Source organism: Lycium ferocissimum, chromosome 10, assembly GCF_029784015.1.
Source record: "Lycium ferocissimum isolate CSIRO_LF1 chromosome 10, AGI_CSIRO_Lferr_CH_V1, whole genome shotgun sequence".
Taxonomy (NCBI): Eukaryota; Viridiplantae; Streptophyta; class Magnoliopsida; order Solanales; family Solanaceae; genus Lycium; species Lycium ferocissimum.
Genome location: NC_081351.1, coordinates 21388140 through 21460228, shown reverse-complemented (window position 1 = coordinate 21460228; position 72089 = coordinate 21388140). Strand labels below are relative to the sequence as shown.

Below are 72089 nucleotides of genomic sequence, written 5' to 3'. Positions count from 1 at the left end.
TTCAAGTAATCAACTTGCACCAACAATATGACAGATTTTGATTTTCACAAAGTCATAAGGATAAATAGTCATTTGTGCCCTTAGTCAATAAATATTCATTAAGCTGATAAAATCGCGTTCACCTTGCTTAATTTAATTCATATAAGAATTATGAACAAATTTCTGCAACTTGTATGTGCTTCAGGCGTTTAAAATTCTTCAGGAATTTTCATATAATTTTGTCAAGTAATTCATATAGGATGTGAAAACACCTATTTCTATTTAAAATGATGTGACATCTTCTGGTGTCTGGACAGCAGGTCAAATAAGCTTTATGCTTACCAAGATGCGTCATTTCACTTGATAATAATTTCTACGTCAGCATGCTTTAATAGACGTAGAGTTTAGATCCTCACAATCTTTTACAATATTCCGCTATATTGTACCAAAGATATCGTCGACGATATATCATTTGTATCGGTTCTCAATGTGACATAACTTATTGAGATCTCATCACTTCTATTATTTTTAGGTACCTAAATCTCTCATGAGGTTTCATGAAGTGTTACGTCGTAGGCTCTTCAAGAGCACATTGCCTCCTTAGAATGATCATTGATCATTTGCTCATCTTTCTTTTCAATGATTATTGCTTTTGGAACCAATTAGTCTACCACGCTTCATGCATGCTTTAGACTCTGTCCTTCCGGGACATGAATTTAATACAAGCCTTTTGCAGCTGAAATTAGAAATTAATTTTGGGTCAGCAAATGCTTCTAGCATTTGAGTTGAATTATCTTTTGAAATAGGATCATACTAATGATAATTCACCAACATATTTCATAACTGCTTATTCCTCCCCCTTATGTTAGATAAACTAACATATATCACATATTCTTTGAGGGAATCCATCTTCGCACATCATGGTAGATTAATTAATCATATACCATACATAAAAACTGTTAGATAGAAATATCTAGTTCCTAATCCTGAACCAATTGTGAGGGGAGAATTTACCATAATTTGTTGGCCTGAAGCATACAAGTGATGTTGTATACCATATATCATATCTCTGACCAAAGACATAAAGTTTTGTTCTCATAAACAATGGTTTAGCTATTTATCGGAGGCATTCAACGCCAAACCATCTTGAATATAAACCAAAGATTAACCAGATGAATTATCTTGATTACATACTCTAAAAATTGTGCTCCCAACTCAATTATTTTGAGCAAGTAACTTTAAATATGTCAAACTGCAGGTTGACAATAAACACACATGTGACTGTCTTATCGATGCATCTATTTGAGACATCACATAATAGGTGGACGGGCCCATATTCACCTTTTATATATATTTTTTTTCAGAGTTAGGAAATTCAATCCCAATATTAGCCGGTATAATCCACTTATCATGAGAACAAGCAACAAAAATAAATTCTTGAAGAATCTTCTAGTTCTTCAATATATGTCAAATACTCAAGTTACACATCATATTTGAATAAGATGGCCAAACCGCTCATGGCGAATAATAAAATTATCTATACTAGTAAACTTCAGGTTTACCATGTCATGTGCTATTTGTTTTAGTAAACTTCTGGTTTACTATGACATGAATTATTTTTCTAGTTTATTATGGAATGCAATTCGTCATGCTTATATTTGTAGTACAAATCGAGTAACCTTTCATATTCATATTTCTTTTCCACTATGATATTTTGAAGATATTTAGTCCTCCAATCATTTAAATCTTCAATATGATAGTCATTTACTTTAGTAAACTTCGGGTTTACTAGAACTTGTGTTTCGATCATCACACCTTCAAATATTACAGTCTAGAATGAATGACATGATAGTATATAAGCTCTTTAGGAGCCTTTAATTTATTCTCTATAATCACATATTGTTCGGACACCACTGGCGTCATGATACTTGTAGACAAATGATTAGGCTCTTCTGGACCTTGATCATTAATTTTGTACTACCAAATATTACTTAGATACTGCTGGTATCGTAAAAGAGTTTTAGTTAGACACTGCTGGTGTCATGAAATAAACAGTAATTAAATGGACGTCTAAAGACAATACAATTTATAAATGATTAAACATTATGTTCTAAACTTCAGTATTTCAAACATCTCCTTCAGGGAGATTTTCTATTAACGTCTGAATATTTTGTATCTTAGCGGTGACCATAGAAATATTACATCCCTGATCAAGAAAAATACATGAATTTGTTATTTCCTTCAGGGAAATCAATAACAACTAATCATCCTATCAATGTGGTTATAATAGAAAATATTCTATAAAATCTTTTTCATTTGCCTTGGAATGATATACAATAAAAGTATCCAAGATAATTTGACGTACGACAGGTACGTGCAGCAATGAACTTCATACTACAAAATAACATCTATATCTTTTGCTATTTTATCTCTTCAGGAGGTATGTTGTGGTATTTCTTCATTCACTTCGGGGAATGAAACTTGACTCATTTAGATGAACTTTATACATAATTTTCAATAGCTCATTATTTCTCTGAGTCCGCTTTAATATATATTTCCCAAACTTTTTCTACTTGTCAAAAGTTATACCAATACTTCTAGACCACCAAAATACATATAGAACAATTCCTTAGTAGTAAGTTACGTAATACCAAGACATCTTAGTAATTTCCGAATGCTGACAACTTTAAAATCTCTAGTTAGCTAATTATATCCGCATCAGATTGCTAACAACTTACTTTCCCTAAACATGCATATAATACCAAATTAATGATCAACGGGAATAAGTTCTCATAATATGACCAAACTAGCAAAGGGAAGGGACAAAAATATATTCCTGCTTAATATAGTGAAAGAAGGAAATTTATGAGTTCCACTGCAAATAAAAATAAGGCTAATCAGATGCCTTTTCCTTTTAACAAATATAGACATTATATCAATTTCAAAAAATTACACATAAAACCCTTAGCCAGTTCCAAATATTGTATAAATTTGACGTTTGAAACCAAAGGATTGTGAGAATTGCAATTGATATCAAGAAACGTTTGGACACTTTCAACCATGATATATTTCAATGCCATGTACTTTGTCCTACGACTTCCATAGTTTGATATTAGGTCCAATACGTCTAAATTCAACCAAGATTAGTACTTGACAATTCATTTCCACAGTAAAAACATGTACAAAAATAGGATAATATTTATCCGCTTTATTTTATGAGTCTTACTACTTTGGGAGTAAGTTTCGATTTAATGTTTCGGGGAGCAAATTTCGATTTACTACTACTTCGGGAGCGATTTACGAGTTTGCTACTTCGGGAGCAATTTCGAGTTTACTACTTCGGGAGTAAATCGTAGAATTTTTTTTTTCCAATTATTCTACCTCTTCTGGAGGTGAGGCTTGATATATTCACAACCAAGAGCATGTCCGAATTTATAATCTTTATTAAATATCATCACATTCACTTCAGGGAATGGATCTGTATTTGTAACATTTGTCAAATATTCTCATTCTTCGAGAATGGTACATAATCATCTGAACGTGATTTAACCATGTCAAATTATGATGTTTAATAGCCACTTTTAAAATATTGCTACTTCGAGGAGCGAGATCGAGATATACATATAATATAAAAAATATGTCTATGATTATAATCATAGCAAACCTATGAAAATATTGCCGATTCCGATGGTTGCAAGCTCAACAAAATATTAAATGGATAACAAAAATTATCATACGAAGTGACAAACCCTACTGATACTCCAAATATAAAAGTCGTTCTAAACATATTCAAGACATTGATTGATTGTATTATAAAAAAGAAAACTAAACAGTTCTTTCTAAATCTCAATATATAGGAACTAATATTGAGATACTTCTAAATCTCAAATGCAAGAATGAGATCCATAAATATGATATACTTTTAAAGTACTAGTATAAACATAAAGCCATATTCAAATTGATAATGAAATATTCCTTGGGCATACACAGTAATGAAAGAAAATTGACTATATGATAAAATTATACTATGCACATATTCTTGGAAGGAACTTTTACTGGTTATTCCTTCGTAACTCATTCATCTAACTTCATTAATTTAGAAGAATAAATTTTTGACTGCTTTCTTTCGTGCTCTCAACTTTGTTCCAATTAGTAACTAATCCTTAGTCTAATAGAGATGGATGGACACCGTGAGGCACTTACAATTTTAAGTAAAACAAAGTTTAAGAAATGAAAACAAACACCTTAGTTTTAACATAGCAGTAACTAAATCATTTTCTTAACTAGCATACCATTGGATCATTATGGTTGTAATCGTAGTTAAAACATACCTGAGGATTGCATTAAAAATTGCAACATCACGTTTTATTCTTGGTTGTATATACAAAGACCATGCCTCGAAATTTGCTGTACCACGTCAATTTGTGGTTGCCTTTGAAGGATGAAGATAATCATAACTTGCAAGAGGGTAGAAATTTGGCTAGAGTTTCGTGCTGATAACGTGTTATAAAACTATATAAGTGGAAATAAACAAGAGAAGCAAACTAATAACTTTGTAGAAAGGAGGGAGAGATTGTATTTCACTTCTTGTTGATGTCTATATTTAAATTGAGAATTTAACCATCTATTTATAGAGATGGTAAATCTCTTGATGAAGTCATCAATGACAACACCAAGAGTTAAAATCAAACTTGTATTGCTTCATTTTCTTCATTTCCTACATGCCACTAAATGTACATGTACCTGTTCTTATTTAGGACATGAGGAAAAACCTAGGCTATATGGACATTCATATATATATTTTACAACAAAAAATGAGAAATGAAGAGAAAAAATGGAAAAATTTGAGAAAATAGATAAATATCATGCTGGCCAAAGAGAGCTGCCACATCACCTCCTCCATTCCTAGCTTTAATATATAGATTCATTTTCCTTTACAATTTTTCATTGCTTTTCTTTGTACAATAATAAATCAAAGAAATGGTTAAAAAAAAAAAAGAAGATAAACATGTTTTTTGATCAAAAAGAGGGCACAATCACCTAACTTATGCATGCTCGCATTGAAATATATCAGAATATTACTATTAAATTAAAAAGGCAAAATCTTTATATGCACACATTACACTTAGAGAATAGAAAATCCACCTTGCTACTTGCTTATCAAAAAATCCATCTTCTCAGCAAAAAAAATCTCAATTTTCATATCATGTCATAGTCTCAAAGTCCTCTTTCAATAATTTTGAACTTCTGAAATTTAAAATAATATAAAATCAAGAATTGAAACCAGTCATTTAAATTGTCCTGGAAAAAAAGAAAAAGAAATTATAGGATAGAATTATAATCATACCTTAATGTAGATCCTTCCAGAATTCAGCTCCATATATTTTGACGTAGAAATGGTCCTAACCATTATATGAAAAATAATGTCATTGCAAGAGAAGCCACTCAATAGTTTTGGTGAAGTTTATTTCAACTTTGTAATTCCTCTTGCATGTGTACATATATTTCCCTAAGAGAAGTTTCATATCTCCAAACCATAACTCCTCAGACGTGGGGACGTGGTAAGAGTATAGTTTTTGTGCTTTTACTAATGATTTTAATACACATTAATCACATTAACATAATTAAGAGAGTTAATGAAAACTTTTAATCTTTTTTAACATATCACATAAATGAGAAATAAATACAAAAAATATCAAAAAAGGAGGAAAAAGATAAATATGAATGGTGGTCAAAGAGATGTGCCACATCACCCTGTTTTTGTCTAGCTTTATATTATATATAGATATGAGAGAATAGAATGGGGGAAAAAGAATTTCAACCATCCTCACTGACGTAAATAGTATATTTTGTTCTACAGCCATGGATGTAAGAATTCGCCGGAAAATAGTGAGGAACTGTTTTTCTTACCTCAAAAGCCACGTGGTGCCTTTTTATTTATTATTTTTGCCACATCAGCGCATCTGAAGTTCACGCCTGATAGCTTTTGTGCTGGTTAGTGACAAGGGGTTTAGAGCCCGTTTGGATTGGCTTATAAGTTCTTTATATAAGTTTTGATTTTTTTGATTATTTGAATACGTAATTTAAAGTCATTTTGTATTTAAAATAAGCTCAAAAAAATAATTGAAATTTTGCCATTTGAATTAAATTTATCTAAAAGCGAAACATAAAAATTTAAAACAGCTTATAAGCCAAAAAAAATAAGTTAGATTACCCCAACTTATTTTTTTTAGCTTATAAGCTGTTTGCAGCTTATAGGCATAATCCCATCCAAACAGACTCTTAATCGATACACATCAATTTAGATTAGAGTGTCTAATAGAAACAAGCTCTAGTTAGAATGTCAAAGTGAAAATTAATGACAGGTTCAAAGGGCCATCTATGTATTTGGCCAAAAATAAAATAAAGAAAGGAACTGCCATTCTAAGCCATCCATGTGCCATAGAACGTTCCACGGATCTTAAAGCAGCAAAATATTATATTTTATAAAATATGCATGTAGTTTCATATATAAGTACTATATAAAATTCTCAATGATAGAAAAAAAAATATAGCAAGAGATCCACCTTTGTAGCCATTACTTCAAGTTTCCTCATACACAATCTCGTTGCCAGATTTTCTTTTTTTCCTTTTGGTCTGATTTTTATTAATTTTTATATTTTTTACTTGTCAGTGTCAACTTAATTAATCTTCTGATTGTAAGATAAATTAATGAGAAATATGGCAAATAGGAACAAAAAAAGATTGTGTAATCTAAATTATTAACGAAATGGCTTCTTCTTATTTCGCAAAACTACTCTTTCTCTAAACTAATCTCTTACTAATTCTACTATATCAACACATTTTAATTTGTTTAATATATTGTGTTAAGTGGAACCTAAACATTGCTAAAATTTCAAATTTGGTCATCATAAGTACATAATGATTTCGGTCATCATTGATTGCTAAAAGCCTGGACGTTAAAAGTTAATGACTGAATTGAAATCCGGTCATTAAGGATCCTTTAGGTACAACATAAATTCCAATTGTTATATATATATACATATATATTTTTTTTTTTAGCGACATCATTTTTCCTTTGCTAATTTGACATACGATCATTAAAAATCTATAATGGAAAGAATTAATTTGATCATTATAAGCGGGGGCGGAGCTAGGTAGGCTCCAGGGCAACAAATTACACTATATATACAAGATAAAATTATTTTTTTATATATATATAGTAGATGTTGAACCCTCTTGGCTTCGTCTTGTATTTACTTCATATTTTTGAACCCCTTAGGTGAAAATTCTGGCTCCGCCACTGGTTATAAGTGCTATTAGCGAGAAATTCATTATCTGATGATTCCGTGCCATCAAAGAAGATGTTATCAAAGTGCACAAATTTTGCACATTGTGATTGTATCCTATATGGATATTGTTGGAGGCAATAGTTAAGAGGTTACTCAAGGCAATTAGAACTAAACCCCTAAAATTGAAAATGCACATGTGTTACACATCTAATCTTATACTGGAGATTAGTGGAGAAAATATAATTAGTTAAAGAGTTGATCAAAATAATTAGATCTAAACCCTTAAAACTGAAAGCCCACAAGTGTTGCACATCTTACGAGATTATTGAAAATAATATTATTGGTGCGCAAATCCCCCTTAAATGGTATGGTAAATTGGACATGCTATTTGGACAAGGCACATATCTACGGTTTTTTTTTTTTTTGGTAACTAACTGTATTTCATTAATCACCAAATCGATCATTACAAATTCATATCTTAGAAAACACTGCTAGATATCTAATGTGCAAAATCACCAAAAAAAAAAAAAAAAAAAAAAAAAAAAAAAACTAGTATATTAAGCTTTGCATGATCTAACTAGTTCTAGGAGCTGCTCTAGCATTACAGATGTAGGCTATTTCCTTTGCTAAACTATTCCAATCTCGACTTTGTCTGTGGAAATCCTATGATTTCTGTCTCTCTCCATAAGGTGCATGTGGACTGCTTCTGTGTACATGAGCTTGAAAATCTGAACTATAGATCTTTTGCCTTTGGAGTGTTTAACAGCCCATTAAAGATAATATGTCTTAGGTGCTAGAGCTATTAGGAACTTGTTTTAACCGAAGGAGTAACCTAGCCCATATTGATCTGTTAAGGGACAATCAACTACCAAATGATCTCTTGACTCATTAGCAATGTGACATACGAAGCACTTTTTATCTACTTGGATTTCCCTTTTTGCTAACCTATCAGTAGTTGCTAGCTTGTTCTGCATTATTACCCACACAGTAAACCTTGCTTTAGGTCTAGCATCATTGTGGAACATTAGACATTTTCATATCAGCCCTTCAGTGCGCCATTTACCTGAGTGTGATACATGAATTCTCTAGCTTAATAATCTTCCTCACTATCCAACAGGCTTGATTAGGGATGATGATATCTTGCAATTAAGCATCCTTTATGTAATAAGCATGGATCCATTTGATCCAAAGCTTATCTTTCTTCTGTTCTACTTCCCAGTAGTTTCTTGTGATGGCAGCTTTATTCCATAAGGATAGATTTATCAAGTTCAGGCCCCATATTGTCTCCGGTGAACACACTCTACTTGTCACGACCCAAACCGATGAGTCGTGATGAGTGCCTGATCTTTAGTGACCAAACACCCATATGCTCGCATCTAAATAACACTACATAACAAGGGCCCATAAATAACTCAATCTGAACTATACCGACTCAAGAAAGGAGGACATCATGAACTCTGTACAATCTATGTGTGTATATAGGCTGAAAGAACAGTGCAAGCCAACTAGGCCGCTACATATGTTGTACACAAAAGAATAGAAGCCGACAAGGCTACATCATCTGTCAAATACATACAACTATCTACAAATCTCTACTGGAGTATGAAGCTGTAGAAAGGACGGACAGGGCCCCGTCATACCCATATGCATATAGATCTTAAAAGAATGGCATACCGAAATAGACTGCAGCTCCGAATCAAGTGGAGCGCACTGACCACCGCTGGATAGAGGTCTGCTAAGCCGGACCTCACCGTACGTCTACGATCTACCCGAACTGCGGGCATTAATGCAGCCCCCTCGAGCAATAGGGGAGTCAGTACGGATAATGTATTGAGTATGTAAGGCATAAGAATAACATATACATAAGAGCCATGAAAGGAATCTGAAACTCAAAGATCATACTGACTAATTGAATACATCTGCATGACTATATATGTGTAAGCATCTGAATAACTCTGTCTAATTGAAAGTGCCTCGGAGGGCGTATGATATGCATGCTTTCTATGAAAATCATGTATATACATGTAGGTCATAGTGCTGAGGAACGTTCAGCCCGATCCATATCTCATATCCCATCGGCCTCTCTGCGGCCATCATCATCATCATATACATTGTTGCCGAACGTGCGGCCCAATCCACATATCATCATTACGGTGCACCAGCTTACAGGTGGTAATGCGTATATAACGCCTATCCCTTTCCCCATACCCTATATACATATAATATATGCGTAAATAACGTCTTCTGTTCACGGGTCTATATGCATATGAATATATAAATGCAATGCACGAATAAACTGAATACATAGAACTCTCGGAGTGACATAAGATCGTACTACCTCCGATGAACATATTTTGGGCTAACATCATCAATATAAGAAATCTCGGGACCCATGAATAGAAGGAACAATCATAAATGGGGTATAGGAACATCAAAGACTGAAGCACTCCTGGTGTTTCTAGGAGTAGAGTAATATGAAAACTTGTTTACTCGCTTGTTCGTTCATATCATAAGATCATGCCAAAATGAAAGAAAGGATAGCCTTTACGTCTCCTTACTCACTTAACGTTCTCCGTCCATGTTCGAAAAATCTACATCCATAAGGAATCATACTAATGTTAAGTCTTCAAAAACACTCTTTAGTTCAAGTTAGCATAATTAACGAGTTAACCAAATTTGGGCAGCACTTCCCCTATTTTGTCAACTTCCATAATATCATAAAACAGCTCCCAAACAACAATAACAACATCCATACTATCGTAATCAAGAGATTATATTCAATTCAACCTCAAATTTATCCAAAATCCCCTTTTCAAGTTCACCTCATAGTCATCTTTTTCACTACAATATTCATAGCTTCTCCACTTTAATTATTTTCATTCTATGGGTTGCTAAACCTTTACATCAACTCAATCACACAAATAAGATGGAGAGCATACCATATAATCAAGGAACTTCATCTCACTCAACTCCCTCCAAGATCAAGTTCACCACAACTTTGAAGAGAAGCAAGAACAATCACCTTTCTTGGATTACCTTTGAGTTTTGATGTTGATTCTTTCTTTATATGATATGTAAAAGTGTGGAGTGTTAGGGGACCTTCAAGAGCTCTCAAGAAGTCTCTAGAAATGTAAGGGAAATAAGTGTAGGAAGTTGGAAATGAAGTTGGGGTCGTTTAGGATTTAAAAAGGTGGCAAAAATCGCTCCCCAACTCACTTGGCGGAGAGTATGCGACCTAGCACACTAAGTGTGCAGCCGCACACTCTCTCCACCACTTAGGGGTGGTGTTGGCCAGTGAGTACACCCAAAATGGGGAGTTGGCGGTCAGTATGCCGCTCAGCACACTCAATGTGCGACCGCACACTACCTTAATTTCCTCGATTTCGCGAAATAGCGTTCTTTTCGATTCGTTCGACCTCTAATCCTTATGGAACCTTCTTGGAACTCATATAAAACTTCATTAACTATCTAAGGGGCCGTATATCTCTCCCTCAAAGTGATTCTAAGCAATATGTAGTTCCAATGATATGAAATCTTTCCAAATATGACTGCACCTCAACTTTCTCCGATGAACTTACTTCCATTGCTTCGTATAACTCCGAAACCTTAAGGTATACACTTAGCATTATCAAATACCCTTCTTAACCTTACAAGGGATTCATGTCCACTTTAGGTTTACATTAGCATATTCATAATGCGAGCGACACAAAATTTCTAAGATGTAACACTACTCCAAGCAACAAGAGCCCTTTTGGAGATGTTATTATTGGTTCCTATCCACACATAAGTTCTACAATAGGCTTCAATAGTTTCAATCACTTAGACATGCATCAGACCAGTAAGCTTGCATACCAAAAATGACTGACTGGATTAGTTGAGCTCTTCTTCATATGATAGATTCTTAGCTGTCCACGAAGATATTCTCTTGATGATCTTCTGTATTAATGGTTGCGACTAGAGAATACTCAATTTTTTTGTAGTCAAGGGAATACCAAGGTATTTGAAGAGCATTTCCTCCAAAGAGAATTCCAAAGTATCCAGAATGTTTTGTCGTACTGAAGGAGCAACTCCACCAAAGAAAACAAAACTTTTTCCAGCATTTGCTTGTAAAACCAGAAGCTTGAGAGAAACTAAGAAAAGCTTGGTGCATACATTGAATGATTTTCTCCCAGGTGCAACATTACTGCATCAACCATAAGTTGTTGCTCAATACAATATAGTTGATCTAACCATTATTCTGTAGAACTTGCCTTTACATTTTGGTTCTTATCACACAAGACTCCTAATGCAGGCCTTTGTTTCATTTACCCTGCACCAATATGATGTGTGATATCATTGTCAATCTCCCTATTTTCTTAGATAATCGACCCAAGATACTTGAAAACTTCATCCCTTTTGGATGGTCTGGTTATCAAGCCTCATTTCCACGCCAGGCTCATGTGTTACATCACTAAACTTACACTCCAAGTATTTTGTCTTGGTCCTGCTCAATCTAAACCCTTTAGACTCCAGTGGTGGTCTCTAAACCTTCAGCTTAGTGTTAACTCCAACGCGAGTCTCGTCAATCAGAACTATGTCATCCGCAAATAACATACACAATGACACCTCACCTTGGATCTGCCACGTCAATTTATCCAACATCGAGGCAAATAGAAATGTGCTAAGGATTGATCCCTGGTGCAAGCCCATCACAACTAGACAGTGCTCCGAGTCTCTCCAATTGTCCTTACCCTGGTTTTGACACCATCATACATGTCCTTGATCGCCCTAGTGTACACCACAGGTACAACTCTAGCCTTCAAGCATCTCCATAGAACCTACCTTGGGACTTTGTCCTCTAATTCTACATACAAGCGTTCAAAAGTGTCGTTTTGCCACTGTAACCGCCAACTTTACCTCTTTCGCCGTCTTATGTCTTTCCCTATTTGTCCGCTTTTCCTCCTCGTCCGTACTTTCCACCAACTTCGCATATGCTGAAAAAATAACCGTGTTTTCATAATTCAGAGCAAAGATTCCAAAGGGTCCGTAGGATGCTTATTTGATACTAGTAAGACTTGCCTTTACAACAAGTTCTGGCGATTCATAATTTTTACCACAAATCCTAATGAATTGCTAGGAGTTTTTAAACCACAAGACTTACCTTAACCGTAAGTTATGGTGATCGACGGGAGGCCAAATCCTAACGGATTCAGACCGAGCTAGACACATGTGGATTCTGCCCCCTTTTGTGTCTAGTTTAGATCTGCTACTGATAACAAGAACCAAAATACTACTCCCTCCGGATCAAAAAAAGTGTCCACTTAGCCTTTTTTTCTTGGGTCAAAAAAAGTATCCACTTATCAAAATTAATCTTGTTTTTTCAGATTTGCCCCTATTATGTTATATGATCAAATCCCAATGCCTATTAGCCAAATTAACTATTTTTATCTAGAAGTTAGCATTTTTAACATGGGGTGTACAAATGGCTAACTGGACTCTTTTTTTGATCCAGAGGGAGTAAGGATTTTAGTTATGCCAATATTGCATAGAAAGTCACACTTCTTGAAATGTATCATAGATAGGAGTGCGACTTTCTATGCAAATGAAATTAAATTGAGATTGTTAGGCTACTGAACCACACGCTTTAATTATTTGTACTAGAGAACTCTACCTTCTCCGGTATAGGTAAATAGGATCCAATCCCCTTCAAATGGTATGGTAAGTAGGACATCCTATTTAAAAAAAGGGGCATATATGATATTAAATTTTTAGTTCATGTCAAAATGGAAAGTTTTGCTTGAAAATGGTGCCAATTAGTGGCAGAATCAGGAATTTTTTCCACGGAGATTCAAAAATTTGAAAAGTAAATTCATGAAGACGCTACAGAATTCAACATCTATTACTATATACAAAAAATAACTTTAAACTTGTATATACAATATAACTTTTGTCATGGTCGTGAATTTTGCATTTAATAGCAATATTACTCCATTAGCCCTTAGTCGTGGCCCTTTTCTTTTGGGTCCAAAATTAGTGCAGATCATCTTCACCCCCTATAAGTGAAACTGAGATAGGTTGAGTCCAAACTAGGATCAAGAATTCAAGACTGTTTAAGAAGTAACCATTGTCGGTGGATATTCAATAAGTGTATAATCAAACAACAACATACCTAAGTGTAATCCCACAAGTGGAGTATGGGAGGGTAGAGTGTATGCAGACATTACCCCGACCTCGTGAGGTAGAGAGGCTATTTCCGGAAGACCCTCGACTCAAGTGCAGCAAATCAAAAAGAAAATATGACAGTGAAGAATACGTAAAGCATTACATATTCAATGTATAATCAATATACATATTTGTGCTTCCTTTCTCTTATAAAGAGAAGGTTATCAAGCTGCAAATGCAGAAATTTCATCAAACTTTCAAATGATATATAGTGGGAACATCCAGCACAAACTCCAAATGCCAAATTTTAGGGAATGTTCAACATTCAACTCATGTTTACGCACTATAAACAATTTTACAGGTAGTCGAAAAAGAACATTCTCTTTCACTGGCTATCATTTCCTTGTTCTGATCCGACAACATATCTTCGGCATGAAAAATATAGTACATCATCCCTAGTTTGGGATTGAGGCTTAATTGCTGTTGTCGTCCTCACATATCATATTTGGAGATGATGAGCTAAAAACCTGAAAAACATAATAAATCTCATCATAAAAAAGCAATAATCTCGAAGGGAAGCCTCAGAGCAACGGTAAAGTTGTCTCCATGTGACTTATAGGTCACGGGTTCAAGTCAACGAATCAGTCACTAATGTCTGTGTCATGGTACACCCAGTGGCGGAGATTAAAAAATCTAAAAACGCCTAAAGCTAAAAAGATTAGAAACTGTGGTTAGCAGGAATTGGACCTGTGTCCTATAAGAGAATTTGAACCCCCTTTACCGTGGAGCCGAGCTTTTGGCTTGAGTATAGCGGATTCAACATTTAATATATATACATAAAACAGAACTTTTAACCCTATATACACAGAGTAGTTTTACAACAAAGAGGGTTCTTTCGGACCCCCTTCATTCTATCTATCCGCTCATGGGTACACCCCCTTCGGGTGTGACCCTTCCACGCATCCTACGTGAACGCAGGATGCTTCGTGCACTGGGCTATCCTTTTTACAAAAAAGAGATAATCTCACGTACAAGGAGCAAGTTAAGATGTAGAGAGTCAGCAAATAAGGCCATCTTTTGAGAAATAATTCATCCAAGTTTCACAAATACCAGTAAACATACTTAGATCTTTTCATCTTCTATATGATCAACAATAGCAAGGACAACGAGAAGATCTGCTAGTATCATCCAGGGGCGGATCCAGGGTACCGAGTGGGCGTTTCCGGGAACCCAATAACTTTTGCGCAGACCTTGTATTTATATTAACAAATCTGTTGGGAACCTCTTAACGAAGCAGTATGTTGGTCCAGCGGCAGCAATGGAAACCACTTAAGCTTAGCTGGCCTTATAGATTGGGGGTTCAATTCCCCTTCACATATAAAGAAGTTTTCTTTTTATTGAGATTATTGGGAATCAATAAACTTCAAATCAACCACTTAAGCTTAGCTGGCCTTATAGATGGGGGTTCAATCCCCCTTCACATATAAAGAAGTTTTCTTTTAATTGAGATTATTGGGAATCAATGAACCTCAAATCATGGATGTATTAGCCAATATATGCTCTACCGAACACAGACGTTAACAAAAAAACACAATCACATCCATGATTTCAAGTCAATGAGTTATGATCTTTATATATATGCAAATCTTTTTCCACATATATATAGTCTACTCTATTCTAGATCCGGCATTATTGACAAGAACCAAGATACTGCAAGTCTTACTTATGCCAATAAGTCATGCCAATATCTTTCCTAATACCAAAAGACACTTATAGCATCATTCAGGAAACATATCATAAAATGTGACGTCCTAATTAACCGTTAACTAATTTAATAGAGTTAGGCTACTGAACTACATGACTTACTTGTACTAGCAAACTATATCTTCTGATATACGCATACCTTTAATTTAAAAATATTCTTTGCATGGAGATTTTGCTTTTGGTAAATTACTTGTATTATTACCAAAAATGAATCAGTTAAGAACAGAGGGGGGAACATGCTACTGGACACAATCCCAGTAGTCAGTTCCCGACTTCAAAAGACATGAAAAACAATAATCCTACTACAGTGGACTACAGAGGATAAGAATTTAAACTCTCCAGCCACTTTGCGTGGAGCTTTAAAAACATGAAAAATACTAAAAAGATAAGGCAAATCATCAAAGGGCGCATATTTAAACACAAAATAAGAATAAAAAGACTATAGAGGAAAGAAACTGCCTTTTACTGAATAAATTGCTTACTTTCAAAGATGAAACGATGAGGACAAATGCCATGCAACTGATTAAATAATGACTTAATTCCGAGCTGAACTTGCAGAAAAAGTCGTAGAATTATTTCCGTTCAATCTGCTTCCGTTATGAGTAACCACATTATCATTATGTCTCTGATCAGTGTTTGAAGGATCCACTATGTTATTGTCTGTTCGATCTTCTCGCGTTTCGAGGTGTTCCATCATACGAGATACATTAGCAATTCCAGCATTAACCTCTCTCCTAACTTCGGAACCAATATCTGCCATAGAAGTGCTTCGAGAAAAGAATTTCTCCTTCCACCCTCGTGTACTCTTTGAGATCGATTCTCTGTACCTGGAAAGCAAAACCATATTCAACATGCTTCTAAAATGACACTCTAAACAATAACTAGACGTGCTTCAGTACAGAATAAGAATTATTAAACAATAACTAGATGTGCCTCTGTACAGAATAAGAATTATTAAAGCAAGTACAGTAATTCATACTTCATTGACATTGCCGATAATGACTGAAAGACTGATGGTCCTGCTGTATCCTGATTTTCTGCCAAAGATGGACTAGAAGAGCTTCTAAAATGAAAGAAAACCAAAAGATAATGACAAATTTGAGTTGAGAAACATGTGTATCATTTAACAATTCCAGCTCAGAAGCAAATTGTATAGTTTACACAAGAAAATGATAAATATAGCCGCTTATGTTTGAGGGTAGGTTCAAAATAGTCCCTTAAATATGCATTTAACAGTTTTGGTCCTTAAAGTTTGACAAAAGTTAATACTTGTAGTCTGCGTTTAATATTACCGAACTCTGCTTGCTAGTTTTGACGGGAACTATGGAAAAAAGAAAATTAGCAGGAACTCAGATTTAGAGGTACAATTTTTGTAGTTTCTACTATTTTTGATTTATTTGTTGAGTCTGGTGCAATCTTTTGAGGTGTAATTTCTGCTATTTTTATTTTTTTTTAATATCATTTTAGTGTCTAGTGCAGTTTTTTGTGTTACATATTTAGGTTTTGATAGGACTTTCTTGGAATTTAAGGTTAAATCTTTTTTCCCCCCACTATTTCCGTCAAATCTAACAAACGTAAATTGTGAAATATTTGATGGAGACTAGAAGTGTTAACTTTTGGCAAACTTAAAGGACCAAAATTTTTAAGTGCATACTTAAGGGACTATTTTGAACCTATCCTCAAACATAAAGGGATCATTTTTGTCATTTGTTGATGTTTAGCCAGGAGATTGAAAAGCATCAGTACCCATCGCCAACAGGTATTCCTTGTATGACTGTTTGGGGCCGAACATATCGAGACGATGATGCAGAAAGTTGATTACTTTGATCAGTGTCGCTGTGGACAGCAGTAATAGGAAGAGAAGGATCAGCTATAGCTCGGCCAGAATCTGATTCAGCAGCAGGAGATGGATCAGGATGAGTTGAAAACACTAAAAATTGTGGACGGCCATGGGAAGATGACCGATATCTTGAGCCCTCTCGTTGACCAATATGGTGTCCCCTTCCCATTGCTGCAGCAGCAGCCAAATGCTGAAGAATGCGCTCTTCGAGTTCAGACTCGCTCATCCCGGTGGTCAACTAGAGGGCAATCAAAAGAAAATGAGATGATGCAACATTATAGAGAAAATGACAGAAATGGAGGGGGAAAAAAGATTTAAATATAAGCACCAAGAAAGTCCCATCAAATCCTAAAATACGCAACACAAAAAGCTTCCCTAGACACTATACAAAAAATATAAAAATAGCAGAAATTACACCAGACTCTAGAAATAAATTAAAAATAGCAGAGACTACAAAATTGTACCTCTAAATATGAGCTCCCAGCTTAGTACCAGTCAAATCTAACAGAGTGCGTAAATATTTGACGGAGACTAAAAGTGTTAACTTGGAAAATTATAGGACCAAAACTGTTAAACGCCTACTTAAGGGACTATTTGAACCTACCAATTATCATCAAATATAAGGGACCATTTTTGTCATTTTCTCCAACATTATAGCTTGTGGATATCAAACTCAGATGGACAATAAATATGCTGAAATTCAAATTTACCAGAGTAGGACGACGGAATACTGTAGCATTTCTTGCCGGATTAAACCTAATATTCCTCTCTTGTTCCACAGCCTCAAGCAATTCTTGACTGCAATATCATCCAAATCAAGGAAGTCAATCAAAATTGAATATCAAGGTAACGCACAACATGAGAAAGAAGTGAAAATTATGAAATTGGAAAGGGAAAAGAAGCAAAATGAACCTTGTAGGATCTTTCAGACTTAGGGGCTGCCAACACATTGGACAATTAGAACTTCTCTGATGCCTGTTTTAAAAAATATATACAAATGATAATAAACTTGAATAATATGTATGTAAGTTTTGAACTTCAGAACTAAAATCGGTCCAAGAGTTTGACAAGCTTTCATCTAAGAAAAGTGATTTTAACTATCAAGAATATGGGTTACAGTGTTTAAAATTAAACACCCCCCCCCCCCCCCCCCAAAAAAAAAAAAAAAAAAAAAAAGGTGAACATCAAAAATAACATATCAAACATCTCCCAAGTAAGAGCCCGTTTGGATTGGCTTATAAGCTGTTTTCAGCTTTTTTGAGTATTTGGCTGGCCAGCTTAAAGTCATTTTGTGCTTAAAATAAGCTCAAAAAAATAATTGAGCCCATTTGACTTAGCTTATCTAAAGCAGCTTATAAGCTGAAAACAGCTTATAAGCTAAAAAAAAATATCCCAACTTATTTTTTTTAGCTTATAAGCTGTTTGCAGCTTATAGGCATAAGCCCATCCAAACAGGCTCTAATAGGGAAAACTTACAGAGAGAAACAACCTGAAATGAGATAGTTGCCATGCATATTCTAGCAATGCAAATACTTTATAACCTAGCAAGTAAAACTATGGACAACTAATAAGAAGACCAGTTTCTACAACACCATTATTTACGTCTCTCTTTATGCACAAAAATTACTAGTCCATTCATTCCCTCTCAGTCTATGGTTCATTTGTTTGTAATAAGAAAACTTTGAGATTAGAAATCATACTACTTTAGAAATGACGATAGCTGCGCTAAGTAACATGGTTACCCTTGTATAATGGTCTCTACTTCAATGTAATCACGAGTCATGATGCTAATTGCTACACATTTACTCACAAAAAAGGACAAAAGAAAAAGAAGACCTACACTCACTATGACTATGCACCTAAAGACAGACGGAGGAATATAAAAAATACTATATGGATCTATTTGATGCAGCCTTGTCTTTAAGTTACAAATCGAGCTTTGTTTGTTTCAGACGTTATGACTGTTCAGAGTTCCTATTGTGTGAATCGAACCCTATGTACTTTGTCAACAAGACATACAATATTTGGTGAATCAGTGATACTGCATTATGAATTGATCGAACTCTTTATATCTCTCTTATTATTCACACTCATTGTCCTATTTCTCTCTATCCTCCCTTTCTCCATCCCTTCTCCATTCTAGTGATACATCAATTTTGGCAACAGAAACGAGGTTTTGATTCATTAAGCGGCTACACTTTTAGAACTCGTTACTTATTATATAAACCCAGTCAACATCATTCAGCCGACATCTTTCATCATTTAACTGGAAGCGACAATAAGAAAGCTTGATCTCTCTTAGAGTTAGTGATAGCACTCCTTGTACTACCAGACACAACTATAAGTGGAATTCAATCCAATATAAGATGGTTGGTACAAGCAAAAATAGTTCCTTTGAAGGATCATCGCTTGATGCTGCATGTACTAACGGGGATGAATTCCGATCTGTAAATCTACGTCTTTTGGAATTATACCAACAATCTCACCCACCAGCGTCACATTTTCTCCAACTGAGGGAGAATGATGTAGCTTATCTTTATCTTTTAGTTAAGAACAAACTAGAGATAAAAAAAAATTATATAATTGTGGTGTCCGGGTCAGATTGTGCGCACCTCGACTACGAGGTACCTATTATCTCCACTAGCACAAATACTGGATAACTCTGTTCATGGAGGCTTGGATACATCGAAACCACCTAGTGTTTTTGCTTCTACTGGAATTTGGACCTCATACCTCATAGTTCTCAACCTACTTCATTGGCTCCTGGGCCACACCCTTAGTGCGATGTAGAGATCACATTTTATCTATTACTTAGAGATACTATTATCTTTTAGTTAGAGATAAGTTTTTGTTTATTCGTTTGAGATGATCCTAATCTTAGTTACAAGAAAACTTTAAATTGTTATTCAGGCTTCCTATTCTACAAAGTGGATAGTTATGATTTTGCTGAGAAGACTTGAGTAACACTTGATGAATACTTTATGAATTGAGCATTCTCCTATATCCTTTTCTCTCATTCTCCTATATCTCCCTATCCTCCTCCTTTTTTCCCTTCTGCTACTAAATGTGTCTTTTTACACTCGGACTGCAACTGGCCAACTCTTTTTTACTTCTCTGTGTTGCTATCCCAACTCACATTTACGATAGCCGCCCCCTTCCCACGAAAGGACAGTCACAAAAGCTATCAAGTTTAAGTTTCTTCTTCTATTCCTCACTGGATTTAAAATCTTCAACTGACTTTTTTTAGGCCAGACAACAACAAATAAGCTACTGAATACAAAATAAGAAGAGCCTATGTTGCTCGTACTCTTCAAAAATCCCCAGGGATGCTTGTCGGATCCTCCAAAAATACACTACTTTTGGAGGACCCGACTCGGGTGCTACAGCATTTTTGGGGAGTCCGAGCAACATAGAAGTCAAAAGCAGTATATTGAGATTCTCAAAATCAACTTCACGAAAAAAAAGATTCTCGAAACCAATAAAGATGGTAGAAGCAGGATTTTGTGCAACAGCGTACCATTCTAGGATGCACTGGAGGTGAAACTCGTGCTTGCAGCTTGTTAACTGTTGAACAACAAGAGACCAGATATCTTAGACAAATTAACGCCTCGGTAAAAAAGAGCCAGAAGGAGCACAACAATCATATACTTAATAAACAGTTTTATACTGTGCAAAAAGTATTAGTATTCACCGTGGAAGGATCGCTGTCGCTGAAAGCCTCCAGACAAATGCTGCAGGCGTCATCACAGGCCTCTTGAATTCCTCCTTCCACAAATGCTGCAGCTGATATGACATTATTTTCTGCTTTATTAAGCTCGTCGCCCATTCTTAGAACCTAACATATGCAATAACATCCCATGTATCATTTGATTTGGTAGGCATTTAGACATAAGAAATGTAATATTCGAAAAAAAGTTGAGAAATGAAATTTGAAAATTTGAATTGTGTTTGGACATGCATTTAACTTGAAAAGGGGTTGAACTTTTGTGAGAGGAAAAAAAAATCCACTTGAAAAACTGGTTAAAACCACTTTTTCAAACTTGAAACTCATCTTCAAAATATTTTTCAAAAACTCAGTCCAATGAATGACCAAATGTTGTTTTGAGGACGGGCAAACGGGAGATTAATATCGCATGATACTCCTATTAGTATCTCCCAAGAGCAAAGAACACTAGAATAAAGTAGAAATCGAGAAAACGAAAAAAAAAAATTAGAAAGTTCCTCCGCATAACGTGGAGAACTCCATTCATAACTGATGAATGCTTAATCGATGTATAACATAAATGGGACACTCGAGAATTCTGAAGAAAATTGAAGAGTCCTCATTAAAATCCTTATTAGTTCAACAAAATCACTATACTCAATATGTGCGGTTAGATGCATTGAAGTCCTTTAATTCACAGAACAGATGAAAAAAAAAAAATCAAACTTTAACACAAACATGAAGAAATTTCACAAATTTAATAAAAGCACCATGTGGGTATTCTCAACCTGTGCATACACATACACTAGAACTCATTCATTTGTCAGACAAAATTAAAAAAATGCCAACTCTAAAAGATATTAAGAAATTTCCCATGACATTCTCAACAAGAGAATTGTTCTCAGTAATATATATCTTCATTCCATAAACTTATCATCCTGGTATTCTCAATAAGCACATATACACGGGGGCGGAGGTACCATTTTAGCTAATGGCTTTGGCCCAAACTTCGTATTTATGTTAATTTTTTTATTTCATATAAGTAATCTATCCATAGCCCATTAAACAAGAAGGATTATGGTTCAAAACCAATAAACTAAAAATCCTAGCTCCGCCACATACATTACAAGTCCTTCATTTTATCAAACAAAGGGAAAAAAGGTGCAAACTTTAACACAAATATATAAACATATTAACATTCACCACAAGAAAATTCTTGATAATGTGCACCACAATTTTAAAAATTCCTTAAAATCATCATCTAGGTAACAAAGGGGGAAAATGCAAACTTTAACACAAATATATAAACAAATTCCACATATTCACATTAACCCCAAGAAAATTCTTGATAAAAATGCAAACTTTATCACAACAATAAAGAAATTTCACATATTTACATTCACCACAAGAAAAATCTTGAAAAAAAAAAAAAAAGGCAAACTTTAACACAACTTCAAAGAAATTTCACATATTTACATTCACCACAAGAAAAATCTTCAAAATTTACAAACTTTAACACAAGTACAAGGAAATTTCACATATTTACATTCACCACAAGAAAAAATCATGAAAAACAAAATGCAAACTTTAACACAACAAGGAAATTTCACATATTTACATCAACCACCAGAACAATCTTGGAAAAAAAAAAAAAAAGAAGCAAACTTTAACACAACTTCACAGAAATTTCACCTATTTACATTCTTCACAAGAAAATTCTTGATAATGTGCAATAAAAATTTAAAAATTCCATTAAAAGAACAACTACAATCATCATAAACTAGATCAATAAGGGTCAGAATATTCATATTATTGATTAGGAAATTTACCTCAAAAAAAAAAAAGATCAGACAAATGTTGTGGAAAATGTTTCAGAGGAAAAATATGCCATGAATTAGAAAGATTAAAGCTTTGATATTTTTTTCTCATAAAAAAATAGAAATAAGGGAGACAAAAGAAAGAGAATAATTAGAAAATGGTAATGGGGGTCACGTTATTTTGCCACCTAGTATTATTTTTGTCATTTACTCATTTTGTGCTTATTTAACAATAGAGAAATAAATCACCATCAAGATTGTACTAGGAAGAGAGTTAGGTTTCTCGATCCTTAATTACAAGTTTCGGGTTCGAACTTTTATGCTTATACGAAATGAATTTAAATTATTTTTGCTCAACCAAACACGTTATAGGAAATAAAAAAGAAAAAACAACAACAGCATACCCAGTATAGTCGCATAAGTGGGTCTGGAGAGGATAGAATGTATGCAGACTTTACCTCTACCTTGAGAGAGGTAGAAAGGCTGTTTCCGATAGACTCTCGGCTCAAGAAAGAAATAATTAGAAAAAAATGAAAATATAATATATAGAAGTGCCTTGAATTTGTCAATGTTTTCATATCAAATGCCTAAACTAACGTTACTATCAACTGAACACTTGAATTCAAGCTAAAGTGGTAAACTTTACTTGCACTCGATGTTTATAATAAATCATACTAATATATCATGATTAAATTATACGTTAATGTAAAAATATATATTAATTAACTATGACTTATAATAATTATGATAATATCATGTAATCATTGAGTCAACATGAACCCGGGCGGTAAGTATTAAACCAACTTTTTATTCTCTTCTATTTACTAAAAAAAAAAAAAAATGAAGATGTTTGATTTGCATATATTACAAAAGTAATTTAAGCTCTTAAGCCAAAACTATGTTGCAGAATAATTCAAAGTTTGTGATCCATAATATTGATGCACATAACTAATACTACATGCGGAAACCAAGAAATTTCTTATCAAAGTAAAACTTTAAAGAGACACACATATGAACTAAAGGTTGATGTATTTGTGAATGAATTGTGCGTATACCTTATGATGATTTATATGCCTTGTTCAGTCAACTAATTAGTAGTTTGTAAATCTTTTGTCCCTTTTTTTTAACTTATGGAGAGAAGTTCAGCTACATTATTAAGAAAACAACGTGATCATAAGTGAATCAAGATATTTGTAAACCCGAGATATCTGATTATTGTTGGGAGGATTTCATTCATCACACTACATTTCGTGGTGATACATTTTTTTTAGCTTTATTTTTCTTTTTAACCATTTAGTATCTGAATTTTTTTGGCTTGACTAACCCAAACACGCGCCATATAGATTCTGGAAAAGTGATTCCTCTCAAGAATTTCTTTATTCCTAGGGTTCAAATCCAAGACGTTTAGTTAAAGTCGAAGGAATCTCATCCACCTACCACATTATTTTATAGTAAACTTTTGGGGTTAGGAATGCGAAGTTGATAGGATATATGATCTCTAATCACGAACTTATGTTCTTTGAAGAATAATTTGGTGTGGCATATGATTGGTATAATTAAATTATAATAGTATGACATGACAAGTTATCCACACAATGATATGGCCTGTCCTCTTGAAATATAATATAGTACGTATACATGTTGCATTTGTTTAGATTTGAGGTTTAGCCTTTATTTTGTTAAGTAAGACATTATTATTGTATTATCCAATTGTTACAAGTCTTATATCACTGAAATATGGATTAATGTGTTGCTGAATGAATTGATGCATATGCTTCCACAAAAGTGAAAATCACTCAAAGGAGAAACCCAAGTCATTAATTGATCTACATGTCTATGTCTCCATGGCTTCACTGATTTTTGTTGCTTCAAAATGACCAAAGATTTAATATATCATTATTAACTTTTTGCAATCGATCCTATGAGAAGAATTAACGAAAAGAAAAATAAAAGTCATACAGGAAGAAGGAAGAAAAAGAAGAGCGTGAAAATAGAAGGAACAATTTGCCGTTGGGTCTTACATTCATAAAGTTACGGTATTAGTGATGGATGGAAGAATGAGGAGATTTTGTTTGATGCTAAAAATGTTGTTGATATGACCTAGAAACGAGTAGCTACTTTGTGGGAGGTAGAAGTGATGTGTGAACACATCTGGAAGCTATCAAGCTTATTTAATCATATCGATTTTATATATATACCTAGAGGTTGGAACAAAATAGCTCATAATTTAGCTGGTTTTGTTATTTCTTTGCTGAAGCAGATCTCTTGGGAGAAGTTTTTCCCAAGCTGGATTGAACATGCTAATAAAGTTACTTTTGAACTATGTAATATGTTGATGCAGTAATACAAATTGGTTAGTTTCAAGGAAAAAATATTCATATATAGAGAAAAAAATTAAGGGGAACAAAATTTAAATAATAACATAAATATGGGACATACAATGAAATATTCTCCCACTCCTACTTCCTTGCTTCTACCCACTCCTCACCCCTTGTCCTCATCTACCTTCTATTTTTCAAGAATCAATTTCACTAACTATTCATTTGGAATTTAATATGCTATACTTTTTGTCAAACTAAAATTTAATTATTAAGGTTGAAGCACGAATATTGGACCAAATCAATTATTCGTTGTTCGGAAATGTCAAATCTAAATCTAAATTATGCAGGTAGTTTGAACTTAGTTGATATAGGTACTTGGAATAGGGCAGTAATATGCAAATACTACTGGAATTTATGTCACACGAAGGATAAATTGTGGATTCAGTGGGTTCATATATACTAAATAAAGAGGAAAGCAATCTGGAGAGTACAAACTAAAAATGCAATGCATAGATAGTTAGAAAGATCATGAAGGTGCAAGAATAATTTGAGGAAGCTAGCTATTTACATGAAGACATTATGAATTTGGACTCCTCCGTCAAAATCTTGCTTGTCCTAAATGGATTTTTATACTGAGAATGGTGGCTCATGGAAAGCTATATACAAGAGACAGATTGGCAAAATGAGGAGTGACAAGGCTTGTGTACTGTGCAACTCATCTGATGAAACTCTAGAGCACCTATTCTTTCAATGCTCTTTGTCTACTTCGATATGGACAAGGTTGTTGAGCTGGCAGGGTATCTCAAGGAAAGGTTTAAAATGGTTCGGACCTTTCGATTCATAGATGTAGATCTCGGACTTATGAATGTGGATATTTCCGAAACTCACACAGAAAAAAGGAAGTGAGTTAGACAAAAAAAAGAAGTGACTTGGACAAAAAAAAAGGTGACTCGGACAAAAAGAAACAAAGTGGCTTAGACAAAAAGAGACGAAGTGACTTAGATAAAAAAAAAAATTGTCAATAACCTCAGACCAATCAATCGAATATTGAATAATACGTAATCGATCGAACACTACTTCCAGAAGAAATGGAGTGGGCTATTCAGCAGGCGAGAGGGAATGGTGTCAAAAACTCAGGTTTATCGAATGGTCTTAGCATGTTGCATTTATCACTTGCGGGCTAGAAAGGAACAATCGAATCTTCCAAAGAGTGGCCAAATCTGAGGATATAAATTGTGAACTCATTGTTCAGGATGTCCATTCCCGTAGTGCTAATTATCCAGGTTGGCTGGTGTGCTTAGTGATTTGAATTACTATCCATAGTTGAGAGTTGTCATGGTGAACATCTGTAATGGATAGTTGTTGTACATGGGCAGGAAATTGTTTCTCAAGTTGGGAGTATTGAGCTTGTTGGATTGGCTTATTTTAGCTGTTTTTAAGCCAAAATAGCTTTTAAGCATATTTGGAGTGTTTGGGTAAAATAAAAAAATAAATTTTTGTGCGGAATGCCCTTCAAATGCACTGGTCTTTAATTTTTGCCTCTCAAATTGGTGGTCTTTAATTTTTGGCCCTTTCACCTAATACCATGAGGTTTGAGATTCAAATCCCGGCTCAGTAAAAAAAAAAAAAAAAGACGACAAATTCGCAAGGCAGAATTTTGTAGTAAAGTTAGGCCTGTTCAGGCCAAAGTTTTGCCTTAAAAGGCAAAACTCTACCTTAAGGTAAAGTTTTGCCTCAAAACTCTACTTGATCAGGCAGAGTTTGACTCAAACTCTACCTGATCAGACAGAGTTTAACTGCAAACTCTATCTTAAAAGGTAGAGTTTCAAACTCTATCTGAAGGTAGCAAAATTCAGCCTGCAGGCAAATCTCTGCCTTGTGAATCCAAACTCTACCTTACGATTTTTTTTTTTTTTTAATTTTTGACTGAACGAGGATTTGAACCCGAAAGCAAGAGGTTCTAGCAAAGGACAAAATTGAAGATCACCCCAAAATAAGGGCATTCCTGCAAATTGCCCAATAAAAAAGTGTTTTTACGCATTTGTTTTGAAGCCAAAACAACAAAAATAAGCCATAAGCTAGAATTCATAACTTATGGCTTTTGGCTTATAAGTCAAAAACCATAAACCCGTCCAAACGGGCTCTATGTCTAACTATTGGTATAAAAGTTAATTACCAAGAAAAAATAATTATAACACATTGATATATGTTCTTAACACTAAATCACAAGTTCGATATACACACCCACACGAATAAGTTTTTTTAGCCAAACCAGGAGTATTAGAAATCACTTATTGTTGGAAGGCTAAGAAATCATTTAGCTCCTCCACCCGAATATGAGAATTTTTACTCACTAAACACCGTAAAATATATGTAAGAAAAATAGAAAATTAGTTATATTTTCCATGGAAAACAGCCCCCAAAATATATTTTCCATCGTACCGAACACACTAACACAATATTTATGATCTTAATTAACTATAAATTGTATATAGGGCTCATCAATCATCCTTAAAGAAGCACTTATCCCAAGTCGATTTGTGTAATCTTTGTACTCATACAATTCCTACTGTAATTTTGATAGCACAACAACAAAACAAAAAACAAAAAAAAATGCAAAACTCCATATATAGTGACAAAATGTATCTGGAAAAACACACTTTTTCACATAAAACTTTATAGACATTGAACAAATATGATTAAAGTTGACAAGATTTCCCGCGTAAGCAATATGAATAGTGAAGTTAATGCTGCTTGAAAAAAGGATATACTTTACTTCAAACTTCAATATTCTATGTAAAATGGAAAAGAATTCAATAAAAGTTTAAACACACAACAAAGAGAGGCCTTTGAGGAATTGATCTAACAGTTTATTCTATGATCTCCATTTTTTTCCATTTTCTGTATTGATTCATTAAAAGCTAGGATATCCCCTCTCACAGAAGTACGACGCTACACGACGAGAAGCATACGGGAAAAAAAATAGTCCTTTTTCTTCACTGAATTCCAGAATACAAACCATACACGAGATTTATATCGTTTAATAGTCATCGCCTCTCGATACCACCTCTTTGCAAGTCGGACGAAGTAAAATGGTGTGCTCAAACTGAGATACATAGCTCCCTTTAATATCACAAAGTGGAGGATATGGCTGCCAAAAGAAAAAGCAAAAGACAGCAAAACTTCAATTTTGGATCATGATAGAGGCATAAATCACGTGGTAACGACTTTACTGTTGCTCCAAGCCTCCTATATTAGTTAACAAATATAGGAAGATAAATTTAAATCTAAGATAAAAGGAAAATATAGAAGTGTTGAACGACGCTATAAATGTCATAAGCAAAGGCTGTACTCCCTCCATCTCAACTTTTGTGAAGGCGTTTGATTGGGCACAAGTTTAAGATGAAAGGAAAACTTTTGAAACTGTATATTTGTGGGACTATAAATCATCTCATTAAGGGTAAAATGGAAAGTTTGAAGTTAACAACAACATAGCCCGTGTGATCGCACAAGTGGGGTCTGGGGAGGGTGGGGTGTACGCAAAGAGTCGAATTTTAACGTTTAAATTGGTACTAAATATAGAAAAGTGTCATTCTTGTTGGGACTGACTAATAAGGAAAGAGTGTCACATAAATTGTGACGGAGGGAGTATTAATTAACAAATATAAGGAATTGTGCAGCCAAGCCTGAACGTCACAATTGAGCCAAACTCATGAATGTAGCTTGAGGTCGGTCACATACCTGAACAATTCCAGCATCACATAAGTTCTTCAATGCCATCAGATATTTTGTCTCACCAAGGCGGTCTAGATAACGTCTGCAGAATGCCAATGTCGAGAAATTCTTATTTATTGTTGCCAGCAGTTGTTTAGCTCTGGGTAGCCGCAATGGAATGTGTCCGATATCAAAGTTTTTCATATAATGGCTGCATTCTAGATCTTCCCTCACATATCCCTTTCCTAATACATGGAGATACGAGACGAGAATTAGTTTTGCCAGTTACATTAATGTCACTCTTTCACACAGAAAACGGAAATTACCTGTTGATCCAAAGGTCTCAATTGCATAAAATTCACCCTCTTCCATTTTGGTTTGTTCTCCTCCTTTAACAATTGGAACAGACTTTCCTGCATGGATTTGATACTGCCCAACACTGTGCCCATTCAGATTTCGGATGCTCTTAACTGCCAATTGCACAGCATTAGTCAGAATTTGATTTTAGAAATAATCAGAGAGTTGATAACAATAAGTTTTCATAATTGAATCTTGGGTAAAGAGGACTAACCCCCAAAGCGAATTTCACTCAAGGGGTTAATTCAATCAAATATCAGCTTGGCTTTTTCAAGTCATTTATACACTTCAGATAACCCTCACAGTTTTAAAGGGGAGGAATATTAACAAATCCAAGTATCCAGTCCGAAATAACACTAAATAATGGGTAGTGAAGTTCAATGTCTTTGTAAGCTCACCCAACTCAAAGAAAAAAATCAACCATACACGCACAGAAGCCCGGGTAATACAGCAAGACTGAAAATACTAAGGTAACTTTAAAAGTCCAGCAAATATAATGTGGACTATCATACAATTCAATATATACGGCTGCTAAATAAATTACTTTGCCTATCGACATATAGGTCTTTTTCTCCACGATGTTATGTCATGACATAGGTCATTTTTTTATGACAAGAAAACCCGCAGCAGCTACCCTTCGAGTGCGCCCAGGGTAAACCCCGCTCCTGTGCAATAGCCCGCAAACCACACAGGAGAGATAACCCGCACTAGGCAAGCCATGTACGACGAGCTCGTCGTAGATGGGGGGTTTCAAACCTGAGACCTCCATTTTGAAAGGCCACGCTCAACCAACTGCGCCACCCTTGCGGGTTCTACTTTATTTTGACACAGGTTATAACAAAATAAAGTAGAAATAAATGCTTTTACTACTTATCATACTTTTGCATATATCGTACCTTGGAACAACTTCCCGTTGATTTCGACTTCATAGGATTCCATAACCTCTTGGATTGCAGCACCAACATCACAAAGGCGTACATCAATCCCTGCTTCCTAAATAAATAAATAAATGTCACATGAATGGACCCTAAAAACTTATCAATGATTCCAATAAACTATAGCAGCCGTTTTGGGCGAAGACTACTAATTTCCATAAAGAAATTCTTATTTAAGCAATATCCACCTTAATGCCAGTATTTGTGGCTTCCCGTGAAGCTTCAAGCAGCGGATCAAACATAGGATTGAAAGCCACAGTAAATGCACAGTCCACAATACGTCCTGCAAGTAACAACAGGTTAAACCATCCCCTCATTATTAACATAAACAATAATGAAAGAGTGGAAGAAAAGACTGTTTCGATGCAGGGAGGCACTTAAGAACGTGATACAACAATGTTACAATATTAGACTAGAGATAAGGCCATAATATAGTCTAGATTGTGAGGGATAAATTAATTATGGGCTATGGCTAGATAAGGAGGATTGTACAACGACAAGAGTATGGCTGGATTCTAAATTGTCATAATTTGTTTTCAAAATCACAAATTTATTTATGTTAAACCAGGCGGTGTTACTTTTACAAGATACATGTATGCATAAAGTTCCCATACCCTACAATTTATCTATAAAGTTGGTGTTTCAAAGCACAGATATAACACAGAAAATAAAACCGTAACCCGCATTACGATGTCTTGAACCCTTATAAGTTTCCTTCCTCTTTTTTTTTTTTTTTTTTTTTTTTTTTCCTTGCCACCAATCTGCACATGGCCCAGTCTGCTATCAATTTCTATCGCTGTACTATGGACAACTCACTGAATGTTTTGACAAAAGCGTAGATCAACGCCCATAAACTACGTCATAACAGGAGATAACATACTATTTCCCATGTTTTTTTAATAAGAACCAGCAGCTCAGGACACAAGTTGACAAAACCTTCTCTCCTTCTCAGTTTTATCTGTGTTGGAAAATAATATCCACATGAACAATATTCACCACCAAAAAAAAAAAAAAGAAGAAGAGAACGAGAGAGTAACAAGACACCAAATCCTTTTAGTGTGAAAAAATATAATACTCGAACTGAGCATATTACAAGACACCAAGTCCTTTTAGTGTGGAAAAATATAATACTCAAAACTAAGCAAATATAATATCACTATAGTGAGAAATTTAAAACTTGGTAATCTCAAAAGACTACTACAAACGTAAAAGAGATAAGACTCTTTATTTCACACACTTCACTAAAATACTACTCACACTTTCTGTTTCTTCTCACAGACTATTTTCTTACACTGGCTGTGGATTGCTCTCTCTACTCAATATTGCTTCTCACTCTTTTTGGTGTGTTTACAATTGAGGTAAACCTCCTCAATTTATAGGGCAACAAACTTGGCCTCCAAGTTCACAAAAGACGAGAGCTAAAAACAAAGCAAAATTTGTTAGCCACAAATTTGCGTTCTTAGAGCCAAAGGATTTTCATAGGCACATGCCTATATTGGGATGGACCCCACAAATCTCCTCCTTAATTTTGACCTTTTCAGTCTCATTCCAAGTCTTGATCTCAATCTTGAGAATCTTTAGGAGCATAGCCTATGCTCATGTACCACAACAACGGAGAGCTAAACTTGATGATCGAAGTGTCAACTAATTCTTTATTAGCTACGACATGAGTTCAAAAGGCTACAAGTTAGACAACTAAGCAACGACAAAGTGGTGGTGAGTCAAGATGTTGAATTTGATGAAGAAGCGGCATGGAATTGGGAGGCTTAGGAAGGAAGACCATGGCACCTACAAAGGATGTAACCACCTCTTTCTTTGGAAATGTTGCATCTCCTTTTTCTCAAGAAAGTTCAAGTGAGTCCGCAGAGGAGAGAAAAATTCAAGATCTCTATGACGATACCGAAGAAGTTACTAATTTTAATTTTTGTATTGCCTCTTTGTTGATAGTGAACCAATAAACTATGATGAAGTTGTTACAGACAAAAGGTGAAGGCAAGTCATAGATGAGGAGATTAAGACAATAGAAAAGAACAACACTCGAGAGGTAACAACTTCCTCTGGGGGTCATCAAGCCATTGGAGTGAAGTGGATCTACAAGGCAAAGAAGAATGCTCATGGACAGATACAAGGCAAGACTTGTGGCTAAACACTACAAGCGAAGGCATGGCATTGACTATGAGGAAGTCTTATGCAAACGTTGCCTGCATGGAGACGATTCGTTTGCTTATCTCGTTGGCGGGGCAATGAAGTGGAAGATTCATCAACTAGATGTCAAGTCAGCCTTCTTGAATGGCTATCTTGAAGAGGAAGTCTATGTTGAGCAACCATTGGGCTTTGTGGTCAGAAATCATGAAGATAAGGTGTTAAGGTTGAAAAAAGCTTTATATGGAATTGAAGCAAGCTCCACGGGTGTGGAATAGTCGTCACATTGACAAGTATTTTCAAGACAATGGGTTTACTTGTTGTCTCCATGAATAAGCTCCTCACATTAAAGGTCATACTAATAGAGATATTTTGCACATCCGTCTTTATGTTGATGACCTTATTTTTACGGGTAATAACCCAATTTTGTTTGCAGTTTTCAAGAAGCTATGTCACATGAGTTCAAGATGACAGACATAGGACTCATGTCATATTACTTGGACCTAGAAGTGAAGCAGATGGGTGAAGACATCTTCATATCTCAAGAAAGTTATACAAAGGAGATTCTGAATAAGTTCAACATGCTTGATTGCAACCCTGTGAACACGCCAATAGAGAACACAACAAAGTTATCAAAGTTTGAAAAGGTGGACTCCACTCTTTTCAAAGGTCTTGTAGGAAGTTTGAGTACTTGACAGTGCAAGGCCAAATATAGTCTTTGCGGTTGTAGTAAGCTTGAAAATTGCTAGACTTATTTTTTGCAACCTAAAAGATACGATTGGCTTCGGACTATTTTATTTTTATTCTAGGGATTTCAACTTTGTGGGATTTGCGATAATGATTACGCGGAACAGCGGAGATATTAATGATAGGAAAAGCACAACTGGTTGTGATTTTGTTGGGTGGTTATGTTATTTCTTGGAGTTCAAAGAAACAATCCATCGTTACTCTCTCAACTTGTGAATCTGAATATGTGGCTGCAACATCTGGTACATGTCATGGTATCTGGCTTAGAAGATTGATGAAAGAGCTTAAGTTGCAACAAATTGAAGCCACAACAATTTAGATTGACAACAAATCCGCATAAGCACTTGCCAAGAATTATGTGTATCCTGATCGAAGCAAGCATATAAATACAATATATCACTTCATCAGAGAATGCATTGGCAAGGAGAAGGTAGAAACTCAAATATGTGAAATCTCATGATCAAGTCGCAAATATTTTTACAAAGCCTCTCAAGTTGAAAGATTTCCGAAGATTGAGATCATGACTTGGAACGAGACAGCAAAATCAAAATTAAGGGGGAGATTTGTGGGGTCCATCCCAATATAGGCATGTGCCTATGAAAATCCTTTTAACTCCAAAAAGCAAATTTGTGGCTAACAAATTTGGCTTTGTTTTAGTTATTTCTTTTGTGAACTTAGAGACCAAGTTTGTTGCCCTATAAATAGAGGAGGTTTTCCTCAATTTACACACACCAAAAAGGGTGAGAAGCAATATTGAGTAGAGAGCAAAAAAATATCACTATAGTGAGAAATCCAACACTTGGCAATCTCAAAAGACTACTACAAACTTAAAACAGATTGACACTCTTTTATTCCACACACCTCACTATAATACTACTCGCACTCTTTTTCTTCTCACAGACTATTTTCTTACTGTTCGAGTATTGTATTTCCACACTAAAAGGACTTGGTGTCTTGTTACTCTCTTGTTCCTGTTATTTGCCGTGAATATTGTTCTTGTGGATATTATTGTCTAACAATTTGCAGTCAAGATAGCATCTCATGCTACATACCCAAAAAATGAACCTTTTTCGGTACTCACAAACTCCATTATGATTTCGAAAGGGTTCGGAGGGCTTATTGAAAAGTATCAGTCTCCACAAGTCAAGTGGCTTATTGAAAAGTTGGGCTTTTACCAACTTATCAATGTTATTTAACTGAATTTTAGCCTCTTTAAGTAAGATTTTGTCTGACTAAAATTGTGTGGATTTTGTCTCACTAAAATTGTGTGGTCTCAAGTGTATGTGCTCAAGAGGAGAAAAAGATGAAGAAATATATCAAAAAAGTTGACGAAAAAACAATTTCAATAAAAAAGATGAAGAACTGGAAAAGTTTGTTTGCTCCGCACTTTCAAACGTCTCCTCGTTTTGGATAAGCAGGCAAGACCTAAAGTTTGTTCTGCTCCACTTTTTCAAACGTCCACATTTTGCTCCACGTTTAGGGCTGCAGACGGGCAATTTTGGAAGCTGTGAAATTTGTTTTTATTCTCTATAAATAGAACCTTTAGCGTAAAGTTTAAGTATCTTTGGCTTGGGAGTAAGGCTTTGAAGAGGATTTCTAACACCCCACACCATGGACTGAAGATTGGAGTTCCACATTATCACCATGTCGTCATTAGTGAGGGTGTAAATCTGGAAGATCATCTTTCAATGTTGTGGGATCACCACACTACATATCAAGCCAAAATCACACTAGGAGACTATTTTTCATCTTCGAAATCCCTTCCCATAAACCTGTCCCAAATGATGTTGAGAACTCCACAACGATAACCAGTCATAATCATCACAACTTTAGTGAAGATTGATCACCTTCCTCTACATGGCACTCCCCAGATGGATTCATAGCCATTTTCTTCTTGGTGCTTGTTCTAAACATCCCATCTACAAGTACCCGAGAACCCCCCCCCCCCGCCCCGCGTATAGGCGGCAACCCTGTCCCAAAAGGTATTCGTTGGTCTGTTTTTGTTCCATCCTAAAGGAGATCTCTCAATAACCTCTGCAATCTTTTACTAATTGAAGCCAGGATTAGAGTATAAGACACAAAAATATGCTGGATAATATGTATTTACAAGCTGATTCTCCCTAATTTAGAAACATATATTTTTCCACCCTCCTATCTCCTCTCAAACAACGAACTAAGTTTAGATGGAGTGGTAGTGAACACCGACAGATGGAGCAAGTGAGTCGTAGGGGTCCTGAAGTGAAAGCGGGAGCCAATCCCTCCAGATGGACCGTCAAAACAATATAAAAAGTTCAATAAAATGCCAAGCATTTCAATAACAACATGGTTCTTTTTGTACTCCACTACCATACACCTGATATAACATCACAGGAACTACTGTCTAACAATTTCCAACCAAAAGACAAACATTTCGATACATAAGTTGATAATGACACTAACAACAGAAACTACAAAATCCCATACGAAAAGCGCCTTAATGTCTAACACAGATGAAAGATAGATAACATTACCATCGATATGGGTTCCAAAGTCCAATTTCATTACATCATCATACTGAAGCACAGTTTTATCTCCCAAATTGGGAGTCCAATGAGCTGCAACCCTGCGATGAGAAATAGAGAAAAAGTGACAAAATGAAAAAAAGAAAGCACAAGAAAGGAATGTGAACATGAAATAGGTCAATTGCTATATTCTGTTCTAAGATACTGTCCACTAACAATATTCCAAATCATGCTAACATCAGTCTCACATACTTCTTTTTAAAATCAAATTTCTAGCCTGTTTGTCCAAGCTTCTGGGAAGCCAAAAGTGCTTCTTTTTTTCTTTTATTTTTAAAATGTACTTGTTTTAGAAAGTTGAGGTGTTTGGCCAAGCTTTTAGGGAAAATAAGTGTGTTTTTGAGTAGTAGCGGAAGCTGTTTTTCAAAAGCTAAAAAAAAAGTATGTTTTTCCCCAGAAGCATTTTTGAAACATTAGTCAAGCACAAAGTACCGCTCTAATATTGGCAAAGGTACTTTTAAATAAATTGATTAGCCAAATAGGCTATTAGTCACATTTAACAGCCAAAAAGGACAACACAAAATTGCATTACCAGTTCAATGAGCATCCTGTAGGGAATGCAATGCCAGCTTGAAGACCGTTCTCTGATATCAATTTCCGAACCATATTCTCCAAAGTTTCACACAGGTCAATCATTAACATCCCAGGCTTAGCAATTTGCCTGATGTATTTCCGAACCTGAGGGTTGGAAATTAAATAAACATAACATAGATATATAATTAACAAAAAACTTAAATATTTACTGAGTCTTACAACTAAGTCAGGAAAAAAAACTACTAGCCTGTATGAACATAGGTACTGACCTGACGATGAACTTCTGCTGCTTGACGGACAGAATTATAAGTTGGTTTTTCCAGACGCTCCAATTCCCTCTTTTCCTCGGATGTAGTCCTCCACAAGTTGCTACATAGAACATCAGAAAGAAATCATCCAAAAATACTCGAACTTAGTTTCAGTTTTGAAGAATGAAGGATAAATGGAATAACAACAGATAGTAAATTCAAGTATACATACTCATCTTTGTATTGTTGAATTTCACCTTCTGGATATTCTCCAGAAGGAAAAAGCTCAGCTACAGGAATAGAAGGTGGATCAGTTTGCTGAGGTGGCTCCTTTTTCTTCCTGCATTTGCAAATAAAGAAATGAAACATGACTCTTAAGGAGAAGCACAAGAGAAATTCTTGGGTTGGAGCATCTCTCACTTGCTCTTGTTTTTCTTCTTCTTCTTCTTTGCAGCTTCTGTAAAATCGCAAATACAAGGCGCATGTATTAGAGGTGACCAAATGAATTTAGTACCTAAAGGGAAATGAGGCCAGCGGCCAGGCTATGAAATAGATCACATTGTCTTTAATTTTTAATTTTATTGTTTTTATAGGTTGTTCTACAAAGTGGTGGTTAGACGGACTATGTTGTATGGGGCGGAGTGTTGGCCAGTTAAGATCTCTCACGTTCAAAAGATGAAAGTTGCCGAGATGAGAATGTTGAGATGGATGTGTGGGCACACCAGGAGTGACAGGATTAGGAATGAGGCTATCCGGGACAAGGTGGGAGTGGCCTCGGTGGAAGACAAGATGCGGGAAGCGAGATTGAGATGGTTTGGACATGTGAAGAGAGAGACACGGATGCCCCCGAGTGCGGAGGCGTGAAAGGTTGGCCATGGATGGTTTCGGAAGAGGTAGGGGTAGGCGAAGAAGTATTGGGGAGAGGTGATTATACGGGACATGGCGCGATTCTGACTACCGAGGACATGACCTTAGATAGGAGGGTATGGAGGACTCGCATTAGGGTAGAAGGCTAGTAGATAGTATCGTTTATCCTTTCATATTAGTAGTCGCACTATCGCGATATAAGTTCTTGTGCTTTGATTTCTGCTACTATATGTTATTTTCTGTGCTTTGATTATCTTATTTTATATCCGTGATAAGCACGCCCTTGCAACCGCTCCATCATGGCTTAGTCGCTTTCGTTATTTTCATTTTCATATTGCTTTGAATTTCTTGGCCTTATCCGACCTCTTTTTATGCTTTCTATGAGCCAAAGGTCTTTCGGAAACAAAAGTCCTACCTTGGTAGGAGTAAAGTTCCGCGTACACTCTACCCTCTCCCCGCGTTGTGGGATTCCACTGGGTTGTTGTTGTTGTTGTATTGTTTTTCTAGGTTATGGCGTCTGAACATTCTCAGCTGTTAGGTGAAAGATATACACACACACTATCTTAGCTCTTCCACTTTAACCTCAAACTTTGTTTATAACAAATTCCAAAAGACAAAATGCTTCACCATTCCAAGCCTTCCACCACTCTCAATAAAGTGAATGTGCAACTGCATTCTTCACATCATGTATCTCAAAGTAAGACAGTTAAACCCCATCAAACTTCAAAAACTTGTACCTTTTCTTAGAATCAAAAAATAACAATCAATACCGTATTTCATTTCTTCATAAAGGTAATAGCATTAATCTATGCAAGACCGGTAAGAAACTGTTATTAACACTTTCAAGGGGAAAAGAAAAACATAAAAATGTAAAAAGAAAAGGGATGTACATTCATTCAATCATTCACAAGAACTTAATATGGTACTAAATTTTTAGCATTTTCTTCGACTTGAAGGATTACCTGTCGTCGTCGGCTCATCCAATGTCAAGCCATCAACTTTCTCCTCAACCTCCTTTTGCAATGAGGAAGTAGACTCATTGGCCTCAGATGTTCCTTCTACAACTACGGAAGCAGAACTCGGCTCTACCATTGCCATTGTCAATGTCTAGACTGCAGTGGATATCCAAGTGTGGAGTGTTGGCAGGAGGGTGTTAGAACAATTTCAGGTAAGCAATAAAAAGGCAAGGCAAGGACTCAAAAACCGAGACAAAAAGGAGAAAAAGAACTCGAAAATGGCACAGCTGAGAAATCCCTTTGCAAAAACGGCACCAAAAAGGAGAAAAAGAACTCAAGGGATAATCCTAAAGCTTATTGGAAAAGCAATAGCATCTGGTAACACTAACAGTTAGCAGCAAATAATCCCAATTTTCAAGAATCATTAACCAAACTTGGTTGAACAAAAAGCACAAACCTTTACAAGGAAACTTAAGCCAATGATAGAGATAAGAAAATTCAAAGATATAAAAATACAAACTTTCTTGAAATAGGATAAAAAACTTAAAGAATGAGAATAATGGGTAACACTAAAAGAGTTAACAGCACAAATTCAACTGATAAAAGCCAAAAAAAAAAAAAATCAAATTTCAAGAATCATTAACCAAACTTAGTTCAACAAAAAGCTTCAACCTTTACAAGGAAACTTAAGCCAATGATAGAGATAACAAAATTCAAAGATACAAAAAAGCAAACTTTCTTGAAATAGGATAAAAAACTTAAAGAATGAAAATAATGGGTAACACCAAAACAGTTAACAGCACAAATTCAACTTATAAAAGCAAAAAAAAAAAAAAAAAATTTAAATCATTAACCAACCTTGGTTCAACAGAAAGCTTCAGCCTTTACAATGAAATTTAACCCAATGATAGAGAAAACAAAATTCAAAGATACAACAAAACTAATGGGCAACACTAAAACAGTTAACAGCACAAATTCAACTGATAAAAGCCACAAAAAAAAAAACAAGTTTCAAGAATCATTAACCAATGGTTCAAGAAAAAGCTTCAACCTTAACAATGAAATTTAAGCCAATGATAGAGATAACAAAATTCAAAGATACAAAAAAAAAAAAACTTTCTTGAAATAGAATAAAAAAAATAAACTGAAAGAAAGAGTAAGAAATATGAATATACCTGAAGAAAAAAGAAAGAGTTGCAGGCGTTTTAGCAAATACTTGCCCTAGCTTTTATTGAATGAGAAAGGAAATTAGGAGTTTTGGTAATTTTGCTTTGCCAGTCAAACAATGACTATTAAAATAGGAGTAGTAATTTAATAGTAATAAAGTACTAAGGGGTCTTTTTGGTACACGGAATAACGTGGTCATTAAGTTTACCTTCTATCAAACGAATATAAAATGAAGCCCAAATTTAATAATGTAATATTTCACCTTATTCAATTAACTGTGAGATTATTTTATTCCATCTCTTAGATGGGATTGCGTACCAAACGACTTCTAAAATGATAAGAAATCGATTTGAGGAAAATATCAAAACAATACTTAAAACGCGGAATTAAAAGATAACAAAAAATTAGGAGACGAGAATTGAAGAAAGGGGATGAGAATAGAGGGATAAAAGCAAAGCCCCTTAGGTTTGAATTTATGGTTAGGTTTGGATTTATAGACAAACTTGGATATATTAAATCCAAGCCCTTCCAAGTAAATTCAACCTAAGGAACCTATACTATTTGAAACCAAATTAGAGACAATTAATTGAATCCACTAATGACAACTCTAATATGAAATTAATGAAAAAGGGTTCATAGCCAACAAAAAAATCCACTTATAATGAACTATCATCAAACCTAAACTGCTAAGCTAAGCAAACTCTCAATATTCAAAGAGTGTTCTCAATACATAATTCATCCAACCTAAGCTAATGAAACAAACTAAGGCTAATCTTTATACTATTAGGCTAAAGAAGACTAGACTAACTATACAAAAATACTCGTAAGGGCCTTGTTTGGTAGTTTTCTTTAGGGATGATGGCTTGCATTGCGAAAACAACCTAACATGGGATTTCATCTTCCAAACACTAATTGTCTTGCAATTGTAGCCCAAATTACATCTCTAGCCTTGAATTTGGGATTTGGTCATTGCATCTTATAGCCATACATTACACTTTTAGCCTTTTTCGCTCTTAGCCACTTGGTGTAGAAGCCTCCACAATTTCATTCCATGCTATCATCTAAACGTCTCACGTCCTTCTAAGTATCCTTGTGCCAATTGTGCCATTTAGGATCATATCATCCTCCCCTTCTTCAAAAGGATTCATCCTCGAATTCGAACCTAGCAAAATCCAATTGAAGACATACAAAGACATATTCCCCAACGCATGAGGGTTAGCACAAAAGGCAATAATCACAATCTCACTCTAAGGAGGGACAAACTTGTGGTGTAGCCAAATATCAACCACTGCCAAAAACAAAAGTTCCACACACGAGGCATCAAGTAGTTGATTCTTCCAAGGTAGTGTCAAGATCAAATCAGACAAGGCATTACCGGGATCAAAAAGGAAGGGTATACACATATCTTGGTTAAGAGCAACATCATCTAACCCATAAAGACCCCTTTGAATATAAGATGCACCCTTATCACACACAAGAGCGTCATCACATGCAAATAAGTAATAAAGAAAGGCGTCACGCAAAACAACTTCTTCACCCATGTCATCAATGTAGCCTCACTAGGATCAAGAACAATATGCATTGGGCTACTAAGATTTTGAACATGCAATGAAGAATTAACAATTTGTAGGTAAGCATCACCTTCTTTTTCAACACTTCTCTTCCCCATAAGTGTATTACAACTGTTCAAGAAAAAATTTCCATCATAGGGAAGAGTATTCTCATTCCATAGTGGGTTACTACACACCTTTTAGTCTCCAAAGGTGACTACTTTGTCAACATTACCATATATCCCACTAGGTAAATCAATTCCACAAGTCATGTCAACATCAAATAAGATATTATCTTTAAAGAGAGACGAATCAATGAACAACGAAGAGTCAAAGCATGCAATCTCATTCTCACAAAGAAAAATGTCACTTTTCAACGCATTTTCATTTACATGACTAGATAAATGATCAATTATGCTTGTTGACACCTAATTTTTTACCTCCCATATACTTGAATATTAAATGGGGTAATATATGTTTTTTTTTTTTAGAAAATCAGAATGATTTTATAAACTATGCAAATAATATTTTACCTTTATTGTTTGGTAAAATAATTTCTATAATAAACCATTTGAAAATTACTTTACAGTAATTAATAGTGTATTTTGCTAATTTCAACCAGGAAATAGTGTAAAATAGCTATTTATTTAATTGCTCAAATTATCATAAATTAATCAGCAAATATTTATCCTATTTTTAAGGCAAGAAAATTGATTAATTGAAAGAAATAATCGTTTTTACTCCCAAATTTTAATTTCTGCATACTCCATTTTATATGGACAATTCTCAAATTAATTGTAATTAATTTAGATAATTAATTATGGTTATATTTTTAAATTGCTTATTATATGTCTAATTGTAGCTACAATTGAAATAATCAATTAGTTAGTCAAATAGGGCCTTAATTGAAATAACAAAATGCATGTATTAATTCAATTAAGGCCATACTTGTAAATTCAATATATTTTGTGAAAATCAATTGTGTTTTTAAATTAATTGATTGTTTAATTTTAATTAAAATGAATCAATCCCTTTAAATTTTTTACCTACTCATTAGTTTGCATTTTTGTCCCATATATATATATATATATATATATATATATACACATTAATAGATGCTCATTAATATATATTCGTATGTATACTATGCACATATATAGATATATAAACACATATATATGTATGTATGTATGTATGTATGTATATATATATATATATGTGTGTGTACATACACACACGTTACCTTCACAGACACACACACATGTATGTATGTATGTATGTGTATATATATATGTATATGTATATACATATATATATATGTATATGTATATACATATACATATACATATACATATATATATATATATATCTGTACATACACACACACGTTACATACACAGACACACACACACGTTAATACATATTCATTTACATATTTGTATATATATACGCGCGCGCACATATATAGACATATACTTGTATGTATATGCAAAGTCGGGCCGCCTTTTTCATTTTTTTTATTGGACCGAGTCCAGCCAAATAGGGTCAGACCCGGCTCAGCAACCAATTAAAGAGGGCAAAAGCCCCTTCTATTTTCATTCTCAGCCAAACAGGCCCCGTCTCCTTTCCCCTCTTTTCTCTTCATAATCCTAGCACCTGTGTCACCTTGCCATTTGTGGCAAGATTTCAGACGTACTAATGCTTTAGCAGGTCTGGTATGGCCGTTTTGAGTAATGCATTTAATGTTTTGCATATTTGCTACCAAATGTTGTCCAAACACGGTATATTTCACCTTTTTTGCTTTGTTTTTAGTAGATCCAACGGTAAAAGCTCTGTGAATCTTTAATTACATTTGGTTGTTTGTGAATTTGAATCTTGGGTTGCCATTGGTTCATGAGGAACTGATAAGATCGATTTTTTGGGGGTTAAATTTGACCCTTCATCTGTGTATTTGCTTTCTTAGCCGTTGATTTGATTTATGATGGTTGTTATTGTTAAATTCTGAAGAGTCCCACATCGTTTGGACTTAGGATTTTTATAATTTAAGGGTTCTATAAATAGAACCCCAACTTTGCAAACAAAGAAGGACTTTTCGGAGATATAGATATATTCACGAAAAAAAAAGGACTTGATCCTCTAGTTTTGGCAACTTTGCTTTGAAACTGTGATCTTGAGTCCCAAGTTAAAAAAATTTGAGTCTTTTTTGTTTGTTTTGTGGTTGAGTTATGAGGTGAAAGGGAGATTAAAACTTCCAATTCCAAACACTCGACTAGGGCTGCGCATCAAAGAGGTAATCTTCCTTTCTTTATTTTATTTTCAGTCATTTACATTCTAGTTGTTGGTATGATTTGGTATTTGATGTTTGTGGTTGTTTAGAATGTCTTTAGTCTTGTAATATTAGTTAGTTGTAGTTTAATATTGTTTCATCTGGTTCTGTGGTTATTTTGCCTGTGTGCACCCACTTGTTGATTATGTAGGCCTTAGGGGCTTCTTAATGAGTCATTTGATTAGATCATGAATCACTAATCACTAATTTATGAAGACAATATGTTTTAATAGTCATTATCTTGAAGTAATCTTCTTAAGCTATCGTTTTTCTTGATCTGAGATGCGATCTTTGTTGTTCAGAACTATTTAGTCATGAGTTTATTCAGTCTAAAAGTTCTTAACTTGGTTGAGTTTATTTAGTTCCAAGTCAGTCATGAGTGATAAAGTTCAAGATCTGTTTAATCATGTTCTATTTACCTTTATATCTTGTTAATGAACTATCTAAACTTATTAGACATACATGTGCTGGGATATAGATCACACTAACTAGCTAATATGCCCTTTGATTAAGAAGTGATGACTTGAATTATAATCTGCTTGTCCCTTTTTTATGAAATAAGTTTGTTTAGATAAGAGTCAACCATGAAAATTACAAAGACTTAACTAAGTCTAAATCATCTACTGTTGAATGAAGCAACATGTCTTGATCAGTTCTGTTAAAAACTATACCTTGTGGATTCTGTTGGCTTTAAATGTAATTAAGTATGACATTGTTTGTGGTGTTGAACCTGAATTACTTTTTAGTTCATAAGTTTGAGAAGTGCATATCATTTGAGTCTAAAAAGGAGAAAGGTTTGGTATTGTCACATGCTATTAAGTGAGGTGACGTTTATTACCTAAGTAATTAAAAAGGGTAGTAGATAGGCTTGAATATCTGATGGATTCAAAGTTGTTGGTCATACCATGTTTAAAGTTCATCACCTTATTTGATTGTTTTATGAGTCTCATTTAATAGGTTTGGAGTATTTTATCATGTTTAAGAACCGGTCCTACCTGATGTTTGATTCAACTTAGTTCCTTAATAGCTGCTATGTCTTTTTTCTTGTCTGAGTCCAGTTTTTTGTGCTCTTTGTCTGATTCACTCAACATTTTAAGGATAAATGAATATGCAATACTTTTCAGATTAAGTCCTATTTTTCAAAAGGGGTTTGAAGACTAATAAAGAACTTTGTTTAAAACTAAAACCATGTTATTCTTCTTTTTGGAACACTGCTTAAGGTGAAGTATTTAATCTTAGCTTATCTAGTCATTTTTCTTTTACTCAGCCTTGTGCTTGGTTGCATTCTTCTTTTTTCTATTACAAGAGTTTTAAAAAGGGGTCTTGGATTGAAGTTGATCTGTTTGGATTAAAATATGCTTTTAGATTCTAGTTTGCTTATTTGTGTTAAGAATTTGTGTTTTGGCACAAGTGCTCAAATTGTAGTTGGAACTAGTGGATTAAAAAACTGGAACATCTTTGAGGACTATTAAACCTTTTATTTGGCAAATTCACCTACTGTATTAATCTCAGGGCAGACTAATCTAAGCAATCAATAACCTGCTATGTGGCATGCTTTATCATTTTGTTTGGCTTAAGTGGTTTAACCTAGTCACTAATGAGTGATTGTCTCTCATGAAGTGCTGGACCAATAACCGTGTTTGCTAGTTCATTATAAAGATAATTAAATGGATATCTGGGCAACCCACTTGGACGCATTAAGGTTTACTAAGTGAATATAACAGTTCTACTTTCTCATATTGACAAGGGAAAACTGATTTTAAGACTTGGCCTTTTGTTGGAAATGTACAAGTTCTGGGAATTGTTACCTATTTGATGACCTGTGTGTGACCTTTCTTGACTATTTTTTTTTCTCTCTTTGGAGATTAATCATTCATTACTTGAATTCACTTGTAAGTTTTATGGTGTTTGTTTGGAGAATGCCTCTTTGAATTAGTTAAGTGCTGATACTATTGGACATATTGGTTATGTATTCATAATTGTGGTTCATCCTTTGCTTTTGACTTAACTGAGCAATAGGAATACTTAAACTTTGCATAGGTGTTGTTTGAACTTAATGAGATATAAATAATGAATAATGTAGTTGAGTTTGTTAAAATACCTGCCTAGACATGAATTAGGAGGCTGTTTTTGTTGATCCCCTTTACACACTTCATTTTTCAAAGTATTGTGAGCCTGACACTTAAGTGGAGAGGCAAAACAACACTTGGGGATAAAGCTCAAACCGTTCCTGGTGTCTACCATGCTTGGGGTTACTGGAAACTCCTTGGATCTTGTGTGACATCAGGAAAAAATGTGCAATAGCTTTCCCTTTTTGAGCTGTTTTAATCGCTCCATAGGTGTGTAAAATCATGATATGTTGGCTGGTGATGGTGTAGGATCATTAGTTTAGTATTGTCCGTTTAGTTTTTTGTTTAAGAGAGTCATTTGATGAATTTGTCTGTTTGCTCTTTGGTTTTGGGCTTTAATTCAGTCACTGATTGGCTCACATGAGTATAAAAAGAGTCTTTAATAATTTTTTCTCTCATCTCTTCTTAATGCATTAATTTTCTTCCATATATATTGGGTAATATGCCAAAGTATACAGAGAACATTCATTCTATATTCTCATAGATATAAGACTGAATGTATTTATGTATACTCAAAGTATATCATTTGTATAAAATTTTGATGTTGGCTGTTGCAAGTTTATTTGGTCTTGGGCCTTTTCTCTCCCTATTTGTTACTGGACTTCTTCTTGTGCGCTGAGTCTAAATTTATACTTGGCCCAGTGTGCTTTGATTTTGTTGAAGTGGCCCATCTTGACCTAGAGTCCTTTTTTTTATTTTTTATTTTTTATTTTATTTATCTGAGTTGGGCCTAGAATAGTGGGCATTTTCCTAGTTTCTATTTTCCTAGTTATACATACCTGTTTGTCTTGTCCCTTTAATGTATTGTCTATGCTTTAATTCTAAAATACTTGGACATTTACTAATCTTTATCCCTTTTATGCGCTATGTGATTTCGACCTCGGCCATTTGGACTGCCTTTGCATTAAACCTGTTAGGCCAGAGGCCCAACCATTCTTTCCTTGATCGAGTCCATTGGAAAATTAAAAAGGAAGCTAATATTTGCATTTGAAGGCCCACCTATGGGAAAAAATAGGCAACTGGCGGTCTTAGGTAGGCCCACCAGCCTAAATTCTCCTCTTTCCTATTTATTTCCATGATGTAAATGTATTTGTAAAACATGTGTAAATATTGAAACCCTTTACGCATGCTTAGAATGTAGGAAAAATGTAGTATAATTAGGCAAGTCGCCCAAAAAATGTTTTCTTACTTGGCTAATTCCTAAGTGTATACATAAAACTAGATTAAGTGCTTTCTAAAAGACAAAAAGATGTATGTTTTAAAGTGGAAATCTGGTTCAAATTTGGTCCAGTAAACAGATTTTTTTAAAGGAAAGGAAATGATGAAAGCTATGCGTTTTTGGGCCTTCAACCCCTTAAATGGAATTTATAAAGAGAAAAAAAATGAATAAGTGTTTTGGGGCCGTAGAGACTAGTCAGAAACTGGGCCAACGTTTATAAATTTTGGATAAAGAGTCGGATTCTTTTTGATGGAAAACGGACTGAAAAATGGATACAATTTTCACTTGGTATAAACTTGGGATTAGCAATTGGATCTGGACCAATTCAGTTTCAAACTAGGGGATATTTCAGGCCAAAACCCAAATTTGAGAGGACAAAAAAATAAAAAGAATTTTATTTGGACCATGGTAAGGAAAGTGGTTTTGGACATGAATGAGGCTTGACTTATATGAGCTTCAAATAAAAATAAAATAAAATATAAAAATGGATTAATGAGATAAACTTATATATATATATATATATATATATATATATATATATATATATACACACACACACACATATACATATACATACACACACACAAAAATCGGAGGTATACTCTATATTTTCACATATATATGTATAAAAACTCGTAAATACGAAACTCATTTTGTGAGGACTAGAATAGTAGTGACTCTACTTGGGAGAAATTTCGAGTGTGTCCTAGTTCGGCAACAAAGTGAGTTGAACATTTACGCGGATTTTTTGAAATCAAAACCCCTTTATTGAGGGGATATTTTGCCAAATTTTTTCTTGGAAGCCATGATATGAATAAAAATTAAAATGACATGTTTTGCGGGAAATTAAACATTTTTAAACAAACAAGTACATCAATCACATATTGAAGCTCGTAGATCAACTGTATTCTACGGATCTTTAATACTAGGGTGCGTAAAACCTTCCCTAGGGGATCACCAAAACCCTGACTTCGAACTTTGATCCAAAAGATTTTTACTTATTTTTGAAAAAATCTTTAAGACCGGTTTTCATAGTTTTCCATAATACATTAGGTGGCGATTCTAAAAAATACTAAATCCAATTAGAGTACCAATAACCTCGTAGTAACTTTTATGCCTCATCCGCGTAAAAGTGAACCGTAACAATACTAACATCATCACTAAATTGAGGGTCAATAAGCACATCACAAGGTTTGTCAATTAGTGGACTATCATAGCAATCAAATTGATGATCACAAACATCCACACTAGTTGGACTCAAATCGATCTTGCAAGAAGAGTCAACTCGGTTATCGCTGGGATCAACTAGTGGGTGAACTAACAAATTATATGATAATGTATTAACATGCAAATCATAGGGATCAACACTAGGTGGACACAACTTGATCTCACAAGAAGAATCAAGATGGTTATCAATAGGATCAACTAGTGTTGGATCACCCATATCAACTACATTGTCAACAATCAATGAAGATCTAAGCTCAACACATGGTAAAGGTTCACTAAGCTCACATAAGGCTAAGCTATCACTCACACTCAAGTCAACATGCTCATTCACAAGATTCAGAGTGTTAAGATTATCTATTTTACCTTGAAGTGCACACAAAGTATCTTCTTTATTGTGGTTCTCAACTTAGAAGCCCATTTGCTCCTTCGGAAAGCTCTCAACTACCTCAGGAACTTTCAAAGTTTGAGGTTCATCATTTGGTTTGCTTCCAAGAATATCTGCACCATCATTAGAGCAACTAGAAAAGAAAGAGGAGTTACAAAGATAAGAACGGGTTGTGACAACTCCTTCACATCACTCCTCACAACCTCTCCTTTTTCGACTCTAAAATTGTCACTTTTCGCTCCCTTACTCCTCTCAATCTTTTTTCTCTCAATTTCGTGGGAGTTGGGACAAATCCCAAGTACTTCTTTGCAAGGGTTAAGTAAACCCTCCACTTTACTTTCCTCATTCGCTTCACAAGGCTTAGATTTCTTCACCTTCATTTTTTGTTCCTTGCATAAGTGTTCCATCATTAGGTGAATCTCTTCTAAATTCTTCTTCGCCCATTGTGGGATTTCGGCCGTACGACGAGTTTTGCTTGCAATTGCTTCATCTTTAGGAAGTACGGGTAAAAAGAGAGGTCACCATTGTTTGTACACTACATACTTGTACCATTCTTGTCCATAGGAAACCTTATGTTCTTGGAACTAAGGATTCCCCAAATAAAAGTGACAATTGTCTAGTGGAAGTACACCACACCAAACCTCATCTTGATATTTTCCATGGGTAAAGAACACCTTTACGATCCTATCAACTAAGTACCCTCTTTGATCATAGTAAGGGTCTCATTTCATCACACACTCTGTACCCAAGGCCTTAACCACTTCAGGTGCAAGGTAGTCGCCGTAGCTACAATCGTCCAACATAAGGACATACCCCACACTACCAAGTAAGTTTACCTTTGTCTCAAGAATTCACCTCTCCAGGTCATTTCTTACTTGAGACCTTGCATTTCTTCTACTTCCATCACCTTTCAATACTTCCCTCCTCCTACCTTCAACTTCATAACCATATTGAGAACATGGTATCTTCGTATTAGGATAAGAAGCTTGATTCATTATATTTCTTGAAATAGGAAATGTATACCCTCTACTTTTTTTAGGACAACTCCTACTTGGTCCAACTCACACATTTATACCATTTCTCTTGGAATAGGAACTATCACAATTCAATATTTGTGAATAGCCACTAGAAGATTATTCACAATTATCATGTTCAACATTACTATCTTCATAGACATAGTCACCACAAAGCGCATAACCCTAAGGTTCATATTCATCACAATTTCCTAATTCATGCAAGTCTTCACCCATTGGTTCATAACGTATGTGTGAGGAAGGAATATATCTCAAGTCGCTTCTATGTCCATGGTGTGTAGCATGAGGCCCTTCATAGCTCTCGTCTTCACCATAGGACTCTTCATTAAACTCCTCTAATCCTTTATCGTCTTCATAGGGCCCATGAGATCCACTTGTCTCATATTCACCTCCGGAGTAGTACTCTTCGCCCTCATATAGGTCATGATCATATTGACCATTTTTATTACATGGCCATGAGCACCATCATCTTCATAATCATTGTAAAAATAGCGATGCTCACCATCATCGTCATACGTCATACTATATTCCCCCTAGCCTCCATCACTACAATAGTCATACCCTCTACTATTAGAGGTATAACTCTCCAAATTGTCACCACAAGATTCAAGTCGTGGATGACATCCTTATCCTCTCCTTATGACTTTCCTCCTTCGAGCCTACAAAACTAGTAAACAAGATTAGTAGTAAAGTCTCCCACGTCACTCGTATTTGCACTCAAGCTTACCTCTCAACCTAAAGGTTCTTCCAAAATTGAACGAACCGCTAATCCAAATCAATTCACAAGTCAAGTAATATTTGTGGAAGAATGGATTCTGTTTAGATGAAATAAGGCCGACTCAAAGCAAACGGATAAGAGCCAATAAAGTTTCAACGAGATAAACGAGAAAAGCTTAAAAGAAATTAGCACGAAATGAAATTCGACTAAGAACTAGTTAACAACAAGTAAGATCAATTACTAAAGTGTTACTTAGCTTGAAGATCAAAGGAAATAGATTAGGAAAGATTCAAACCATTTAGGACACCTAGAAAATTTTGAAATTTTTTTGATGTTCAGGTGTTGGCCATGCGTCATGTGGGCCCAAAATGCAAAATTTCATTTCCAAATTTTTAGCCCCACGCGTTAGGGGGCACGTCACGAGTGTGACACGCGTTGCTCACATGCAATGCACACTATCCCGTGACGTTTTTATCAACTTTGACCCATTTTTTTTATTTTTGTTGAGCTATTGGGCCTACTCAACTTAGACCTTTCTTTTGGGGCTAGAAAATAACTTTTCACAACTTGGTGAATTTCTTTGGATCAAACTTCCTTTTAGTTTCTTCCTCACTAAAGATGCTCAAGAATGTGAAGAACACCCAAAATCCAATTCACCTCCAAATCAACTTATTTTTCCATCAAATTTTAGATCTAAACTCCCTTTCACCCAAAAACAAAGCCCAATAAGAATTAACCTCTCTCTCTCTCAATTTAACTTCAACCACCATGACCCATTTGGAGTTCTTCAAAAAGCTTGAAGGTCTTCAACGATTTTCCAAGACACCTCCAAACACTCCCAAATTCGAGATTTAGATGGATTTGACCACAAGGAACTTGATTCTAACTTCAAATCCACCAAACAACAACAATCTTTTCTATTTTCGATTTTTTTTTTTTGTTCGACCAAGGATTGAATTTGCAAAACCATTATTCTAACCACGATTTAAGTTCCAAACACAACAAGAAGTCAAGTTTTTCAATTAACAATTAATAGGACTTACAATTTCCATATTTAACTTCAAATATATTTTACCTATTATAGGAGAGTGGGTCTACCAATAGGATCGATATGCCTGCTTCAATAGCAGAGGCTATTTTCGTCATTTTAGTTTTCTAATCCACGTGGTTGGCAACCACTATATCATTATACGTGGCATGAAAGTCCATATTTGTGCTCATCCAAACTGTTGTCCATCTCCTTCCTTTCTCTAATACCAAGGTTTTCATCATATATGCTCATCTTTCTCCGAGTGTTGCTGCAACTTTTAGGTATTTTTTTTTTTTTTTTTTAACTCTTCTTTGTTCGTCTTCAATTCATCATGTTCTTTATTCGTTCCGTCATATTTTTTTAATGTAGAAATTTCGATTTTAAATCCATCTGTGTTTGATCACTCCTTTAGCTAAGGTTTTTTTATTTACTGTTCATTGTTCTGACTCAATTTAGTCTGAATTTTGACGATTTTGTGTTTCTGCATCTTCTCAACGTACCTGATATTATAATATCAATTATATGTTATTCCTACTCTTCTTCTTGTGACAGTTTGTTACTTTGGTTCCTTTTGGCCACGGGCATCGTCAATGTGAATACATTAGCCCATGGTTTTGAGAAGCTGCATCTCTATCAATGGCCTTGAAAAAGAACTGTTCTAAACAACAGTACATATATAGTTCCGGTTCTTAATGAAAGTAAAAATCTGGAAAGCTACTGAAAGGGAAAAAATGTTATGCAAAAGTACTCATCACAAGAGCTTAGTTGGACAACTCAAGTCAAAGATTTCTGTCACAAGAAATGCAATATATTGAGAATGCAGAATACTAGAAGCCGTGTGACAATGCACGGATGTGATTCCAGAAAACAGTTCAACATCAAGATCCGAATAACATGTAATGCAAGATGTTACAAGGCTGTTGTTTTGTTTTTGGGAATTAAGTAATATTGTACTATGTGTTTGTAATTAATCCGAGGTGTTTACGTGTATCCTGTAAGGAAACTGATGGCATAAGACATAAAATAAGGTTTCAAAGTTGACGAAATAAGATTACTAGCTGAAGTTCGGTTAGTTTGTTCAACTTTAGTTTTCATATACGCAGTATAGTTTCATTTTGGTAAAATTTTTTGAATTCCATATTTAGCCTTAGACTTCAAAACATTATATCTTGGATAATAGAACTAAGGGAAAAGAATTCTACTGGTCATTATATTGGAGTTCCATGTTCAGATTTTTCATTTTTTCATTGAGTTGATGATGTAACTAGGACCAAATTGAACTTCTTCGCATATGCATTTTCTCGAAATGCTTGCGGTTAATCTTCCCCTTCTTTCCATTGAGTCTAGCTCTAGCACTACGCTAATATTCTCACTATACAAAGTTCTCATTGTGGTTTATGCTTTATTTTGAAGAAAGTAAGTAAAAATCAAAGTTGAAATAGTAGTTTGAAATTGTAGACATAGTTATCTAGCCTTAGAACACTAAGAGATTTTAGTTAATATAGACATAGATATCAGTTGATTTCTGAACATTTGGGAGCATTCTATCAGTTTACCACCACCAACAGTGTTCTTCCGATATACCGCTTGGGTTGTCAGTGATGTTGGAAAATACAGGGACAAATAACCCTCAAAGATTGCAATACAATTTTTGGTCACGGATCCTCTATCACAAAACATTGCCAAAGGCATTATGTTTTCTAGTATTCTTTCATTGTTCTTTATTTGACATGATCAAGTTTACCAAATCAAATTAATAGGTTTGTGTTAAATTTTTGAATTTGAGTTTTTGCAAACAATAGTTGCTTGAGTTAAATTCTAGGAAAAGACTACTTGAATTAATGACTGAATCTTCCATCAAAAAATTTAATGGTCTATTCTTCTTAACTAAATTGCTTTTACTTATGGTTAAAATGGTGATTATGAATAGATGGTAAAATCTTCTTAAACTTGAATTTTGAAAGTTATTCTGACTGAATGAGGGGAAAAAGTGACATCCAATGGATAGTGGAATCTTCTCAACTATGAATTTTAGCAAATTTTATTAGAAATTGTGGTGGCTGATTTTTTTTTTCTTTGTTGTAAAAATGCAGATCAGGAAGACCCAACGACGAATTAGGTGTCCCATAAATGAGACTCGGGTAACGTTTTATTTCTTTAGGTCCTAATTATGTGTAAATTTTCTTTTCTCTTATGTTGGTTTACAAGTCCTGTTATACTTTTCGTACTGGTATTGCCTATGTAACTATAAGGTGGTTTTGGAGCTGAAGCTTTAATTACCTCAAGGTTATAAGCCTTGCCAAAGGACATCTTTTGGTTACTGCTGACTAAATTTTGATTGTATGGCGTTTGACTTATGGAATTTAGAAAGAAAGGGAAGAACTGCGTATATTCAGCCAAAACAATGTTATCATCCGTGGACTCTTTTGCAGTCCTCTAATTTGTTAGCCTATTAAAAATTTAAAATGCAGTAGCATTGTTGAGTTTCTTTCAACAGCTTTCCAGATGTATATTAGAATTTTTTTTATGCAACATTACAGTTTACTAATTCTACTAAAAGTTCAAGTCATTTCACCATTGTATGAGTTCCTTCATTTTGTTGATAATTTCAGATGTTGTTTAATATCTGATAACCATTTGCTGATAGACTTCCAATTTTCCCTATCTTGCTGTTTGTATGGTACGAATATTTTGGAAGTTGAAGAGTGGAGATATTTGATCTTTTCAAGTTTTATGCAAGTGAGACGTGTCTTTAGATGGAATTGTTCCTCCAGGCACTTCCAATGATGTTGATAAGTTCATATGTAGCAGTTGGACAATATTCCTAATCTATGAAGCTGATTTTGGTTCGTTAAATCCCTTTTATATTAGCTCTGTTGGGAGGCAAATATAGTATAATTCAATTGAAGCATCAGACTGATACGATGAGAAACATATGTCTTCAGTATAAACATTTATACAGACATCTGCAGTTTTCTTTCCTTGTGCTAAAGCTGTAAACCATATCAAAATTGTTAATCTGAAGGAATGAAAATTTAAATTGCATTTGATGTGTAGATCTTAGCGTTGGGCCCGTGAGCAGCACGGGCATCGCCATCTAGTTATTAGCTAGAAGACAATGATGAAGAAAACACATTGTGTCAAAAGAACATGCAAAAAAGAGAGCAAAATGATGAGTAAGAGGAAGAAAATTGAAAAGTTGAAGACTTTGAAGAAAAAAGTTTACACCTAAAAGGCAATTGAAGTATTGGAAGAGAAGAACCCACCCATTTTAAGATTCAAGGATTACAAATAGGACTTGTAACATTTGTGAGACTTTTTTTTTTTTTTTTTTTTTAAAGATGTTCTTTGCTTCTTGTACCTATAACTCGTTGTGGATTTATCTTGGCTTTATTTGAATTTAATTCTTTCATGGATTGAATTTTTTTTTTTTTTGGGTTAATGTCTGCATACACTAAAATTAATTAGTTATGTGATATCTTCTTAGAGAAAACATAAAATTGTAGATTTGGTAGTTCAACAATTACATGTTTGTCCTGGTGTGATCAATGTGGAATTGGAAGCTTTGGGATCAAATGATATATTGGAATGGGCTTTCTGGGTCAAATGGTAAGTTGTTGGAATGGGCTTTTAAGGCCCAGTGGTAAGTGGGTTGTAGAAATCCAAAAAATTGCGCGGATTGCCCTTCCTTTGGGGTGGTCTTTATATGTTCTTCATATTTGTGGTCTTTTTTTTTTCCTACTAAAAAATTGGACAAATATTGAGGTTCTAAGTTCGAACTCCCGCTTAAGCATAAAATTATATGAGCTTCAAATAAAAATAAAATAAAATATAAAAATGGATTAATGAGATAAACTTATATATATATATATATATATATATATACACACACACAAAAATCGGAGATATACTCTATATTTTCACATATATACGTATAAAAACTCGTAAATACGAAACTCATTTTGTGAGGACTAGAATAGTAGTGACTCTACTTGGGAGAAATTTCGAGTGTGTCCTAGTTCGGCAACAAAGTGAGTTGAACATTTACGCGATTTTTTGAAATCAAAACCCCTTTATTGAGGGGATATTTTGCCAAATTTTTTCTTGGAAGCCATGATATGAATAAAAATTAAAATGACATGTTTTGCGGGAAATTAAACATTTTTAAACAAACAAGTACATCAATCACATATTGAAGCTCGTAGGTCAACTGTATTCTACGGATCTTTAATACTAGGATGCGTAAAACCTTCCCTAGGGGATCACCAGAACCCTGACCTCGAACTTTGATCCAAAAGATTTTTACTTATTTTTGAAAAAATCTTTAAACCCGGTTTTCATAGTTTTCCATAATACATTAGGTGGCGATTCTAAAAAATACTAAATCCAATTAGAGTACCAATAACCTCCTAGTAACTTTTATGCCTCATCCGCGTAAAGGCGAACCGTAACAATACTAACATCATCACTAAATTGAGGGTCAATAAGCACATCACAAGGTTTGTCAATTAGTGGACTATCATAGAAATCAAATTGATCATCACAAACATCCACACTAGTTGGACTCAAATCGATCTTGCAAGAAGAGTCAACTCGGTTATCGCTGGGATCAACTAGTGGGTGAACTAACAAATTATATGATAATGTATTAACATGCAAATCATAGGGATCAACACTAGGTGGACACAACTTGATCTCACAAGAAGAATCAAGATGGTTATCAATAGGATCAACTAGTGTTGGATCACCCATATCAACTACATTGTCAACAATCAATGAAGATCTAAGCTCAACACATGGTAAAGGTTCACTAAGCTCACATAAGGCTAAGCTATCACTACACTCAAGTCAACATGCTCATTCACAAGATTCAGAGTTTTAAGATTATCTATTTTACCTTGAAGTGCACAAAGTATCTTCTTTATTGTCTGGTTCTCAACTTAGAAACCCATTTGCTCTTCGGAAAGCTCTCAACTACTTCAGGAACTTTCAAAGTTTGAGGTTCATCATTTGGTTTGCTTCCAAGAATATCTGCACCATCATTAGAGCAACTAGAAAAGAAAGAAGAGTTACAAGGATAAGAACGGGGTTGTGACAACTCCTTCACATCACTCCTCACAACCTCTCCTTTTTCGACTCTAAAATTGTCACTTTTCGCTCCCTTACTCGATCTTTTTTCTCTCAATTTCGTGGGAGTTGGGACAAATCCCCAGTACTTCTTTGCAAGGGTTAAGTAAACCCTCCACTTTACTTTCCTCATTCGCTTCACAAGGCTTAGATTTCTTCACCTTCATTTTTTGTTCCTTGCATAAGTGTTCCATCATTAGGTGAATCTCTTCTAAATTCTTCTTCGCCCATTGTGAGATTTCGGGACCACTCTTCGTAGGACGAGTTTTGCTTGCAATTGCTTCATCTTTAGGAAGTACGGGTAAAAAGAGAGGTCACCATTATTTGTACACTACATACTTGTACCATTCTTGTCCATAGGAAACCTTATGTTCTTGGAACTAAGGATTCCCCAAATAAAAGTGACAATTGTCTAGTGGAAGTACACCACACCAAACCTCATCTTGATATTTTCCATGGGTAAAGAACACCTTTACGATCCTATCAACTAAGTACCCTCTTTGATCATAGTAAGGGTCTCGTTTCATCACACACTAGTTCTTAACCACTTGAGGTGCAAGGTAGTCGCCGTAGCTACAATCGTCCACCACAAGGACATACCCCACACTACCAAGTAAGTTTACCTTTGTCTCAAGAATTCACCTCTCCAGGTCATTTCTTACTTGAGACCTTGCATTTCTTCTACTTCCATCACCTTTCAATACTTCCCTCCTCCTACCTTCAACTTCATAACCATATTGAGAACATGGTATCTTCGTATTAGGATAAGAAGCTTGATTCATTATATTTCTTGAAATAGGAAATGTATACCCTCTACTTTTTTTAGGACAACTCCTACTTGGTCCAACTCACACATTTATACCATTTCTATTGGAATAGGAACTATCACAATTCAATATTTGTGAATAGCCACTAGAAGATTATTCACAATTATCATGTTCAACATTACTATCTTCATAGACATAGTCACCACAAAGCGCATAACCGTAAGGTTCATATTCATCACAATTTCCTAATTCATGCAAGTCTTCACCCATTGGTTCATAACGTATGTGTGAGGAAGGAATATATCTCAAGTCGCTTCTACGTCCATGGTGTGTAGCATGAGGCCCTTCATAGCTCTCGTCTTCACCATAGGACTCTTCATTAAGCTCCTCTACTCCTTTATCGTCTTCATAGGGCCCATGAGATCCACTTGTCTCATGTTCACCTCCGGAGTAGTACTCTTCGCCCTTATATAGGTCATGATCATATTGACCATTTTTATTACATGGCCATGAGCACTATCGTCTTCATAATCATTGTAAAAATAGCGATGCTCACCATCATCGTCATACGTCATACTATATTCCCCCTAGCCTCTATCACTATCATAGTCATACCCTCTACTATTAGAGGTATAACTCTCCAAATTGTCACCACAAGATTCTGAAGCTGTGGATGACATCCTTATCCTCTCCTTATGACTTTCCTTCTTGAGCCTACAAAACTAGTAAACAAGATTAGTAGTAAAGTCTCCCACGTCACTCGTATTTGCACTCAAGCTTACCTCTCAACCTAAAGGTTCTTCCAAAATTGGCAACGAACCGCTAATCCAAATCAATTCACAAGGTTGCTAATATTTGTGGAAGAATGGATTCTTGTTTAGATGAAATAAGGCCGACTCAAAGCAAACGGACAAGAGCCAATAAAGTTTCAACGAGATAAACGAGAAAAGCTTAAAAGAAATTAGCACGAAATGAAATTCGGACTCAAGAACTAGTTAACAACAAGTAAGATCAATTACTAGTGTTAATTAGCTTGGAAGATCAAAGGAAATAGATTAGGAAAGATTCAAACCATTTAGGACACCTAGAAAAATTTTTGAATTTTTTTTGATGTTCAGGTGTTGGCCATGCGTCGCGGGCCCAAAATGCAAAATTTCATTTCCAAAATTTTTAGCCCACGCGCGTTAGGGGCACGTCGCGAGTGTGACACGCGTTGCTCACATGCAATGCACACTATCCTGTGACGTTTTTCTCGAACTTTGGACCCATTTTTTTTTATTTTTGTTGAGCTATTGGGCCTACTCAACCTAGGACCTTTCTTTTTGGGGCTAGAAAAATAACTTTTCACAACTTGGGTGAATTTCTTTGGATCAAACTTCCTTTTTAGTCTTCTTCCTCACTATGAAGATGCTCAAGAATATGAAGAACACCCAAAATCCAATTCACCTCCAAATCAACTTATTTTTCCATCAAATTTTAGATCTAAACTCCCTTTCACCTAGAAAACAAAGCCCAATAAGAATTAACCTTCAATTTAACCTCAACCACCATGACCCATTTGGAGTTCTTCAAAAAGCTTGAAGGTCTTCAACGGTGATTTTCCAAGACACCTCCAAACACTCCCAAATTTGAGATTTAGATGGATTTGACCACAAGGAACTTGATTCTAACTTCAAATCCACCAAACAACAACAATCTTTTCTATTTTCGATTTTTTTTTTTTTGTTCGACCAAGGATTGAATTTGCAAAACCATTATTCTAACCACGATTTAAGTTCCAAACACAACAAGAAGTCAAGTTTTTCAATTAACAATTAATAGGACTTACAATTTCCATATTTAACTTCAAATATATTTTACCTATTATAGGAGAGTGGGTCTACCAATAGGATCGATATGCCTGCTTCAATAGCAGAGGCTATTTTCGTCATTTTAGTTTTCTAATCCACGTGGTTGGCAACCACTATATCATTATACGTGGCATGAAAGTCCATATTTGTGCTCATCCAAACTGTTGTCCATCTCCTTCCTTTCTCTAATACCAAGGTTTTCATCATATATACTCATCTTTCTCCGAGTGTTGCTGCAACTTTAGGTATTTCTGTTTTTTTTTTTTTTTTTACTCTTCTTTGTTCGTCTTCAATTCATCATGTTCTTTATCCGTTCCGTCGTTTTTTTTTTAATGTAGAAATTTCGATTTTAAATCCATTTGTGTTTGATCACTCCTTTAGCCAAGGTTTTTTTTTAATTTACTGTTCATTGTTCTGACTCAATTTAGTCTGAATTTTGACGATTTTGTGTTTCTGCATCTTCTCAACGTACCTGATATTATAATATCAATTATATGTTATTCCTACTCTTCTTCTTGTGACAGTTTGTTACTTTGGTTCCTTTTGGCCACGGGCATAGTGAATGTGAATACATTAGCCCATGGTTTTGAGAAGCTGCATCTCCATCAATGACATTGAAAAAAACCGTTCTAAACAACAATACATATATAGTTCCGGTTCTTAATGAAAGTAAAAATCTGGAAAGGTACTGAAAGGGAAAAAATGTTATGCAAAAGTACTCATCACAAGAGCTTAGTTGGACAACTCAAGTCAAAGATTTCTGCTCAAGTCAAAGATTTCTGTCACAAGACATGCAATATATTGAGAATGCAGAAGACTAGAAACCGTGTGAGAATGCACAGATGTGATTCCAGAGAACAGTTCAACATCAAGATCCGAATAACATGTAATGCACGATGTTACAAGGCTGTTGTTTTGTTTTTGGGAATTAAGTAATATTGTACTATGTGTTTGTAATTAATCCGATGTGTTTACGTGTATCCTGTAAGGAAACTGATGGCATAAGACATAAAATAAGGTTTCAAAGTTGACGAAATAAGATTACTAGCTGAAGTTCGGTTAGTTTGTTCAACTTTAGTTTTCATATACGCAGTATAGTTTCATTTTGGTAAACATTTTTGAATTCAATATTTAGCCTTAGACTTCAAAACATTATATCTTGGATAATAGAACTAAGGGAAAAGAATTCTACTGGTCGTTATATTGGAGTTCCATGTTCAGATTTTTCATTTTTTCATTGAGTTGATGATGTAGCTAGGACCAAATTGAACTTCTTCGCATATGCATTTTCTTGAAATGCTTGCGGTTAATCTTCCCCTTCTTTCCATTGAGTCTAGCTCTAGCACTACGCTAATATTCTCACTATACAAAGTTCTCATTGTGGTTTATGCTTTATTTTGAAGAAAGTAAGTAAAAATCAAAGTTAAAATAGTTGTTTGAAATTGTAGACATAGTTATCTAGCCTTAGAACACTAAGAGATTTTAGTTAATAAAGACATAAATATCAGTTGATTTCTGAACATTTGGGAGCATTCTATCAGTTTACCACCACCAACAGTGTTCTTCCGATATACCGCTTGGGTTGTCAGTGATGTTGGAAAATACAGGGACAAATAACCCTCAAAGATTGCAATACAATTTTTGGTCACGGATCCTCTATCACAAAACATTGCCAAAGGCATTATGTTTTCTAGTATTCTTTCATTGTTCTTTATTTGACATGATCAAGTTTACCAAATCAAATTAATAGGTTTGTGTTAAATTTTTGAATTTGAGTTTTTGCAAACAATAGTTGCTTGAGTTAAATTCTAGGAAAAGACTACTTGAATTAATGACTGAATCTTCCATCAAAAAATTTAATGGTCTATTCTTCTTAACTAAATTGCTTTTACTTATGGTTAAAATGGTGATTCTGAATTGGTGGTAAAATCTTCTTAAACTTGAATTTTGAAAGTTATTCTGACTGATTGAGGGGAAAAAGTGACATCCAATGGATAGTGGAATTTTCTCAACTATGAATTTTAGCAAATTTTACTAGGAATTGCGGTGACTGATTTTTTTTTTTTTTGGGTAAAAATGTAGATGAGGAGGACCCAATGACGAATTAGGTGTCCCATAAATGAGACTCGGGTAACGTTTGATTTTTTCTTTAGGTCCTAATTAGGTGTAAATTTTCTTTTCTCTTATGTTGGTTTACAAGTCCTGTTATACTTTTCGTACTGGTATTGCCTATGTAACTATAAGGTGGTTTTGGAGCTGAAGCTTTAATTACCTCAAGGTTATGACCCTTGCCAAAGGACAATCCTTTGGTTACTGCTGACTAAATTTTGATTGTATGGCGTTTGACTTATGGAATTAAGAAAGAAAGGGAAGAACTGCGTATATTCAGCCAAAACAATGTTATCATCCGTGGATTCTTTTGCAGTCCTCTAATTTGTTAGCCTATTAAAAATTTAAAATGCAATAGCATTGTTGAATTTCTTTCAACAGCTTTCCAAATGTATATTAGAATTTTTTAATACAACATTACAGTTTACTAATTCTACTAAAAGTTCAAGTCATTTCACCATTGTATGAGCTCCTTCATTTTGTTGATAATTTCAGATGTTGTTTAATATCTGATAACCATTTGCTGATAGACTTCCAATTTTCCCTATCTTGCTGTTTGTATGGTACGAATATTTTGGAAGTTGAAGAGTGGAGGTATTTGATCTTTTCAAGTTTTATGCAAGTGAGAGGTGTCTTTAGATGGAATTGTTCCACCAGGCACTTCCAATGATGTTGATAAGTTCATAGTAGCAGTTGGACAATATTCCTAATCTATGAAGCTGATTTTGGTTCGTTAAATCCCTTTTATATTAGCTCTGTTGGGAGGCAAATATAGTATAATTCAATTGAAGCATATACGATGAGAAACATATGTCTTCAGTATAAACATTTATACAGACATCTGCAGTTTTCTTTCCTTGTGCTAAAGCTGTAAACCATATCAAAATTGTTAATCCGAAGGAATGAAAATTTAAATTGCATTTGATGTGTAGATCTTAGCGTTGGTAAAGAAAAGACGGCATCGCCATCTAGTTATTAGCTAGAAGACAATGATGAAGAAAACACATTGTGTCAAAAGAACATGCAAAAAAGAGAGCAAAATGATGAGTAAGAGGAAGAAAATTGAAAAGTTGAAGACTTTGAAGAAAAAAGTTTACACCTAAAAGGCAATTGAAGTATTGGAAGAGAAGAACCCACCCATTTTAAGATTCAAGGATTACAAATAGGACTTGTAACATTTGTGAGACTTTTTTTTTTTTTTTAAAAGATGTTCTTTGCTTCTTGTACCTATAACTCGTTGTGGATTTATCTTGGCTTTATTTGAATTTAATTCTTTCATGGATTAATTTTTTTTTTTTTTGGGTTAATTGTCTGCATACACTAAAATTAAATAGTTATGTGATATCTTCTTAGAGAAAACATAAAATTGTAGATTTGGTAGTTCAAACGATTACATGTTTGTCCTGGTGTGATCAATGTGGAATTGGAAGCTTTGGGATCAAATGATATATTGGAATGGGCTTTCTGGGTCAAATGGTAAGTTGTTGGAATGGGCTTTTAAGGCCCAATGGTAAGTGGGTTGTAGAAATCCAAAAAATTGGGCCGATTGCCCTTCCTTTGGGGTGGTCTTTATATATTGCCCCTCATATTTGTGGTCTTTGAGTTTTACCTCTCGCTTGGAAAGGTGGACAAATACTGAGGTTCAAAGTTCGAACCCCCGCTAAAGCATAAAATTAAAAAATATTTTCGCAATGCAAGGTTTGGATGCGTGTCTACTTGTACCGGCATAACCTTATTAAAAAATAACTAAAGTTATGCCGGTACCGGCATAACTATGCCTTATGGGCAGACTTTTAGTTATACCTTTAACTAAAAGTTTGCCCCATAAGGCATAATTTTTCCTTAAGACATAGTTTAGTTATGCCTTATGGGGCAGACTTTTAGTTAAGACAAACTAAAAGTATGCCCCATAAGGCATAACATTTCCTTAAGAAATAATTTGCCTTATAAGGCAAACTTTAGTTATGTCTTAAGGAAAATTTCGTCTTATAAGATACTTAGTTATGCGCATACGTGATTTTTAGTTTGACGATTTTTAGTTTAAGGCATAACTAAAAGTATGCCCCTAAGACGGAACTCTTAAGGCATAAACTTTGACTTATAAGGCGGAACTTATAGTTATGCCGGTACCGGCATAACTTTAGTTATTTTTTAACAAGGTTATGCCGGTATAGGCAAAAACGCGTCCAACCCTTGCTTTTGCCTTGCATTGCTAAAATATTTTTTAATCTTATGCTTGAGCGGGGTTTCGAACCCAGAACCTCATGATTTCTATGTGAAGCTTAGAATTGCAACGCGAAGAGCAAAAATTAAAGACCAACAATTTGAGGGGCACCAAATAAAGACCACCCCAAAGGAAAGGCAATCCTGCGAATTGCCCATTTTCATGTTCAAACACGATTTTCACTTTTAAAATATTTTTTTCAACTTAACTTCAAATGATTTATTTTTTAAAAGTATCAATCAATTCATGTCAGAATGCATATTAAAAGAGGATGAATTTTGTGCTTTTCTTTCTTTTTTCGTCATTTAATTTCCGTTTATTTTTGTTCCTTTCCCTAGCTACTTAGCTAGTTTCCAAACAAAAACTTAAGCTTTTATTCAGCTTTATATACTTTTACTCAGACATAAGGAGCAAAAAACTGGCCTCCACAAATTTTTTCCCCTTATCCGCCCTATAGTCATTTCAATGTCCTTTTCCATGTGAGACTGGTGAATTGAACAAAATACAGCTGGATTAATGGCATTTGCTTGACGACAAAATGTTGATCTTGTTTTCTTTTGGTTTTTCACCTAGTTGTCTGTATTCGCATGCAGCTGGATTAATGGCATTTGCTTGACGACAAAATGTTGATCTCGTTTTCTTTTGGTTTTTCACCTAGTTGTCTGTATTCGCTTGGGAGTCGATTAATTAGGATTCATGAAGGAAAGTTCAACCTTAGGAGGTAAGATACTCTCTACCAAAGATGATTATTTTCTCACAACTTAAACCCGAAACCTCTGGTTAAGGGTAGGGCCGGCTGAAGGCCAAAGCTACATAGGCAATGGTTTTGGACCGCCAAACTTTTGGGGCCCCATCTTTTATTAAGTTTTATGGCTAATCTTGTTTGAAAAATTATTGTAATTTATAGTACTTTATGTAATTTCTAAATATGTAAATTGTTTTTCAAAAAAAAATTAAAGATTGTATGTCCAAATTCACAATAAATACAAATAAGACTCTCGAAATCTGAAGGAAACAAAAAGTACTCAAAGGAATAATATAAGCACACGTGAAAGACTCAACAATGGCTATATAGAAGAAATTTATCAAACTAAAGAAAGAAGGTAGGAGGCTTTACTTAATAACTCAAAACTCTTGAATCTCACTACAAAGAAAATATGTGACATAGTATCCCTATTTATAATACTAGAAACCAAAATAGACTAGGACTAGAAAAACCTATTCCAATATGAATTTGATAAATAAATCCTAACTAGACATTAATTAAATAAACTAAATCCTAAATAACTTAGGTTTCCTACTCTTGGTTTATTTCCTACATAGCCTCCGTTAAACCAAGATCTTCAAACTTGACCATGCCTAGCATCATCTTCAACTTTATGAACAACTCCAATTTTAGTGGCTTTGTGAAAACATCAGCAACTTGTTCTTCAGTCTTGCAATAATCAACAACTATCTCCTTATCTTGAACCAAATCACGAATGAAGTGATATTTAATGTCAATGTGTTTGCTGCGGCCATGAAAAAGCTCGGATTCTTTGTTAACTCAATCACGTACTTGCTATCACAAAATATTTTTGTAGGACTATCTTGCTTGTGTTGAAGAAATCCAAGCATCCTTCTCAACCATAATGCTTGTGTAGCACTACTTGTTGCAGCCATGTACTCTGCTTCAGCTGTTGACAAAGCAACAACTTGTTGCTTTTTTGAAGACCAAGAAAATACACCAGACCCCAAATAAAATGCATATCCAGAAGTACTTGTTCTTTGCATCATATCACCAGCCCAATCACTGTCTGTAAATCCAACGAGACTACTATCATTAGTCTTTGAATAAAATATGCCATCAGATTGCGTACTTTGAATATGTCTCAAAATTCTCTTAGCTACTTGCAAGTGTGATTGACTAGGCGACTCCATAAATCTGCTAATTATTTCAACTCCATAAGTAATGTCAGGTCTTGTAGAAGTCAAGTACCTTAGACTCCCTATCAATTTTCTAAAATATGTAGCATCAACAAAATCACCAGTTCCATTTTTAGTCAACTTCAATTTTTCTTCAACAGGGGCCAAAATTGGCTTGCCTTTGTCCATATTAAATCTTTTCAAAATATCACCAGCATATTTTTTTGAGAGATAAAAATTCCACCTTCCAATTGAGAAACTTCAATGCCGAGGAAATAAGACATTAGTCCCAAATCAGTCATCTCAAACTGTCTAATCATGGCCTCCCTAAATTCAGAAATACGTTTGGGATTATAGCCAGTAAATATTAAGTCATCCACGTATAAACACACGATGAGCATGTCTCCCCCAGAATTGAATTTGATGTATAGTGTATGCTCATAGGGACATCTATGAAAACCATGTCCAATAAAATAAGAATCAATACGAGTATACCAAGCTCTAGGAGCTTGTTTCAACCCATACAACGCCTTCTTCAACTTGTAAACTTTATTTTCTTGACCCTTTTTGACATACCCTGGAGGCTGCTCAACATACACTTTTTCCTCAAGAACACCATTCAAGAAAGCAGATTTCACATCCATTTGATAAACTTTCCAACAATTATTGGCAGCAAGAGAAATAATCATACGAATTGTATCAAGTCTTGCAACAGGTGCAAATACCTCAAAATAATCAATACCTGCTTTTTGCTTGTATCCTTTAACAACTAATCTTGTCTTAAAGCGATCAACTTCTCCAGTTGATTTGTATTTGGTCTTGTATACCCACTTGACTCCAATTGGCCTTTTCGAAAGTGGTAAAGTAGTCAATTCCCATGTGTTATTTTTCTCAATAGCATGAATTTCTTCATTCATTGCATGTATCCAACAATCATCTTTCACAGCTTCCTCAAAAGTAACTGGATCACAGTCTGCAAATAGAGCAAAATTCACAATATCTTCGTCGGATAAGTCATTATCATTACCAACAACATAGTCTTGCAAACGGGCTGGTAAATGGTGATGTCTTTGCGGGCGATTGGATGTATCTGTTTGAACAGGTTGTGCTATTTGTTCCTCTTGATGTCTTCTAGAACTTCCTTCCTCCATGACAGAAATTATTAGTTGAGACGTGGAAGGTTTTGGATCCTTCTTGGACCAATCCTAGGCACTCTGCCCGTCAAAGGTAACATCTCTGCTAATAATTATTTTTCCTGTATCTGGATTAAATAATTTGTAACCCTTTGTCTCATGATTGTAGCCAATAAAAATACACTTTTCTACCTTATCATCCAATTTCTTTCTCAAAACATCAGGAACATGAGCATAAGCAAGACAACCAAATACTTTTAGATGAGAAATACTTGGTTTCTTACCTGTCCAAACTTCTTGTGGAGTTTTTCCAAAATTAGATCTAGTAGGACACCTATTTAGAACATAAATTGCACAGAAACAGTCTTTCTCGCCCAAAATCTTTAGGAATGTTTTTGGAATGCATCATAGATCTCACCATATCCATCACTATTCTATTTTTTCTTTCACCACACCATTTTGTTGATATATCTAGCTATCAATTGATGCTTAATACCATACTTCTTCAAATAATTATCACACACAAGAAACTCAATTCCCTATCACTTCTCAATGTCTTAATAAAATATCCACTTTGCTTCTCTACATAAGCCTCAAGCTCTTAAAAACTTCACATGCATCGTATTTATTTTTCAGAAAATATACCCAAGTCTTTCGGCGAAATCATCGATGAAAGTAATAAAATACTTACTACCTCCATTAGAAGGAACTTCAACTGAGCACAAGTCCGAGTGGATTAACTCCAATGGTGCATTCGCCCTCCAAGCTTTGCTTTTTGAAAAGGTTCTCTGTACTTCTTTCCCAAAATACAAGACTCACACCTTCTGTCAGGAAAATCAATAGAAGGCAAACCATCAACCAAATTCTTTCTTGCAAGAAAATTCAAACTCCCAAAATTCAGATGCCCAAAGCGTAGATGCCACAGCCAAGTATCATCACAATTCACAGAACTAAAGCAAGGTAAATCACCACGATTGAGATCAAGAGGCCATAACGACTATTATTCATCTTTATTCTTGCAATTAGTCCTATTTTATCATCACTGATAGTTCCCATTCCGTACTTAAAACGCAAATCATAACCTTTTTCTGTTAGTTGCCCCAAACTCAATAAATTGTGATGAAGACTCGGAACATAATATACCTCAGATATAAAATGAGAAGATCCATTTTTCGAAGTAATTGGAATTTTTCCCCTTCCAACAGCAAGCATCTTTGCATTATTGCCAAGTCTTACTGTAGCTTTAAATGATTCATCCAGATCAACAAATAATTCCTTATTTCCAGACATATGATTGCTACAACCAGAATCAATAAACCATTCATTCCCTTTATTTTCTTCAGTTGCGGAGCTAGAAAACAACAATGTCTCCTATTTATCTCCATAATTTTTAGCCATCTTTGCATGTTCTTCCCTATTTTCAGATTCATTGTACCAACAATCACGTTGATAATGTCCATATTTTCCGCAATTATAACACCGAACATTTGATTTATCACGTCTTTGAAAATTTTGATTACTCCGTTGTTCCCTCCGAAATTATTATCATTTCTCTCGTTGATAGGAAAAATTACCTCTACCACGGCCTCGATAATCAACTCTACCACCTCGTCTTCTACCTCTGAAATTGTGACCTCGTTGATTTGTTTCAGCCAGATTTGATGTTTCTTCTTTTTCTTTAGGTTGATTCACCTTTGCTTGCAATGCCTCATCAACTGTTTCAGTTGTTTGTTGATTCAGGGACATCTCATATGTCACCAGTTCACCTTCTAAATCATCAAGTGTCAAAGTGCTAAGATCTTTGGTTGCCTCAAGAACCGTCTTCTTAGTGTGAAATTTTATACTCAAGGACCGCAATATTTTTTCAGCAACTTTAACTTGGTCTAATGCTTCTCCATTAGTCGTCATATCGTTGACAATATCAATAACTCTTGTAAAGAATTCTTTGACAAACTCTGTAGGTTTCATTTGGGCCAACTCCTACTGTCTTCTAAGTTCTTGCAATTTGACTTTTCTTACGTCTGCGGAACCTCGATGTGAATTCACCAAAATTTTTCAAGCCTCCTTTGCATGTAAAAATTTATTGTACACATGTAATTCGACCTTGCTGTTAAGGTAGAAACGTGCCTTATAATCCAATTGTCTATTTTTCTCCAAATCTTTAGCTGCTTCACTAATGTTGTGCCTTCTGGGGTTTCCACGAACCCTGTATCAATAATGGACCATAGTCCAACAACATTGAAAAAATCTTCATCAGTTGATACCAACTCTCAAAATTATTTTTGCCATCAAACACAAAAATGGGACAATTTGGTAAATAGGGAATATCCATATTCTTTTATATGTGTCGGATCTCACACGAGGCTTTGGTCGGATCTCACACAGGCTCTGATATCAATTTGAAGGAAACAAAAAATACTCAAAGGAATAATATAAGCACACGTGAAAGACTCAACAATGGCTATATAGAAGAAATTTATCAAACTAAAGAAAGAAGGTAGGAGGCTTTACTTAATAACTCAAAACTCTTGAATCTCACTACAAAGAAAATATGTGACATAGCATCCCTATTTATAATACTAGAAACCAAAATAGACTAGAACTAGAAAAACCTATTCCAATATAGATTTGATAAATAAATCCTAACTAGACATGAATTAAATAAACTAAATCCTAAACAACTTAGGTTTCCTACTCTTGGTTTATTTCCTACAAAATCTGATCAATTGTGTCATATAAATTGAGATAGAGGGAGTACACAATTTTTATATAAATAGAGATTTTTTTTTATTCGCGTGATTGATTAGCTATATTGTCAGTTGATTTTTTTAAGAACAAATTGATGTGAAAAAATTGTTAACAACTTTGCATTATTCTTGACGATTTTAAAATAGTAATTAACGACTTTGCATTTAAAAAAAAAATAGCTAGAATAGTTGACTTCTAATAAAAATATGTATGACGATCTCTCTCTCTCTCTCTTTTTTATTTTTATTTTTATTTTTTATTTTTACTATGGACTCTCTGAAAGTTTGCTTTTAGGCCCCCAATCTTGTTGAGACGGCCCTGATTAAGGGTGACGACTACTTACCATTCCCCTATAACTTTTGATGGTAAATATATATTTTTCTTTTTCAACTTATTAAACAATATTGTTTGCACCGGAACCCTGGTTCTCCATTGCATTCCTTAAATAATATGGTTGAGCTAGTCAAGCAGGCGTTGAGCATAGATTGAGATTCCCCCGCCCCCTTTGACATCAACTCCTTCACTTGACGTAGATATTTCTTATTCGGTGTCCAATATCCACATTGGGACCCAAGTAGATCCAAATTAGCACTGTGAAATCTCACATAGAGAATAAAACTCTCTCTAACAAAGCAAGAAAGTTCACTAAAAAGCCTTAGTAGCCTGGGAAAGGGTGTGTAATCCGAAAGGAGTAGGAGGCTTGAATATCACTAACTTGTCAATTTGGAACAGGGCTGCTATAGCCAAGCAATGGTGGGACATTGCACATAAACAGGATAAGTTGTGGATCGATTAGGTGGATCCACACTTATTATATAAAGAACCAGTCTGTGCTGCTTATGAAAGTGTCACGACCCAAATCTGACACTCAGGCTGTGACCGGGCACCTTTCGAGCTTCTACCCATAAGGCGAACCCTATAAGCTAATCATGCGAAAATTAACGAATAAAATCAATAATACGCAAAGTCTCATAATATAAAGAAAAGTGCGGAAGCGAAACAAATATTGAGTCTTGCCCATAAACCCCATAAAATGTCTAAGTCATGGAACTACTAGTCTGAATATAAAAGTACGAGACGTAGCTCGGAATACTACTAAGTCAACTAAAGAAGAAGAGGCCGCCATGATCTAATAGTGGCTCACCTCGACTGAACTTGAACGAAGTCGGAATGAATCAAGTATCGACTACCAGTCACCGTTAACTACACCCGCACACATACAACATCAACAAGCGTAAGTCTAAAAGACCCAACAAGATCATCGACATTCTCACTTACCCGGGACAAGTCTTTGAAATCCCGATAATGCATAAAAGCAATTACACAAGACAAGTATATTAAATATATACAAAAACTAAAGCTAAAAGCCGAAATCATGAAGCATAAACAAGCAAAACATGAAATACTCTAAATCTCGAATCTATGCTCGGGGACATATTACATATTTATCTATGTTTTACCCCGTCTTTCGGAGAGGGCATTATTTACCCCCATCTTACCGGACGAGCAATACATGAAATACACTGAATCTGAATGTATGCTCACGAGACATAGTACGTATTTGTCTATGTCTTACCCCGACCCTTATTTCAATTGATTGGATGCTTGAGCACTCAGAGATTTTCGTGAGTTCCTCGTATATAATAAAGTATCTTCCGCCCCCTTCCACAACTATTTAGATTTCTTATCGGGCTCTCCAATCTAATCCGGGGTCCAGTCATTATACAATGCATTAATAATAGAAAATTTTGATTTGTAGTAGAAGGTAATTGTGAAGTCTTGCGAGACATAGTACGTATTTGTCTATGTCTTACCCCGTCTTTCGGAAAAGGCATTATTTACCCCCATCTTACCCGGACAAACAATACATGAAATACACTGAATCTGAATGTATGCTCACGGGACATAGTACGTATTTGTCTATATCTTACCCCGTCTTCCGGAGAGGGTATTATTTACCCCCATCTTACCCAGGTTACTTAAAATTCTAGCATCTATCTCTCATCGAACATCAATGGGACCTGTGGAAGTATGCCTCTCTGAAGATATGATAAGTGGAACATACATCCAATCAATACCACTTCTAAACTTTACATTTATATAAATAGTATTTAAGCGAAATTACGCTAAAGCACTCATACGGTCATTACTTTAGAAACTTGAAAATTATCCAATTTAGGTTATGCTTGCCCACTCACACGAACTAAATGGTTTAAATGCATACATACAACACAAACCATATGTTTTTTATGAAAAGCAAGTAAACTAAGAGTTTAAGCCTCACTTGCCTTATAACTGGAACGCAACCTCTCTTGAAATGCCAAAGTCTCTTCAAACAATCTCCAATAGCCTCAAGCTATCCAATAACATAAATAAATGGTCTAAATTAATCTATGGAAACTAATCCTATAATTTTAGGTTTAGAACTAAATCTCAACATTCTACCTAGTTTCCATAATTCTTTTAAAAAGGTAGAAGTCATATCTCAACACTCTTTAGTAGAAAATATGATCTAATCCCAAAATAACAATAATCACATCTACTACACAGATATAAATCAGGACTCGAAGTCCGACAAAAAAAAAAACAAAAAAACAAGTAGGAATATCACTGATATCACCATTGCCATGACTATAACCCGTGTAAACCGTGTGGCAATGCCCCGTTCATTTATTCTTCATTATAGTAAATAGATAGAGAAGGGAAACTAAAACAAAAGATAAAAATAAAATAAAAGGACACAGTTCACGAGTAGAACAATTTAGAGAATTGGAGTAAAATAGTTTTCCCACTTTCAACACCTATTTTGTCTTATTTAAAATCCCACTACTAATCAATCTCCCAGTATTCATAGCCGTGGGTCCCTCTGAACATTGGGGAATTACTAACTCACATCTAAACTTTTCTTCTCTTCACTATTATACTCAATTAAGTAGTTACATCCTAACACCAGTACTATGTATAACTAAAGATAATAGAATCTGTACCTGATTTCCTTCAAACTTGTGGAAAAGTTCACCGTGTGCTACTAGACACAGCAACTGCAATGTTCTTGTTCGTCCCTTTTTTTCTTTCTCCTTTTAGGTTGGAGGCAAATTAATATTTTCCTTCTATTTCTCTCTTCCCCTCAGGAAATATAACGTGGCCAGAACTAGAGTAATGGGCCTAACACACTTATTCACTTAATCGCCTTTTCATAAATTATAGCCAATAAATTATATACAACTAAATATATCTACATACATATTATATGAATATATTTCATAATTATCTGCTTTGATACAAGACCCGTTAAAATTAAATAAACTACAAATAAGAAAGTAATTCTAAACACTATAAAATTAACGGGTTGTTACCGGAAGTGCCTAAACAGGCCTGCTGGATGATTAGGATAATGTTTGAGTCTAGGGAAATGGTTTCTCAGATACAGTTCAAGAAAGGCATGAGCTTGATAAGGCATATTTATTATCATGCTCTTGATACTGCACCTAGGGTGCCATGGAAATGTATTATGTTTCAAAAATGC

General features: G+C 34.8%; 2 protein-coding genes across 5 annotated transcripts; both read right to left on the bottom strand.

The window, feature by feature from the left end:
- Positions 1–13547: 13547 nt before the first annotated feature.
- On the bottom strand, positions 13548–22653 carry LOC132032791 (E3 ubiquitin-protein ligase RHF2A-like). Of its 2 annotated transcripts, XM_059422511.1 has the most exons (9): positions 22549–22653; positions 20708–20851; positions 20534–20580; positions 17929–17991; positions 17727–17814; positions 16923–17254; positions 16156–16239; positions 15659–16003; positions 13548–13939 (listed from the first exon to the last, which is right to left on the bottom strand). In XM_059422511.1, exons 2-8 carry the CDS (start codon positions 20840–20842, stop codon positions 15712–15714), a joined length of 1041 nt encoding a protein of 346 aa, XP_059278494.1. In that variant the 5' UTR covers positions 20843–20851; positions 22549–22653; the 3' UTR covers positions 13548–13939; positions 15659–15711. The 2 variants fall into 2 exon arrangements, with proteins under 2 accessions (XP_059278494.1, XP_059278495.1); XM_059422512.1 differs by lacking the exon at positions 22549–22653 and having other exon boundaries at positions 16156–16236; positions 20708–22134.
- A 4975-nt stretch (positions 22654–27628) lies between these two features.
- Positions 27629–39239, bottom strand: LOC132032790 (methionine aminopeptidase 2B-like). 3 transcript variants are annotated; one of them, XM_059422510.1, is made up of 13 exons: positions 39092–39239; positions 37922–38103; positions 36513–36549; positions 36325–36432; positions 36114–36213; positions 35843–35988; positions 35263–35354; positions 30052–30146; positions 29825–29921; positions 28898–29041; positions 28599–28816; positions 27865–28008; positions 27629–27756 (listed from the first exon to the last, which is right to left on the bottom strand). In XM_059422510.1, exons 2-12 carry the CDS (start codon positions 38055–38057, stop codon positions 27898–27900), a joined length of 1284 nt encoding a protein of 427 aa, XP_059278493.1. In that variant the 5' UTR covers positions 38058–38103; positions 39092–39239; the 3' UTR covers positions 27629–27756; positions 27865–27897. The 3 variants fall into 3 exon arrangements, with proteins under 3 accessions (XP_059278493.1, XP_059278491.1, XP_059278492.1); XM_059422508.1 differs by having other exon boundaries at positions 27629–28008; positions 39092–39238; XM_059422509.1 differs by having other exon boundaries at positions 27629–28008; positions 37922–38071; positions 39091–39237.
- Positions 39240–72089: the final 32850 nt, after the last annotated feature.

Excerpts from the sequence above, each read along its gene's own strand:
- LOC132032791 (XM_059422511.1), bottom strand. The coding sequence starts at position 20,842 with ATGGGCGACGAGCTTAATAAAGCAGAAAATAATGTCATATCAGCTGCA. Across the intron at positions 20,581-20,707 it reads GCGACAGCGATCCTTCCACG|TTAACAAGCTGCAAGCACGA; the intron begins GTGAATACTAAT and ends GTTGTTCAACAG. Across the intron at positions 17,255-17,726 it reads TATTCCGTCGTCCTACTCTG|TTGACCACCGGGATGAGCGA; the intron begins GTAAATTTGAAT and ends ATTGCCCTCTAG.
- LOC132032790 (XM_059422510.1), bottom strand. The coding sequence starts at position 38,057 with ATGGCAATGGTAGAGCCGAGTTCTGCTTCCGTAGTTGTAGAAGGAACA. Across the intron at positions 36,433-36,512 it reads AAGAAGAAAAACAAGAGCAA|GAAGAAAAAGGAGCCACCTC; the intron begins GTGAGAGATGCT and ends TTGCAAATGCAG. Across the intron at positions 29,922-30,051 it reads CCACAAATACTGGCATTAAG|GAAGCAGGGATTGATGTACG; the intron begins GTGGATATTGCT and ends TTATTTATTTAG.